This window comes from Homo sapiens, chromosome 4 (assembly GCF_000001405.40).
Source record: "Homo sapiens chromosome 4, GRCh38.p14 Primary Assembly".
Classification (NCBI taxonomy): Eukaryota; Metazoa; Chordata; class Mammalia; order Primates; family Hominidae; genus Homo; species Homo sapiens.
The window spans coordinates 164,746,976-164,807,923 of record NC_000004.12 but is presented as its reverse complement, the minus strand read 5'-3'; the positions used below and the strand labels follow the sequence as shown (position 1 = coordinate 164,807,923).

Here is a 60,948-nt window from a genome sequence, read left to right as displayed (position 1 = left end):
ACCGATAGGACTGATCCCAACACGAAGAGAAAACAATACAAATCCCAGGGAGGGAAATTCCAAAGTCCGCTAACATGAAAGGAATGCCTTCGTCCTCAAGTGTGTGGCGTCCACGCTGGGCTTTGTCCAAGCACACAAACCTCTTAGGCTGAACGCTTCTGTAGAGCTTCAAACAGGCTGACCATGAAAAATCCCGGCCTGCTAGAGGAAGCTCGCGGAGACAGAGATGGCATTTTCTTTGCCTATGTAGTTATTCTTCCACTTCCGCGAGCTCTGAAGATTTGCATTTTTGAGCAAAGGTATCTACCCCTCAGATCCAAGTTAGTCCTGGCAGATGAACCTCTGGAATTTGCTTCTCAGTAATAAAGAGGAGTTTTCTAACTACGTTCTCATGCCAACTAAGCTTCAGGTGGCTTAAGGCTGCAAAGATGCTGGTTCTCATCCAGAAAGGACCGATTTCTATTACTCCAGAGAAGAAGGTCTAATCATTTCATCTATGAACTAAGACTTTTCCTTGTTTATAATTTTTATTTTATTTTATTTTATTTTTTGAGAAGGGTCTCACTCGGTCACCCAGGCTGGAGTGCAGTGGAGCAAGATCATGGCTCACTGCAACCTCCACCTTCTGAGCTCAAGCAATCCTCCCACCTCAGCACTGCCCCCCACCTCCCTACTAGCAGCCGGGACCACAGGTGCAAATCACCGGCTAACTTTTTTATTTTTCATAGAGTTTCTACAGGCTGCCCAGGCCGGTCTCCTGGACTCAAGTGATCCACCCGTCTGGGCCTCCCAAGTGCTGGGCCCATGGTCGTGAGTCACTGCTGCCGGCTATAATTTTTTAAAGGAATCAATTTTGTTCCATTTAACATACATTCAACCAAGACAAATTATTAATATTTTCCTTTATGAAGAGACTTGGGGTTGGGCATGGTTGCTTATGCCCAAAGGCTGTATATGGAAAGGTCTCCTTCCCGCAATTGTTCACAGACCCTTAGTTCTCCTCATTAGGAACAAATAATGCTACCAATTTCTTGTTTACTCTTCCAAAGTTTATATGCAATTGTAAGCAATGACATATCTGTATCTACTCAGTTCTACCATTATAGCTTCAAAACAGTCATAGTCAATACAAAAAATGAATGAGCATGACTGTGTTACCAAAAAACCATATTTACAAAAATGGGGCCGGGTGCGGTGGCTCACACCTGTAATCCCAGCACTTTGGGAGGCCGAAGTGGGTGGATTACTTGAGGTCAGGTGTTCAAGACCAGCCTGGCCAACATGGTGAAACTTCGCCTCTACAAAAAATACAAAAACTAGCCACGTGTGGTGGTGCACGCTTGCAATCCCAGCTACTTGGGAGGCTGAGGTGAGAGGATTGCTTGAACCCATGAGGCAGAGGTTGCAGTGAGCCAAGATTGTGCCACTGCACTCCATCCTGGGCAAAAGAGCGAGACTCCACTCAAAATAAAATAAATAAACAAATAAAAATACAAAAAAAATTTTACAAAAACGGGTGGGCAGCTATGTTCTTAGTTTGTCAACACCTACCCTAAGGCATTAATGTTATGAGTTAATTTCTCTCCTGTGCAATTAGAATAGTACTAGTTATGCACAACCCTTCAGAAAATTGAAAAAACAGTCACTCAAATAATTTTTTGTATGGCTAATTCTCTTGTAAACTGTTGTTGAGAAAGGCTGTGGGATCTAGAAAACCATCTTGCAATTGATGTCAACTAGTCCCTTTGGAACCTGAGAGCTGTGTCTCTGGAAATGGTAGGCTGTGATACATGTGAGACCAGCCCCTTTCATTCCTGTTTAGTATCTTCAGTTTGTGATCTCTGTAATTTCACCTTGTCCCAGCCCCTGAAGTTGGGTTGGAAGCACTCACTGCTGCCTTCTCTGTTCTCCTTCTAATTCCCTAATGTACCCCACTTAATTGATGTAAACTGTATTTTTAAACAAACCTAACCTCATGAATAGTTGTTGTAACCTTTATTCAGTGGATGGGAAATTAATGGATAGAGCACTGAAGATATTTATTGATGGAGGAAGCTCATGTAATTTTTGAGAGAAAAATCGGTGGCCAGAAGATTAATGACTCAAGCTCAGTAGCAGAGCATGTGGGGTCCAGGCTACATACACAGGTTGCGCCTTCACAGTCACTTCTGGGTTACACAGAGCGGGATAAATTCTGAGACTGCGGAAAAACGCAGTTTACTTGTCTCTCCACATTTTTCTCTTCATGTTTTTACTTCCTGCAAGACTTATGGTCTTTTCCTTGTACTTTAATATCTTTTTCCACAAGGACTTAGAGCTGAAAGAAGAAAAAGTTAAAACTTCAGCTGATTGGTTTAGTTTCTGGTTAACTCTTCAAATAATAGATTAAGCTTGAGAGAAGCTTGAAACCACTGAATGAAGTCAGCTTTTGTATTATTTGTGAACCTTAGTTATTCTTTCTCTACTTCCAGGTAGCACAAATAACGGATTGTTGGTTTTACTTTTAGAAACATTTACATCTATTTTCCAGTCATTAGATAATAATCATTTTATTTGGATTGATAAATGCAGAGGTAACATTTTGAACCCATCTGTGTATTTCATCACTGTTATGAGTGCCTGAAATACAAAGGTCTTCTTAAGAATAAGTGCTTCTGAAGTCCTGTCCTTTCTTCCCAAATCAGAGCAAAAAGAAATAAAGTACTTCAGTCTTTTATCAGTTAAAATACTAACAGATAGAAAATAACAAAGAATAGACTGTTTTCCTGCCTATTGTAAGACAAAATGAAATGTTTACTGTTGGAAACACTATACCTTTTTTTAGCCTCTCTCCCCTATCTTCTTATTTTCCTTGATGGACTCTTTCTCTTATCTGAGCAAACTTTTTGTTTGTTTGTTTGACTCAGTCTCTCAGTGAACAGTATAGCGACCCATTAGCTCCAGCGTTGGACTCTGACTGTGTCAAGAGTAGAAGTTTGAAGTGCAATTCTTATCCATCATATTTCTCCAATTATTAACTCTCCTTTACTGCCTTTTAAATACTTCACAAAATGGAAACCCCTTTTGAATAAGAACAGCCGATTTTCTGGGAGATGGACAAGGAAAAGCTATGGAGAGATGCTGGGTTTCTTAGTTTAGCATGTGGCTGCTTGAAAGTTGCTATTAGATCCAGAGAACTTTTTTGTTAAGTGTGATTAGAGTTCAAAGAAAATGTTTATTTCTTAGATACTTCTATTGAAAGAAACATAAGGTGTCTATATCTGTATATCTATAATAAAATTCAGAAGGCAAGTATATATTTAAATCTATATTAACTGCACACATAAAAACAGAAGGTATTTGTGATGGGTAAATTTCAAAAGGTCTGAGAGTCGTAATAAACACTCCAAACTTCATATACTTATCCGAACTCCTTCATCAAGAAACGGGATGGGTTGCTATGAGAACAGGATTTCTTAAGAAAATTCCTACACCTTCTAGTTTCTGTAAAACTCAGAACTTTCTCACTCAATTTACTATTGCTCTGATTGCAAATCAAAAATAATAGAACACTTAAAGTAAAAGATGGTAAGTTTGTTACTACATTGAAAAAAGTATTTTATGCTGGATGAGAATACCGTTGAATAAATATCTCAGTTACTTATCTGAGATAGTTTGTCTATCCTTATAGGCAGACAAGAATGGCAGAAATCCTATGTTCAGTATGTCTCTGTTATACGGTTGCTTTTGAAGCACTTTTTTTTTTTTTTAGACAGAGTCTCGCTGTGTTGCCCAGGCTGGAGTACAGTGGCACAATGTCTGCTCACTGCAAGCTCTGCCTCCTGGCTTCAAGCAATTCTTGTGCCTCAGTCATCCAAGTAGCTGGGACTACAGGCACGGGCTACTACGCCCAGCTAATTTTTGTATTTTTAGAGACAGAGTTTCACCATGTTGGCCAGGCTAGTCTTGAATTTCTGGCCTCAAGTGACCCACCTGACTCGGCCTCCCTAAGTGCTGGGATTATAGGCGTGAGTCACTGCGCCCGGCCTTCTGAAGCATTTTGGATGGCTTTGGTAGATTGGTTATGCTTTGGGTAACAAAATAATAGCCTGGGGTTTTGGCAGTTATTTCTTTTCTTTTCTTTTTTTTGAAATGGAGTTTTGCATTTGCTCCCCAGGCTGGAGAGCAATGGCGCAATCTTGGCTCACTACAACCTCCGCCTCCCAGGTTCAAGTGATTCTCCTGCCTCAGCCTCCTGAGTAGCTAGGATTACAGGCATGGACCACCACGCCTGGCTAATTTTTGTATTTTTAGTAGAGAGGAGGTTTCACCATCTTGGCCAGGCTGGTCTCTAACTCTTGACCTCAGGTGATCCACCCACCTCGGCTTCACAAAGTGCTGGGATTTCAGACGTGAGCCACCACGCTCAGCCTTTTGCAGCTATTTCATAAACATGTTAGGGAGATTTTATTTTACATGTCCTCTTTAACATCTAACTTGACAGGTTTTTAAAATTTTTTATTTTTTGAGATAGGGTCTTCTCTTTCACCCAGGCTGGAGCTCACTGCAGCCTCAAACTCCCAGGCTCAAGCGATCCTCCTGCCTCAGCCTTGTGAGTAGCTTGGACTATAAGCATGCCCACGGCGCCTGGCTGACCTGACAATATTCCTAATTGTGAAGTGCCTCCCATTTCCAGTCAATGCAGTAATATATGTAAGATGGGCTAAGGGAGTGAATGGAGCCTCATCCAAGTATTTGAAACCATGTTGTTGATTTTTCTGCTTTTCTGAAAAAACGTATCAGTAAACTTAAAAGTCCAAATGTCCCAAAATGCTTTCCAATAATAATAGGTAGCGTTATTCAGCAACGATCCTAGGCACTGAGTTACACATTTTACTTATACTATCTCTCATCCATTTGTCAGCCCAGCAAAGATTTTTTAAAATGCTCATTTTTTCAGAGAGAACACCAAGGCTCAGAGAAATTAAGTACTTTGCCCAAGGTCATATAATAAGGAAAGGTTGGAGCAGACTCAAACCCAGATCTGCTCATCTCCAAAGCCCATTCTCTGTCCTCTCTAACTTAGTGAGCCCTTTTAAATGTTTAGTACTCTGACCTGGGTGACTACTTGGTTAACTTTGTAAGCATTCTGTTTACACTAGTATGCCTATCTCTGTATGGCAGAAAGCCATCTTTATTGAATCTTTCTTGAAAGTGAGCAGTAAGGGGTAAGTACAGATAAAGGGAGTCTCTCACATGACTGAAACTCTGTGGCAATGGAGACCTGAGCTATGATTCTTATGAGATGCAGGTAGGTATCTTTGGTTGTATTGTGGATTCCTTCCTGCCACGATAATGCTGCCAGCATTGATTGTGATGGTTTAATGTTTGTAAGAGTTATAAATAACAGGCCAGGCATGGTGGCTCATGCGTGTAATCCCAGTGCTTTGGGAGGCTAAGGCAGAGGATCGCTTGAGTCCAGGATTTGGAGACCAGCCTAGGCAACATAGAGAGGCCTTGGTTCTACAAACAATTACAAAAATTAGCTGGCTGTGATGACACATGCTTGTAGTCACAGTTACTTGGGAGGCTGAAGCAAGAGGATCACCTGAGCCCAGGAACTTAAGGTTGCAGTGAGCTATGATTACACCACTGCACTCCAGCCTCGGTGACAAAGCGAGACCCTCTCTCTCTCTTTGTTTTTTTTCTTTTGAGACAGAGTCTTGCTCTGTCGCCCAGGCTGGAGTGCAGTGGCATGATCTCAGCTCATTGCAACCTCCGCCTCCCGGGTTCACACCATTCTCCTGCCTCAGCTTCCCGAGAAGATGGGACTATAGGCGCCCGCCACCACGCTCGGCTAATTTTTTGTATTTTTAGTAGAGACGGGGTTTCACTGTGTTAGCTAGGATGGTCTCAATCTCCTGACCTCGTGATCTGCCCACCTCGGCCTCCCAAAGTGCTGGGATTACAGGCGTGAGCCACTGCACCCAGCCTCTCTCTCAAATTAAAAAAAAAAAAATATAAATAACAGAAAACTTTCAACTTTTAGGATGAATAAAGGACACAGAATGACAAATTTTCCTGGATGCTTACACATTAAGGATTTACATAGTATTGGGACGAGAGATTTACAAACACTCATGTCTCTGTAAACCATATTGCTTCAGAAAACGTAGACATTTGTGTTTTAAAGCTTACTGAGGCAATGCTAATATTTCCATTGAATGTAAACCTTTCAAAATTTCTTCTGTAAAGCTGAAAAAATATATAGTGTTTTTTCCCTCTTTCACCTATTTCAGATACGGAAGCAATAACACAGTTACTTATAGCTTTTCATTATCATTTGTTAGGAGAATTAAGACAAAAATTATCATGTGTGTCGCAGGACCAAAAAAAGTGATTAAATTTTTTGTTTGTTTGTTTATCTTACCAAATTGTAACACATGTAGTTTTCTTCTTTCTCTGTGTTCTATTTTATTATTGTAACCACTTTGGTCTTTTTTTTTTTGTATAATCAATTGCAGCTAGAATGGTGTATGGCTCTTAATAGATATTTTGGATAATGCTGAGTCCCAGAAATGTGAAGCCTTTCCCGAGTATTGAGTTCATTAATGGTTATTATCATCGTGTTTAATCAGTAAGTGATTTTAACTTTCTTCATTATCCCCTCCTCTTGTGTAACTGTGGATAAGTAGTTCCCATGGATTGCTTCCTCTGTCTTCTTAGCGAGAAATATCGGTGGCTATGAGATCATAGCTCAACAGCTTCAATTCTGTGCTCTTCCTCTGAGCAATTTTTCTTCTTTTCAGACTTTTTCCTTTTCTTTTCCCTTCCCTTTTTTTCATGTTCTTCCTCTGCAATAAGAAAGAATTTAGAAAAAGGAATGTAAATACACCATTTGGAAAAAGTAGAAATTAACTTCGGTTATAAGAAGACTTGGGTGCTCACTAATGTAACTTTTCCTGTTGGCTAGGAAAGGGATTACACCTAGCGAAAGGAGACAGAGCAAGGATGAGAGGACATTTGCCCACTGAGAAGAGACTAGTGAACACTCGTTTCTTCCTAGGTAATGTTTTGGTTCAGTATCGCAAAGGCTAATGACATCTTTTGTAAGGTGTGAACTGCCTCTGAACTAAGAGGCATTAAGATGATGAGCAGAAAGAGCACTAAGATTGATGTTAAAATTAATGGCACGTGAGAAACATGTCACATATAAAGACAGAGAAAGCTGTAGAGGGCTGGGTGCTCAAGACAACTTGTGATAGATTTTGGGAGGCCACTGTCCACAGACTGGGATCCATAAGCCTGAGGGGCATTGTCACTTGGTCTGGTAACCCATCTCAGTCTGTTCTGGGGTCCCTGGACCTACTGTGTGAGATATCAACATACCATTTCTTAGGCACTAGTTAATATTTCCTGAAATAAATATGTTAAACAGTCCAGGTGCAATGGATCATGCCTGTAATTCCAGCACTTTGGGAGGCTGAGGTGGGCAGATTACTTGAACCCAGGAGTTCAAAACCAGCCCGGCCAACAGGGCGAAATCCCATCTCTACTAAAAATTAAAAAATTAGTCAGGCATGGTGGCGCGTCTGTAATACCAGCTACTCAGGGGGCTGAGGCAGGATAATTGCTTGAAACTGGGAGGTGGAGATTGCAGAGAGCTGAGATAGCACCACTGTACTCCAGCCTCGACAAAGAGAGACTTTGTCAAAAAAAAAAAGAAAAAGAAAAACATAAGTTAAACACCCTTTAAATGTAATTGTGACTGTCCTCTGGAACCTCAAGAAATCTAGGCTAAAGCATTCCCTAGGCAAGAGAAGTAGTGAAGAGCTGAGGAAAACTACTAAATTAAAAGGCTCAGATTTTCTTTACTCTTTGCCACTAGTTTGCAGAATGATCTCTCATAAACATTTGATTTCTCTGGTTCTGTTTTCTAAATGTTTTAAAGGGGTTGTGTTGGGTGAGCCTTAAAGCACCTTATGGCTTTGAAATTTTACTTCTATCTACTTTGATTGCACATACTGTCCATTTATATCATTAGTCCTGATGTCAATTAGCACCACTTATCTTCAATCATTCATTCACTCATTCATTCAGCAATTCTTACTGAGCACACACCATGCTTCAGACTGTGTTTTAAATGCTTGGGATACATCAGTGAATAAAACTGACAAAGATCACTGCGTTTTGTGATGGTTAATTTTTTGTGTCAACTTGAGTGGGCCATGGGTGCCCAGATTAAACATTGTTTCTGGGTGTATCTGTCAGGGTGTTTCTGGGTGAGATTAGCATTTGAATTGGTGGACTCAGTAAAGCAGATGGCCTTCCCCATGTGAATGGGTTTCATTCAACCTGTTGAGGGCCTGAATAGAACAAAAGGTTAAGGAAGGAGGAATTCCTCCTGTTTTTCCTGCCTCACTACTTGAGCTGGGGATCTCATCTCAGATATTCTTCTGCCCTGTATTAGGCTGTTCTTTCCATCGCTGTTAAAAAAAAATCCCTCAGACTGGCTCATTTATGTTTATGTTTATTTTATTTATTTATTTATTATTTTTTTGAGACAGGGGCTTGCTCTGTTGCCCAGGCTGGAGTGCAGTGGCGTGATCTTGGCTCACTGCAGCCTTGAACTCCTGGACTCAAGCGATCCTCCCACCTCAGCCTCTTAAGTAGCTGGGATTACGGGTATGTGCCACCATACCCAGCTAGTTTTTGTAGTTTTGGAGGGATGGGGTTTTGTTATGTTGCCCAGGCTGGTCTTGAACTCCCGAGTTCAAGGGATCCACCCTCTTTGGCCTCCTAAAGTTCTGGGATTATAGACGTGAGCCACCATGCCCAGAGACTGGGTAATTTATAAAGAAAAGAGGTTTAAGTAGCTCATGCTTCTGCAGGCTGCCCAAGCGTGGCACCGGCATCTGCTCAGCTTCCAGGGAGGCCTCAGGGAGCTTTTACTCATGGCAGAAGGTGAAATGGGAGCAGACACTTCACATGGTGAAAGCAGGAACAAGAGGGTGAGGGGTAAGATGCCACACACTTTAAACAGTCGGACTTCATGAGAACCTCCTCCCTATCACAAGGACAGCACCGAGGGGATGGTGTTAAACCATTCATGAGAAATTCACCCCCATGATCCAATCACCCCCAACCGGGCCCCACCTTCAACAACGGGGATTACAATTCAACATGAGATTTAGAGGGGACAACATCCAAACAATATCATGCCCTCAGACTGCAGTTTACATCACTGACTCTCCTGGTTCTCCGGTCTTCGGACTTAAATGGAATTATACCATCAGCTTTTGTGGATCTCCAGCTTGCAGATAGTAGATCATGGAATTTCTCAGTCTCCATAATCCCCTAACTCAATTTCTCATAGTAAGTCTCCTTTAAAAATCATTATATCAGGCCAGGTGTGGTGGCTCATGCCTGTAATCCCAGCACTTTGGGAGGCCGAGGTGGGCGGATCACGAGGTCAGGAGATCAAGACCATCCTGGTTAACATGGTGAAACCCCGTCTCTACTAAAAAAAAAAAAATACAAAATATTAACTGGGCATGGTGGTGGGCGCCTGTAGTCCCAGCTACTCAGGAGGCTGAGGCAGGAGAATGGCGTGAACCCAGGAGGCGGAGCTTGCAGTGACCTGAGATCGAGCCATTGCACTCCAGACTGGGCGACAGAGCGAGACTCCGTCTCAAAAAAAATAAAAAAAAAAAATAAAAATCATTATATCAAAAAGATACCTATACTCATATGTTTATCGCAACAATGATCACAATAGCAAAGATATGGAATTAAACCTAAGTGTCCATCAATGGATAATTGGATAAAGAAAATGTGGTATGTATACACCATGGATTACTTAGCCCATAAAAAAGAATGAAATCATGTCTTTTGCAGCAACATGGATGGAACTGGAGGCCATTATCCTAGGTGAACTAACTGACAAACAGAAAGACAAATACTGTATGTTCTCACTTATAGGTGAGAGATAATCAATAGGTACAAATGAACATTCAGAGTGGAGTAATAGACATTAGGGACAACAAAAGGTGGGAGGGTGGGAGAGTAGTGAGGGTTGAAAATTACCTATTGGGTATAATGTTGACTATTTGGGTAATGGGTACACTAAAAGCCCAGATTTCACCACTGTGCAGTATATGCATGTAAGAAATTTGCACTTTAGGCCAGGCGCGGTGGCTCACACCTGTAATCCCAGCACTTTGGGGGCCTAGGCGGGCTGATCACCTGAGGTCAGGAGTTCAAGACTAGCCTGGCCAAAATGGTGAAACCTCTTCTCTACTAAAAATACAAAAATTGGCCGGGCATGGTGGCACGCACCTGTAGTTCCAGCCACTCAGGAGGCTGAGGCAGGAGAATCGCTTGAACCTGGGAGACCGATGTTTCAGTGAGCCAAGATCACGCCACTGCATTCCAGCCTGGCTGACAGAGTGAGACTCTGTCTCAAAAAAAAAAAAAAAAGAAAAGAAATCTGCACTTTACTCTCTAAATACATACATACATATATATATACATGTCCTTTTGTATCTGTGTTTATATCTATATTCTATTGGTCTGTGTTTCTGTAAACCTTGACTAATATACTCTTTCTTCCCATATCCCCAAGTTTACCTTCTTGCAGACAGAGATAGACAATAAATAACAAAATATAATAAAGAAGAAAATGTATGGCATGTTAGCATGCATGATATAAAAAAATAAAACTTTGCAAGGAGGATCAGGAATACTGAGGTAAAGAGGAGATTGAAATTTAAATGATGTGGTGAGCGTAAAGCTTATTAAGAAGGCGACATTGAGTAAGTACTTGAGGGAGATGAGGAGTGATGTATGTGAATATTATTAACTAAAAGAGTCGTCCAAGCAATGACAGCAGCCAGTAGAACAACCTAAAGCAGGAACCCCTCTGTGTATTTCAGAAACAGCTGGAAGAACAGTGTAGTCAAGGGCCTTAGAGACAGATACGGAAAAGAAGATCAAGAGGCTGGGTGAAAGACGTTTGGCTCTGTTAGTCATTGTAGGAATTTTGGCTATTGGTCTAAATGAAATAGCATCATTACAAGATTTTGAGCCAATGAATGATATGATCAATTATTGCCATACTCTGGGGTGAGAGATGATGGTGGCTTGGATCAGGGTGGTGGCAGTGGAAGTTTAAGGAATGTAATCAAATTCTGGGTGTATTTTGAAGCTACAGCCAACAAGATTTGCTGACAGTTTGGATATGGGTTATGAGAGAAAGAGGTTTTTCTTGAGCCACTGGAAAGATGGAGTTGCCAACAACTTTGAAGGGAAGGTGGTGGGTGGATGAGGTTTTGGAAGCAAGATCAGGAATTAAGTTTAGATTTGACTTTGAAGTAGGCATGCTGAGCAGAAAAGAGGTCTAGGCTAGAGATACAAATTTGTGACTCATCAGTTTACAGATGTTGTTTAAAGCCAAAGTAACAAGGTAAAAGCGATCCCCAAGGGAATGTGTACCGATAGAGAGGAGGTGGAAGGACTGAGTCCCAGGCGCTCCAGCATTAGGGGGAACCTGCAAAGGAGGCACACAAGGACTGATAGGGGAGGTAGAGGGGGAACCAAGAGGTGTATATCTACTCATTTCTCATTATTGAAGGAATTCAGATTTAAAATCATCACCGCAGTAACATTTTCGGCAGTTGTGAATAAATTAAGTTTGCAAACTGAAGAAAAAGAACAGAATGAGAAGTGATGCTACAGAATTTATTTTACACATGGTGGTTTGAACACCACCCGGCCAATAGAAATAGTGCATCTCCTGATGGGCTAGTTGAGGATTTTTCAGAGGAAATGATTCAAGTTCGCTTATATTTTGGGTAAGCAAATTCAAGCATTAAGTAGTTCTAAGCCCACTGAGAATTAGCCCATAAGCTGGATACTTCTGTAAATTTATGATAACAGAGTTGCCACCCTCTCAGAGTCTTTTGAGGATGTCAGCAAGGAGTGAAGGTGGGGGTTTCTCTGTAGTGTCTGGTGACCTGTGATCAGAAGCCGAATGGAGGGAACTGAGATATTGCACCTCACTAGACTGTGCTTTCTTGGAGGGCAGAGGTTGTGCTTTAGTCACCTTTATACTATGCAGCCCCGGCATATTGTAAGCAATTAGTAAACAGTTATTAAATGCATTATTAACTGATTATAATTAATACTTGATTTCTTACAACATGGCAGGCCTTAGAAATATGAAAATGACTAAAAAAATACAATCTTTATTTATTTATTAAACATTTGCTCTTCCCAACAACTCTGTGAAGTAGGGTTATATTCAATTATCTTATATTTGCTTATATTCAATTATCTTACTCTAACAAATTAGGATTCTTCTTTTTTTTTTTTTTTTTTTTTTTTTTGAGATGGAGTATCTCTCTGTCACCAGGCTGGAGTGCAGTGGCGTGATCTCGCCTCACTGCAACCTCTCCGCCTCCCAGGTTCAAGTGATTCTTCTGCCTCAGCCTCCAGAGTAGCTGGGATTACAGGCGACCACCACCACACCTGGCTAATTTTTGTATTTTTAATAGACACAGGGTTTTGCCATGTTGGCCAGGCTGGCCTCGAACTCCTGACCTCAGGTGATCCACCAGCCTTGGCCTCCCAAAGTGCTGGGATTACAGGTGTAAGTCATGGCGCCTGGCTCCTGCGAAGTAGCTCTTATTAACCCTTTGTTATAGGTGGACAAAACTGAGGCTCAGTGATATTAAGCTAATTTATCCAAGGAGTCAGAAGCAAATTTGAGATTTGAATGCAGAACTTTCTGATTCAAAGTCATGATACAATGTTGCCTTCATTAAAATTAAATTTTGTACAATTATGTAGCCAAATTTAGAACTTGCAGTGTAAAAATAGAGATTTATTAGTATTGAGTGAGAGTACAATTTTATTTTCTCATTGCAAAGTATGTAAAGTAAGAAGTGAAAGTTATTCTTTTCTAATTCCACTCATTAGAGTTCATGTTAAGAGGCAATAGTTCATTATATATATATTTCCAGATTAAAAAAATATTTTTTTAAAAAATATTTTTATACTTTCTCTTCCTCTCTGTGTATCTCTATAAGATATATTCATTTATTTTAGTTTTTTAAAATTATTATTATTATTATTATTTTTTGAGACGGAGTCTTGCTCTGTTGCCAGGCTGGAGTGCAGTGGCCTGATCTCAGCTCACTGCAACCTCCACTTCCTGGGTTCAAGCGACTCTCCTGCCTCAGCCTCCTGAGGAGCTGGGACTACAGGCGCACGCCACCATGCCCAGCTAATTTTTGTATTTTTAGTAGAGTCAGGGTTTCACCATGTTGGCCAGGATGGTCTTGATCTCTTGACCTTGTGATCCACCCGCCTTGGCCTCCCAAAGTGCTGGGATTACAGGTGTGAGCCACTGCGTCTGGCCCTATTTTAGTTTTTAAACAAAAATGTGGTTGTACTATACATATTGTTCTATATGTTGTTTTTTTACACTAAAGATTGTGGAAATTTCCCCACATATACATCTACTTTTCTTCCTCTTTCTTCTTCTTCTTCTTTTTTCTTCTGAGACAGGGTCTCATTCTGTCACCCAGACTGGAGTGCAGTGGCACAATCATTCATGGCTCACTGAAGGCTCAACCTCCTGGGCTGAAGTGATCCTCCCACTTCAGCCTCCCAAATAGCTGGAACTACAGGCGTGCACCACTGCTACCAACTAAATTTTTAAAATTTTTTGTAGAGATGGGGTTTCCTTATGTTGCCCAGGCTGGTCTGGAACTCCTGGGCTCAAATGATCCACCTGCCTTGGCCTCCCAAAATGCTGGGGTTACAGACGTGAGCCACTGTGCCTGGCAGGTTGCCTTTTCAACCTGTTGATTGTGGCTTTCAATGCACAAGTCTTTAAGTTTGATGTAGTTTATATCATTTATTTATAAGTATTTATATTTACTTTTGTTTGTTCTTACTTTTGGTTGCATATGCTTTTGGTGTCATAGCCAAGAAATCATTGCCAAGTCAAATGCTACGATGCTTTTCTCATGTTTTGTTCCAGAAGTTTTATATTTTTGAGTCTTACGTTTAGATCTTTAACCCATTTTGAGTTAATTTATATATATGATGTGTTATAGACTGAATGTTTCTGTCCCACTTAGCCCCAAATTCAGATGCTGAAGCCCTAACCCCTAGTGTGTGTGTTTTGAGATAGAACCTCTAAGGAAGTCATTGAGGTTCAATGAGGTCATAAGGATGGGGCTCAGGTCTAATAGAATTAGTATCCTTATAAGGTGAGACACCAGAGATCTTGCTCTTTTTCCCTGCATTCACACAAAGAAGAAATCATGTAAGCAAACAGCGATATAGTGGCTGCCTACAAGCCAAGAGAAGCAGTCTCAGAATAAAACCTACTTGACCAGTACCTTGATCTTGGACTTCCCAGCCTCCAGAACTGTAAAAAATAAATTTTTATTGTATAAGCCATCCAGTCTAAGGTATTTTATTATGGCAGACTAATACCTGGTGTAAGATGAAGGTCCAACTTCATTCTTTTGTATGTGGATATCTAGTTTTTTTGTTTCATAATTTCAACTTTTATTTTAGATTCAGGGGTTACAAACACAGGTTTGTTACCTGAGTTATTGTGGGATACCGAGGTTTGGAATACAAATGATTCCGTCACCCAGATAGTGAGCCTCGTGCTCAATAATTAGTTTTTCAACCCTTCTTTTCTCCCTCCTCACTCCGTTAGTCTCCAGTATCTATTGTTGTCCATGTTTATATTCATGAGTACCCAATATTTAGCTTCAGCTTATAAGAGAGAACATAATGGCATTTTATTTCCTGTTCCTGTGTATATTTGCTTAATGTAATGACCTCCAGTATCAGCCATATTGCTGCAAAGAACATGATTTTGTTCTTTTTTTATGGCTGCATAGTATTCCACGGTATTCAGTTTTCTCAACACCTGTTGTTGAAGAGGAGACCCTTTTGAAATTGAATGAGCTCTTTATTCTAATCCATTGGTATGTTTTTTTCTGTTTTTATGCCAGTGCTACACTGTATTGATTACTGTGGCTTTGTAATGTTTTGAAATCAGGAAATATGAGTCTTCCAACTTTGCTCTTATTTTTCAAAATTGTTTTGACTAGGGTGCCTTGAGATTCTATATGAATTTTATGATAAATTTTTTTATTTCTGCAAAAAAAGTTATTGAATTTTGGTAGCAACTTTGGTGAATCTGTAGAAAACTTTGAATAGTATTTGGATTTTTATGTGTACTGAAGTGGTCTTCCATAGTAGTAATCACAGTTCAGATGCTGAATTCACCAATTAATAATGTTAAACAAAAAATTAAAAAGACAAAACCTTTTGAAACAAATTCAGTACTTTGAAATGCTATAAAATTTAGACAAATTTTGGCAAATTTCTCTTTTAGGAATTATAGACTGCATCTTCATGTTCTTCCTTTCCTCAAATCTCATGTAGAAAACCTTAATTAAATAAACTGTGAAAAAAAATTATTGCTAATGATTTATTGGCAAAATTTACATCAAGACAAACTAAGTTTCCCAAAGGGTGGAGAAATTTGCCAAAATATTGCCTAGATATTATATTACTTCAGAACACTCCTTTTGTCAATGAGTTCCTACACATCTTTAAAAAATATATTTTCAATTATCTCCCCCTTTTTAGACAGCTTTCAAGAAACCGCTTTGAAAAAGGTTAATGATAATCTAAAATGTTGCTACTTAAAGTGTAGTCTGTGGCCTAGCACCATGATGTCACTTGAGAGCATTCTGAAACAATGCAGAATCTCAGATCTACTAAATTAGAAGTTGCATTTTAACAAGATCTTCAAGGGAATCAAATGCACATTAAAGTTTTGAGACGCACTGATTAATGAATAGCTAATTCAATGGAACTTTGTGTAGCAAGGATCTAAAGCATCAGCTTGCCCAGAAAATCTTGTGCAGCTGACAATAATATTGAATAGAAAACCAGATACCACATGTTCTCACCTATAAGTGCGAGCTGAGCTGTAGATACGCAAAGGCATACGAAGTGGTATAAACAGACATTGGAGACTCAGAAGTGGGGAGTGTGGGAGGGGTTGAAGGATGAAAAATTACCTGTTGGGTACCATGTACACCATTAAGGTAATGGGTACACTTAAAGCCCAGACTTCACCACTCCACAATAAATTCAAGTAACTAAAAACCACTTGTACCTTAAATCTATTGAAATAAAATTAAATAATAATAATAGTAATATTATTGACAACAAAATGTCTGAGAACCATTGCTATAGATGATTACTGTAGACATTATAACTACTTTGTTAGAAATGAGTAAACTTTTGGAAGGCTAAGGCAAGTGGATTGCTTGAGCCTAGGAGTTCGACACCAGCCTGGGCAAGGTAGTGAAAACCCCATCTCCACCTAAAAATTACAAAAATTAGCTGGGTGTGGTGGTGTGTGCCAGTAGTCCCAGCTACTCAGGATGCTGAGGTGGGAGGATGGCTTGAGCTTGAAAGGCAGAAGTTGCAGTAAGCTGAGATCGCACCACTGCAGTCCAGCCTAGGCAACAGAGCCAGACCCTGTCTCAAAAACTAAAAAATGACTAAAACTACCAAATGTATTATAATTTTTAAAACAGTGATACATCATGTCTTCTTTCATAGCAGGCAAATAAATTTGTATGTCTAACAGATTTAAATATTTTAATGATAATTAAGAAAACATTAATCTACTCAATGTAATACATTTATTGAGAATAAGAAAAAAACAGTCCAAGATAACATTAGAAGTAGCTATAAATTAACAACAAAAGAGGATAGAAGTTATATCTGTGATCTGGAAAAAAAATCTTGAAAGTGACTATTCTTGGATATTTTTCCTTATACACATAACAAGGATTAAAGAATAATTTAATTATTATATGGAGTTTTTCAGCTTCAGTGCTAGCCTCTGAATGTTTGCAGATTCCACAGATCTGCAAATAATTAGCTGACAATGCTGGAATGCAGAAACAGGTCTATAATCTATTTGTTGATTGACCATACGTATTTTTCTTTGAATATATATTTTTCTAAAAATTGTTAAGGTCTTTTATTTTGATTTCTTAAGATAACCTCTGGAGCATTTGTTTCTTACATTAAAGTTACACATTCTTTTCACCAGAAAATCTAGAGGTGAAACTAGATCAACAGGTGAATATACCCAAAAAGTATACTTTTTACTAATGAAAAGTATTTATTATTTGACTGAAAAATATTAACCTTAAATATTGTAAAGGTTTGGTAAAGTAAAAATACAAAACTTTATTTTATTTTTTTGTCCAAATTTAGTCACTTTGAGGTTTTCTGTGTTTTGTTTTTCAGAAGCCTTTGTTACTGGAAACATGAGAATGAAAACTAAGCCTAATTTATTTCTAGTCATAAGAGTTTATTGCCACTCCCACTGCTTCACTGGACTAATAAAAAATGGAATTTATAAGTGTCATGTGATGTCACTTAAAGTGAATTACTTGCATGTTGAAATTTATTAGATAACCTTATTAGTGATTTTGCAATCTGTAACATATGTAGATAATTTAGTTTTCAGAGCTTGTTTTAATACTTGAATACTAATTCATTTAAAAGGATTTTTTTTAAAAAAATACAGTATCATTCAAATCAGTGACAGCAGGTGAAGTAATTATTTAGCTTATAAGTTTTCAAATTTCCTGTTTAGGTGTTTTAGTCATCATAGCATTTCATGTATAGTTTTTAAAGTTAGGATTTTGCTTAGTAAAATGTGCCTAGAAAGTAAAATGTGCCTAGAAGAATTCTGATGCTGTGTGTGGCCTATTAAAAACTAGGGAATCATGTGTTCCTTGCTTATCTGGTTCCCTTGAATATATCGTGAGACAGAAGTAGGCATAACCTGAAGAAAGGAAAGCTGAATGAAGTCTCCAAATGAATAAATGTGTATTTTAGGGTCTCAAGTCCTCTTCTACGTATAACTAGATTTCCAGTCCTTTGTTACATAAAAACAGACATTCTACATAACAGTTTTAGGCTTGTTTGACGTATCCTGGAAATAACTAAGAGATCTAAGAGAACAGGGACTCAGAGAGAGAAACATTAACTTCAGTTTTCGTCAGAGAAGGATAAAGAATGAAACAGAACTTATTCTCAAGAATAAGTACCATCTTCCAACATTACTTATCTCTTGAGTTGCAGAAATGCACTGTGGTAATGCAAACACATTTGTGACAAAGCGTCAGATTAATAAAATTTAGTTAAACCCTTACATCTCTGTAATGACTATGGGGTAAAATTCATTTGAATTTTACTCTTTTCCACTTATAAATCTTCTATATAGGTAGGAGCAAGATTCCAAAAGCTAAATTACTAAAAATTATGCATTGAGAATATTCTGCCTCTACCCAGTGAATTTTCTCTTAGAGTGGACAAATATTTTGGTAGTCATGAAAATGCAATCATTTAAAACGTTCAGGTTAAATGACAAGATGACTTTTATGTAAGTACAAGATTCTTAAGTTATTCCTTAATTCAGTCCATATAGATATTTGAGAAACTTTTTTGACATTACCTATGGAGTGTAGATAAAGGAGAGACTGAGGTCTTTGCCTGAGTGAGTTCATTTGTACCTCTGCTGGCCTTTGATTCTCCCTCAGTGCTTAACACCAATGCTGCTGACAGACCTGTTTCTGCATTCCAGCATTGTCAGCTAATTATTTGCAGATCTATGGAATCCGCAAACATTCAGAGGCTAGCCTTGAAGCTGAAAAACTCCATATAATAATTATTCTTTAAACCTTGTTATGTGTGTAAGGAAAAATATCCAACAATAGTCACTTTTGAGATTTTTTTTTTCCCAGATCACAATTTTCAAGTAAGCATTAGCCTTGCACACAAATCAGTATCTTGTTTTTATTGCTTTTTAAATCTAAAGTTCCATTAATGTCTCAGAACTCAATTTTCCAGTTAAAACATAAAATCAACACATTTTTCTTTCGGGAGTGATAAATTATATACTGAAATAGCATATAGAATACCAAAGATTGCCATTTGAAAATGTTTAAAATTTCTAAAGGAGATATAAAATATAGCACATGTTTTTCAATCTAGCTCAAAAAGTGCTCTTAAAAAATTAGAAGAAAAGGGCCGGGCGTGGTGGCTCACGCCTGTAATCCCAGCACTTTGAGAGGCCGAGGCGGGCGGATCACCTGAGGTCAGGAGTTCGATACCAGCCTCAACATGGAGAAACCCTGTCTCTACTAAAAATACAAAATTAGCCGGGCGTGGTGGTGCATGCCTGTAATCCCAGCTACTCGAGAGGCTGAGGTGGGAGAATTGCTTGAACCAGGGAGGCGGAAGTTGCTGTGAGCCGAGATTGCGCCATTGCACTCCAGTCTGGGCAACCAGAGCGAAACTCCGTCTCAAAAAAAAAAAAAAAAAAAAAAAAAAAAGAAAAATTAGAAGAAAGAAATTTTATAGATTCGGATTGGCCACGAGTAGTTAGTTTATTTGAAATATTTTTCCATCAGTACTACCCCAGGGCATTAAGTTTGGTGATTCTGTTTCCCCTTTTATAAAATGAAAATTCTAATATCTCTCACAGTTTTACCACACAGGACAACAGGACAACAAAGTGCATATATCCCTGTAAATAGTGTTATTGATCAGAAGAATTGGCACTAGCGAGTCTCAAGGGTTAGAGGGAGCAATTATCCTCAGCTCTCTACTTTTCTGAAACGTAATTATTACATAGCATTAAAAACATTCTTCCAAACAGGGACCAGTGGGTTCAATGGATTGCTGACGATATTTATTTTCCAATAAAAGCAAGTTATTGAAAATACATCTGAGAAACATTTCTGCAGTCTTCCTAATATATATTGTGTAAAACTGAGGATGGTGGGGAGAATCTTTGAAAAGTACTGAACCGAAGAGCTGAGTGTAGAACCTAGGCAGGAAATGGTATTATAATTCTGAAAAATTGACGATAATATGTGCCCCAACGTATTAGTACATCTATATATAAGTAGATTGCCAAAGATGTTAAAAGAACAAATACGTGTCTAAATCAGAAAGCGATGCTATGTTCAAAGACTTTCTCTTAAATGGCTGACGTAAAGCACTAAAAAGACTTGAAGAGAACAGGATGAAAAATAGGCCTATATCCTTGGGCACATGAGAGTGTGCATATGTTTATATAAAACACATTTTTTTCAAAGAGGTAGGGATTTGGAGGCCGGGATTAAAAGATCTAGAATTTCCATTATCCAAGTAAAGTGAGTTCTAGTTCATGACATTTGAGATTCAACTGTCATGGAAGAGAGAAGACGGAGAACAGCGGGCCTACTCTGACTGTATCCACTAGTTTTAGCTTTAAAAAAAAAAAGCCCAAATGTTTATTTTTAACTTTGAAAAAAAGAATAGAGAAAAGAAGGAAAAAAAGGAGAGAGAAAAGAAGGAAATAAATTAAAATATAAGAGCAACACTGTGTTTGTCCTCTGGAAACTATGAATTTCTTTTTTTCTTTTTTCTTTTTTTAATTGAACACTTCATGAATTTGCATGTCATCCTTGCACAGGGACAATGCTAATCTTCTCTGTGTCGTTCCAATTTTAGTGCATGTGTTGCCAAAGTGAACACCATTTCTTTCTCTAAACATCTTATAGTAGTTTAAAAAAATCTTGGCACACCATTTAGTATCTCTCCAAATGCTGTCCAGAAAGTAGTAACTAATCCCAATTTACCACAAATGCCAATATCCCATTGTTAAGTAGTTTTAAGAATTATTTAATAAAAACTCGGAGATATAAAAAAGGAGATTGAAAATTATTAACATACAATTCTATCCCTGAGGGTAGGACTTAATGTCACTTCTCTTCCTTAAGTTGCTGTCCTTAAACATTTCTGCGAAGTGTTCTTTAGTTTATGCAAAGAATTACTGGTGCCACCTGTAGCCTCATGGTTCTATTAGCAATTCCAAGAATAAAGTTTGAGCTATGATTCCTATTGGTTTATGTGTGCTTATCTAAGCTCAAACAATTTTTTAATTAAATGTTTTTGCATCCTATACCTACCCATTTATGTTTAAAATGGTCCATCTGGATGAAATCAAGCAGGCTGTAAGCCTTTTGACCCAATGTAAAGTGTCCAAATGTTCAAACAAGGCAGTGACAACGTCCTTTGGGATAAGGGAAAATTTAATCCGGCTTCATTGGCTTGGATCTATACCTATAAAGCCTTGCCACTAGCATTTAGGCATTTAGGCACACAAAAAAGAGGGATTTTAGTAGCTGAAGTGTGAATAAATTTTCTGGATAACTAGTTTCTGACTCAATAATGGTAGAAAAGAGCACTAGAATTCTAGCACAAAATATACATAAAAGCTAAAATATGTTTTCAAAAGTGAGCAAATATTAATCTCTCTTTTTTTTATTTTTGTTATCCATAAATCCTAGGGTTTCTGGCAATAATTCAGATTATCCATAGCAGAATTTTAACTATCCCTAAGGAAATGTAGTTATCATCATTTCTGGAAAGATGTCTTTGATGTACTCTTTCACCTGGAACACAGACTAGGCCCTGGGAACAGCTTTCAGGTAGCTCCTGAATGGCATTTTCAGTAGCTGCTAGGGTAGTTTAAATATAACTTGTTACATAAAACTGGAGCCACAAAGGCTGTAACTGCTGGCTGGTGGGAATTGTTTTACTGAGCAAATAGTATAACAAACATCCATCCTTAGCAAACATCCTTCAACCAAGATTAAGTTCCTGGGAAATTGTGTCACAAAAATAAGTTTTATTATTTTTTTAAAATCTGTGAAGTTGATTTTTCCTTAGGGTTATAATATTTAGATTTAAATTTGATAATGGTTTATTTTACATGCTTTCTTAAAAGTGCTGGAAGTCTTGGTCATTTCCTATAGGAAACCATAGTTTATGTGGTCTTTAGGGACAACCACCATCCCTCATAATATGTGATTTTTACTAGCTACAAATTGAAGTTTGGGATGGGATTTAGGGAGCTCCGAGGATCTGGGCTATTTGTAGCCATGACATTTAATAACCTATTCCAAATGATATTCTACTTCTTCCATTATAAGAAACTGATTCTTAAAAATTCTCAAAAAATAGGTTTCCTTTTGTTAAAGATATATGTATATATGTGTATATATATATATATGTGCATACACACACAAGAAGCTTAAAGATTATGTAAATATATGCATTGCATAGCTGAACACTGAATAAGATTAAGGTTAAAGATATATATATATATATACACACACACACACAATAAGTTTAAAGATTATGTAAATATATGCATTGCATAGCTGAACATTGGATCTGTATCTCAAATTCATTTCAATAACAAAGAAAATATATTTGGTACCTACATAAATAATTCCTTAAATATGGTTACTATTTTATAGTTTCCATACCATTTGATTCTCACAAAAACCTTGATACGTGTTGTTATCTCCATTATATAGAGCAGGAGATTGAATCTTACTAATGTTTGATGATGGACTTTGAACTTTGGAGTTAGTTAATAAAATTTTGAAAAACAAAGTGTAAACAAACAAGCAAAAAAATAGTTAAAGAAACCCATTTTGGAGTGTTTTTAATTGCTCTTGTCATGAAGAAATCATTCTTCTTTTAGTAAATGTTACAAGATTTTTTTTTTATTTTTTATTTATTTATTTTTTTGAGATAGTCTTGCTCTGTCGCCAGGCTGGAGTGCAGTGACATGATCTCTGCTTACCGCAACCTCCGCCTCCTGGGTTCAAGTGATTCTCCTGCCTCAGCCTCCTGAGTAGCTGGGATTACAGGTGCATGCCACCACACCCGGCTAACTTTTTTGTATTTTTAGTAGAGACAAGGTTTTGCCACGTTGCCCAAGCTGGTTTCGAACTCCTGAGCTCAGGCAATCCGCCCGCCTCGGCCTCCCAAAGTGCTGGGATTACAGGCGTGAGCCACCGCGCCCGGCTTTACAAGATTATTTTTACAACTCACGGAATTAAAAAAAAAAACCCAAACAAATAAACAAACAAAACCTTGGGGAGCGGCTGATGATAGCAAAGATCATTTGATTTTGTGTATGGCTACTAATTTCTTCTTTTCCAAACACAGCACTCCAAAAGCATCCTATTTATATAATTAGTCCAATGAGCCCAGCTATGGCACAACTCCTTGAGATGATTCTGTATTGATTCTTGTGATTCTCAGGCTCATAAGTAGGACCCAGGATTCCCAAACCTAGGCCTTTCTTATTTCCATTTCAGCACTGTAGGAAGCAAACTGTTAGTAAGTCTTATTTCTCCCAGCATCTTTGTAGTCCCTTCAACAGGAATCAACAAACCATATTCTTCAATTTACTGGCTTAGTGCTGAATTTCCTTTCATACAAAATTCATTATATACTATCTGATTCTACCTGTTTGTGGTTGTTCTGCCATCTTTTTAGAAAGTTTTCTTATACTCATCAAATGACTTTTTCTGTATTAGGAAAAATACGTTATCCAAAACGTGACATATAATACTATCAAGAACCAACGGCGTCTAGCAGTTACATTTACCCACCACAAATAAAACTCCTGTTTGTTTCAGGGTTCAGTTAGAGAGCTAGCCAAACTGCGGTCATTAGTCTATAATAACTCAAAGGCGAGCAGTCTTGGGAGTCAAGCTTGGAACGTCTTTTGTCCCCTTAATCATATATTTTACATCTCCCTGGGGAGTGGTGAGAAAGTCTTGATGTGCAGTTACCACTCCCACAGTATTAGTCTCAACTCCCAGCTGGGCCCTCGCCCCCAACTTTCTTCATCGTTAGTTGTACTTTTAATTTTTATTTTTAGGGCCACCATTCTTCCAGCCAATGATGTGTAAGCAGGGGAATTTATTATGCTCTGGTGAGGGAAAATAATGCCTGGAATTCTTGTCATTTCCAAGTTACTAAAGCAGTACTTTGAGAGTTAATTTTTAAAATGTTATGTCATGAAGAAAACTGCTTCTTTTTTTCACATTTTCTGAGGTTTTTCTGTATAAGTAGTTACAGGAAAATTCATATAAATGAAGTGAAAATGTCAGTACAGGCAAAAAATTAATTATTTTATTTTAGCAAGATATATCACATATTTTTCTTTTTATGTGTGTATGTATTTATTTTTTCAGAGATGGAGGTGGGGGATGTGGTCTCGCTGTGTTGCTCAGGCTGGTCTCAAACTCCTGGCCTCAAGTAATCCTCCCACCTTAGCCTGCTAAGTAGCTGGGATTACAGGCATGATCCATTACACCCAGTTTATGGATCACATGTTTTTCTAAGAAGCATGAAGAAAACACTGTTTTCTGAAATTTCATTTCCATTTAGAAATGGAATGGAAATTCCTTTTTTTTTTTTTTTTTCTTTTTTTGAGACAGAATCTTGCTCTGGCACCCAGGCTGAAGTGTAGCGGCTCAACAGGGGCTCACTGTAACCTTCGCTTCCTGTGTTCAAGCGAGTCTCCTGCCTCAGCCTCCCGAGAAGCTGGGTTTAGAGGCTCCTGCCACCATGCCTGGCAAATTTTTGTGTTTTTGGTAGAGATGGGGTTTCACCATGTTGGCCAGGCTGGTCTTGAATTCCTGACCTCAAGTGATTCACCCTCCTTAGCCTCCCAAAGTGCTGGGATTACAGGTGTGAGCCACAGCACCCGGCCAGAAATTCCTTTTTTTTTTTTTTTGAGACAGAGTCTTGCTATGTTGCCCAGGCTGGAGTGCAGTGGCCTGATCTCGGCTCACCACAACCTCCACCTCCCGGGTTCAAGCAATTCTCCTGCCTCAGGTTCCGGAGTAGCTGGGACTACAAGCGTGTGCCAACGTGCCTGGCTAATTTTTGTATTTTTAGTAGAGATGGGGTTTCACTGTGTCGGCCAGGCTGGTCTCGAACTCCTGACCTCGTGATCCGCCCACCTCGGCCACCCAACGTGCTGGGATTACATGTGTGAGCCACCACACCTGGCCTGGAAATTCCATTTTTATTTAGAAATTAATTTAAGAGATCCAATAAATTCAGTTTTTTGAAATAATTACTGTAAGTAAACTATTATAAAGTCTTTAAAAACTATCCTGTATGTACAGATATCCAGTTATTCATAGACAGAGAACTTTAGTTAAACCTTGCAGTACTGTTTACATATTTTATCATCATTTCTATATTAATTTATTTGATGTGAAAATTCAGAACTTTGTTATTCAATGCTGAATTAAGTAGCATTCTTTTTAAATTTAGGAATCTCTCCTATGATGTTTATATCACTTAAGAGACAAAGTAGTGTTGGGGCCGGGCGCAGTGGCTCACGAGACCATCCTGGCTAACACGGTGAAAACCCGTCTCTATTAAAAATACAAGAAAATTAGCCGGGCGTGGTGGGGGGCGCCTGTAGTCCCAGCTACTCGGGAGGCTGAGGCAGGAGAATGGCGTGAACCTGGGAAGCGGAGCTTGCAGTGAGCCGAGATCGTACCACTGCACTCCAGCCTGGGCCACAGAGCAAGACTCCGTCTCAAAAAAAAAAAAAAAAAAATAAAAGAAAGAGATAAAGTAGTGTTTTATAGGTTTGTAAAAATTCATTTTTAAAATGTATGTAGGGTAAAATTCACTTTTTTTTTTGTGAGACGGAGTTTCACTCTGGTTGCCCAGGTGGAGTGCAATGGCGCGGTCTCGGCTCACTGCAACCTCTGCCTTCCAGGTTCAAGCGATTCTCCTGCCTCAGCCTCCCCAGCAGCTGGGATTACAGGCAAGTGCCACCACCCCCGACTAATTCTGTATTTTTGGTAGAGATGGGGTTTCTCCATTTTGGTCAGGCTGGTCTCGAACTCCCGACCTCAGGTGATCCACCCGCCTCAACCTCCCAAAGTGCTGGGATTACAGGAGTGAGCCACCATGCCCGGCCCAAAATTCACTTTTTAAGGTAGATAGGCCCATGAGTTTTGATAAATGCACAGACAAATGTATCACGCATCATCAAGATGTGGAACAAGATTCTGGCTTGTGCAATTCCCCGTGCTACTCCTTTGTAGTCAAATCTTCTTCCTGGCCTTAATGCCTGGCAGCCACTGTGCTGTTTTCTGTTTCTGCGGTTTGGCCTTTTCCACAATGTTACATAGGTGGAAGCATCCACTATGTAATCTTATGAAGTTGGCTCTTTTTGCTTGGCACAGTGGGTCTCACCTGGGAAAAACCTTGGCCTCTCCAGGGGACATTTGGCAGTCTCTGGAGACATTATCGGTTGCCACAACGAGGTGGGTTGGGGAAGTGCAACATGGATCTAGTGGGAAGAGGCAAGGAGGCTGCTAAAAGTCCTCCTATGCTTAGGACAGCCCCCTACAACAAAGAATGATCTGGCCTAAAACAATAATGAGGTTGAGAAACACTAACTTAGCAAAACACATTTGAGATTCATTCATATTGTTGCATGTATCAATAGTTTGTTTCTTTTTTATTGCTTAATAATATTCTGGTTTATAAATGTATTAGAGTCTGTTTATTCATTTACCTGCTAAAGGACATTTGGGCTGTTCTCATTTTTTGGCAATTGTGAATAATGGTATAAACATTTGTGTAAATGTTCTTGAGTGAAGGTAAGTACTGGGAGTAGGATTGTTTGGTCCTTTGGTAAGCATATGTTTTATCTTTGTAAGAAATTCCAAACTGCTTTCCAAACTGGCTGTACCATTTTGCGTTCCCACCAGCAACATATGAGAATTCCAGTAGTTCTTCATCTTCAGCAGTACTTGGTATTGTGTGTGTGTGTGTGTGTGTGTGTGTGTGTATGTAAATGTAGTATATGTAGGGCCAGGAATGGTGGCTCACACCTGTAATCCCAGCACTTTGAGAGGTGGAGGTGGGACAATTGCTTGAGGCCAGGAGTTTGCGACCTGCCTGGGCAACATAGCAAGACCCCTGTCTGTACCAAAATTAAAAAATAGCCGGGTGTGGTTGCATGTGCCTCTAGTCCTAGCTACTAGTAGGCAGAAATAAGAGGACTGCTTTAGCCCAGGAGTTTGAGGCTTCAGTGAGCTATGATTGTGCCACTTTACCTAGCCTGGGTGACACAGCAAGTCACTGTCTTTAAGAAAAATAAAAATTAAAAAAAGTAGTATATATATTTAAATTTTAGTCATTCTAATAGATGTGTAGTAGTATCCCATTATGGTTTTAGGTTTGTCTGGTTTTGGCTAATTTTTAGAATTTTAGAATTTAATGCACATTTTCTGAGATTTCAAAAATAGTATTATAAAAACAGTGTTTGATAATACACACAGTTATTAATGCCTTTGTAGGCATTCATTCTGTTCTTCCTCATTGTAGAGCTACTGATCCTTTTACAGCTTCTATTTTAAAATAATCCAGTTTACCAGTATTAGGATTCATTGATCTACAAAGGCCTTCAGGACACACCTGGCCTAGGCCCCTGCCTACTACATGGATTTTGAGAAAAAGAGAAGAAGCTATTCGTTTTTTGTTTGTTTTTTGAGATGGAGTCTCGCTCTGTCACCCAGGCTGGAGTGCAGTGGCGCAATCTCGGCTCACTGCAACCTCCACCTCCCGAGTTCAAGCAGTTCTCCTGCCTCAGCCTCCCGAGTAGCTGGGACTACAGGCATGCGCCACCACGCCTGGCTAATTTTTTGTATTTTTAGTAGAGACGGGGTTTCACCATGTTGGCCAGGCTGGTCTTGATCTCCTGACCTTGTGATCCACCCGCCTTGGCCTCCCAAAGTGCTGGGATTATAGGTGTGAGCCACCGCGCCCGGCCACTATTCCTATTTTTAAATATGATTAAGGGATTATCTGGAAGAGTTGCATGCATTGCTCACAGTTCACTGGGGAAAAAGACAAAGCTTTGGCATTCCCAGTGTTTAGCATGGTGGCTGGTGTGAAATTAGTTTTACACAGGCAGCACCGGGACACAACAGAGCAAAATTATTTTTCTTGGATTCGGGTGTTTGTCAAACATTGCCGTCTACTGGCTGGCTGCTGCAATTACTTCTAAGACATGCCAAAAAACCAGTTTGTTGCCTGTTCTCAAAATTTGCTGTCTCCACCTCTAACAATCCATATTAAATAGATTAATAATCCTTCTTTTAAAGCATAACTTTATTGATTCCTCTATATCCCTAAATATGTGTGTCAGGAACATTGATGCAGAGAGGATATTTTGATTTCATTTAAAACAAGCCTGAAATTTGCCCTGGTAAATAATGAACAGTCTCATTCCATGCAAGTTTGTGGCTTTCAGTTGAGATAAATAGGAAGACCTCAGTCTCACTTATGGCCATGTCTTCTTAATTTTGGACAATTTGGTTTATAAAGGCAGAAGAGTCATTGTATTCAGAGATAACAGAAAAATTGCAAAAAAAAATTGCTGACTTTTCCATGACAAAAATTTGCAGAAAAATAACTTTAAAACTATGTGAAATAATAGAAAGTCTACAGATTGGCCACTAATCTCAGTTTGGTCTTTTGCTAATAGGGGCTTTCCTCACTTTTACGAAGAAGAAGCAGAAGCTTCCAATTCAGGATCCAGACATTTTGGCATTTTTTTCCTAACAATTTAACTGGAAACCTTGGTGCCTGTGGCCTTTGGCACCCGCAGAACTATGTTGTGAAGTATTAGCTCAGCATGCCCAATAGTTTAGCCACACGCTACGGAAATAGCTGCGGTGACCAAAATGTAAACCCACCTCTAATTACTGAAGAATTAGAAATGAACACAGTCTTCATGACATTCTCTAAGACTACAGTGTTTTAGGCATACATACCCGAATGTTGAACTTCTCTGCGACCAAAAGACATTTAATTTATGTTCAATCAAACCTAGTTAATTACAAACACAACTTTAAGGTAGTTAAAGAAACCCTCAGTTGAAAAAGATGTAGCTGATGCGCTGGAGTTTTTTTTTTTTTTCCTGTTTAGTGGATTCCATTCTCAATATTATTTTACATTTTTTCCAGGTTGAGAGGCCATTTTTAATTCACAAAGAGTTTATGGTTATAGTAAACATGGCGGATCATCAGTATCTGTCTATGTTTGTTCAAGGATACCTGAATTTAGATATGAGGGTTAACTTGGCAACTTGCCCATGATCACACAGTTAATTCTGAGTCAGTTCCCATCTTCACACTCACCCCTGTCTTAGGCATGTGGATGGAGAACCTGAGCCATGATCATGCTCACCGAGCTCTTCCTGCCTCTTCCTCTCCTTGGGCACATTGCTTCTGGGAATTTCATTTTCCTTATCTCCAAAGTAGACATAGCATTACTTCCCTGCTTTACAATGTGGTCATAGGGATGAAAGGAGGCTTAAATATGTTAAGTGCTTGGCAGACAGTGAACACTCAAAATATTATTTTTGTGCTATAGATATCGTCAGTTCTTATTTTGCAGACAACCCAAATTGTGTACCAAGGGAATAAATTTTTCATCGAGTCATCACATATAACTCCCTAAATGTGTGCTGGTACTATCAAATCATTTTGTATATTATTAGAGGTGTGTATTAAACTTTTGTTTTGTGCTTAATGTTGATTTTGGAGAAGAATGAGGTGGCATTGCAAAATAAAATTTTTTTTTTTAATCTGTTTACCTGGGTACAAATTTGTAGCTTCCCTACTTGATTTTGCCTCACTACTCTTGAGTGCTGAAAGGTTTATGTTTATTTATTTATTTATTTTTAAATAGAGATGAGGTCTCACTATGTTGCCCAGGCTGATCTCAAACTTCTGGGCTCAAGCCATCCTCCTGCCTTGGCCTCCCAAAGTGCTGGGATCACAGGCGTAAGCCACTGCATGTGGCCAGGTTTATGACTTTGACTCTGGTTTGTGAGGCCAGCTTTGAAAAAACGGTAGGGATCTTCTTAAACAACAAACATGCTTATTGCTGTCTGATTAATATAGAATCACAGCAGTGGCAATTTTTCTTTATGAACCGATATCTTTCTGTGCTGTAGTGCTGTAGGGCCTTTGGCCACATTGACACAGTTGGACAACAGCAATATATGTAATATCTAAATGAATTCTTAACAGACATCAAGTTTTAAAACCTAAGACTTTCTAAAATTATAAAGTCGATTCTAACCTGGACTGGGGATCTGCCAGCCTTGGGCTTACTTTCTCTAAAACTCTGTGCATCATGGACGAAGTCACCAAGACTGTTCACCTGGCAGTTACAGCTATTCTGGAAGGGAGTGTCTGGCATGGGGATGCTGGATAGCTACTGCTTGTCAAGAGGCTGGACACACCTTTGATGAAGGATCATTACCTTCCCAGAACATCCTTATAATTCCCTGATGGGTCACTTACATTTTATCACTTCCTACTGGTCATTACACCAGACAACTTTCAAAGACAGGGCCTAGTGTGCAGGTGGACAGCAATATGATTCAGGCAGGAAAGAGCAGCTACTGCCGCGTCACTATGTGCTACCTCTAGAGATATAAAGAGACTGTTATACTAATCTCTTCTAAACTGATACTGCAGCTTCACAGTGGTGAATTTAAAAACTAAAGAACAACGAAATAGGTGCAAAATGATTCTATATAATTTAAGAAAATACAAGGAAGCAGTGGTCTGGGTAACACAAAAAATGGAAATATACCACGCCATTTATATTTGACTTTGGCATGCAGAATATAATTTCTTCTGCCCTGAGGGCATGCCTATCCTGGTCATGTTTTGTTTGACAGACATTAAAATCTGTTTTCAATTCATGAATATATCAAACCTGAACATTACAGAAAGTTGATCAAATATACATTGAAGACCATCATGAAAAGCCTGTCTACATTGATTTGTGTTATTCTGAATTAATTTGTGCTTCATGTCACTGAGTTTTCAAGAAGGAGGTTTATGAATAGCCCATATATCATCTTTTTGCGTAAATCAGCCTGTGATTCTGCTCATATACAAGTCCATGAGATCCTAATGAGTATTTCTGAGGATTTTAGATTTAGTGTAGCATTATAACAATACCTGCCTCATAGGCCTAATCTTAGGATTAAATTATTAATATAGATAAAGCAACATGAACTATTATTAGGTAAAAAGTGGTAGGAAGAGCTATAGAATGAGTAAGATGATGTATAATGCTCATGAAATGTGAAACTCATATGTTGAGCTTCTCTAAAGAAATAAGCTCTAGGTATTTATTAATTTATCCAGTAATGAGTTACTGAAAACCACCTATTTCCCAAATAGTGTTCTAGGTGCTGGGATGAGCAGTGGTTAAACAGACCAAATCTGCATTATGGAGCTTACATTCTAGATGACATGCAAAGAGTGATTTCTTATTATCTTTAAAACATGCTTTTGTTAGTTTGCTATTTTATTTTCAGCCATTCAAGGAAAGGCTTCACACAGGGATGAAGAATTGTATTTTTATGTGAATAGGAATTACCATCCTGTACTTTCCTACCTGTATTACCTCTCCTCTGAGACTCTAAACTTTAAGGGCAAGACTGGTAATTGGCTAATTTTTCATCTGTGCCCATGCCTCTACAGTGCCTTCTTGCAAACAGCATGTAAAAAAGTATACTTGCTGAATGGTCAACCAAGTCAGGTAACAAATCATGGAACTCTAGTTCATTATTTTATAGTCTATTTTCCTACTCATATAAACATAACCAATAGTACAAGGTGATGAAGATAAGCACCAAATTAGTGAAATATTAAAATGCTCTATGAAAGTTCCACAGAGAGGGAGTTCATTTTGGGTTAGACTGATTAAAGAAGAGAGAAAATGACTTATTTGAAGAATAAGTAAGATTCAAGTAGAGGGGGAGGAGGGGATTATTGGTGGACAGGTGGACATTTTCTACTTGGAACAATAAGAATGCTCAAAAGCCTTGGAAATTTTCATTTTATTCTGCAGGCAATGGCCAATTAGTGAAGGTTTCTGCCTGGGAGATTGACATGTAGTTTAGGTGAATTGCCACCAGCCTTGCAAAAAAGAACAAAACAGAATGCAAAGTATTGGAGTATATCACCTGTAGAGAGGCTGAGTTTATGAAACTTTCCTTTCAGCTGCACACACATGGGTAAATGTGTTGTAGGTGAGGGAGCAGATCTGGAAAAGGGTTTTACTGGAAAAAGTTCCAACATCCCTGAGCTAGAGCCCCTAATGAGATTCTTTTCTAGTGAGCCATTGTCTCTTTTCTCCATGCCAGAAATAGCTGTAATCCTACTAAGCAACTATATTACTTTTTATCCTATCCACACCAGTTTGTCATATATAGGGACCAGACTGTGTTTTGTCAAAGACACACACACAAACGTGTGCGCACAAGTAAGCAGATTGATTTTATTCAAGCTATTACTATAGGGAGAGCACCTCAAATCCAGAGATCAAAGTAGCTTGGCAGGGTAGTTTTACTGCAGAATTTTATAGGGAGGAGTAGAAAAGTTATAGGTAAGATGATTTATAGTTGGGATTGTTTTGCTATCAGGAGAAGTCTCAAATAGCTGTAATGCAAATGTTTAGCTCTATCTATCTGGCTAGTTTCAGAAGGACAAACAGTTCAAATCTCAGCTAAATCATTCATGAGACAAAGAACAAGGAGTTGAAAGGTCTGTGTCTGTTCTTGTCTGCAGCTTCAGGCAAAAGAGGAAAGGTCTGTATTTGTCCAAGGCTCAGGTAAACAAGGGAGTCTTCATGGGTCTTAGGGAAGTCAGGAGAAAGAGTGGACAGTGAGTCTTATCTATGTCATAAGGGGAAAGGTAGTTCTTTTCCTTAAGCCATTTCCTGGAAAATAAGAGTGGGGAGATTTCAGAAAATAAAAGGTTGGTGGAATTTCTGGACTATACCTGCTTTCCAGAAGCACAGAGCTCAGATAAAGTTCGATGTTGTCAGTTTTCTCCTCTTGGCTGGATTTAAAGAAAGAAAAGACCCAAATGTCTGGCCCATTTCCTACAAGTAAGTAGATTTAAGAGCATGCCTCCAGCTAGTTCCTTGGATGATAACTGATGTTGGCTAACACTGTTGAGGATATCATTCTGTAACAGGTAATTTCTTTTTAATCTGAGAATAAATGGTACTGGAATGGATCAACTAAAGTGAATTTACTTGAGCCAGGGCAAAATTTAATATAAAATAGCAAAACAAAAACAAAAAACCACTTTGAATGAAACTTTATATTGAAACTTGAAACTAAAAATAATGAAAATAAAATTATGTTACTCATTTAATAAAATGCAGTTTGTAATTGCAACTCAAAGTTAATTTTAGACAAATAATGGATGAGATGTTGATGTGGGTGGGTTGGGGAGCATCACTTTTCTGACACATTTGCATCATAGCTCCATACAATACTCTCCTTGTTACTTGTGATTTTCATAGCACAATTCTATAGAGGATAACATTAGCAAAAAATATTCAAAGCATCATTAATTTTCTGAGATGTCTTTCACTTCTTTGGCATTCACTTCACACTATTTTGGGGTGCTTATGTACCCATCTCTTCTTTATTGGATAGGTGGTCTAATTCTATTAAGCACTCATTTGTCAGTGGCTTTGCCTGAGGGATTCCAGTGGCCATAACTTTACCTTCCCTTACATCAGATTTTTATCTTTTGTGACATGTGTGATGTCACCTTGCAATTGATTTGTGTGGAATGTATTGTATTGCCAGATATTTAAAACAAAGACATTGACCCAGTGTGTGGATTAAGTGAATACAAGTTGTATTGGTTTTGTAATAAATATTTTTCATGATGATGAACCTTTTTTTTTTTTTTTTTCTTGAGACAGAGTCTCGCTCTGTTGCCCAGGCTGGAGTGCAGTGGCACAATCTCAGCTCACGGCATGCTCCACCTCCCGGGTTCATGCCATTCTCCTGCCTCAGCCTCCCGAGTAGCTGGGACTGCAGGGGCCCGCCACCACGCCTGGCTAATTTTTTGTGTTTTTAGTAGAGACGGGGTTTCACCATGTTATCCAGGATGGTCTCGATCTCCTGACCTTGTGATCCGCCCGCCTCGGCCTCCCAAAGTGCTGGGATTACAGGCGTGAGCCACCGCACCCAGCCAGATGATGAATCTTATTGCTCTATCTAAATTTCTAATCACGAAGACTCCCAAGAAGAAGACTCCACTAACAGTCACCCTTTGGCATTTTATATGATTTATTTTATTTAATTCTCACTTCAACTCTGCAGGGAAGGTACTATTATTATCCCCAAAACATGGATGAGGGAATGGAGGCTGATAAGGTTTGGCTGTGTCCCCATCCACCCAAATCTCATCTTGAATTACAGTGCTCATAATCCCCACGTGTTGTGGGAGGGACAAGGTGGAGGTAATAGAATCATGGGGGCAGTTACCTCCATGCTTTTCACCTGATAGTGAGTGAGTTCTCACAAGATCTGATGGTTTTATAAGGGCCTTTCCCCCAGTTTCGCTCATTCTTCTTCTTCTGGCCACTAAATGAAGAAGGACATGTTTGCTTCCCCTTCCACCACGATTGTAAGTTTCCTGAGGCCTCCCCAGCCATGCTGAACTGTGAGTCAATTAGACCTCTTTCCTTTATAAATTACCCAGTTTTGGGTATGTTCTTATTAGCAGCATGAGAACAGACTAACACAGAGGCTTTGAGAATTTGTATGATTTTTCGAAAGGCAGAATTACCCAATGGCAGAGCCAGGACATGAATCCAGGAGTGACTAATCACAAATTTGTGCTCTGTGCTGAAATAGTATGCCAGCCTCCTTCTCCCTACCAAGTTCACCCATTTTTTCCTACCCTAATTTTTCCTTTTGCCTGGATGTCCTTATCTACTTATTAAAAATTAAGTTGTATCTTGTTATATCTTTTTAGCCAATTTAAGCCCTTTGCAGAAAGAAAGAGAAGTATATATGCTTTTTTTTTTTTTTTTTTTTTTTTTTAAAGCCAAGTGTCTTTTTCAAGGTTATCTGAAGAGAAAGTGTGCTGGTTATGCACACTCCAGATTCTGGAGTCCTATAAGCTGGAGATTAACTTCTGGCTCTCTGTCGTATTAGCTGAGTGATCTATGGTAAAGTTTAAAACTTCAATGTCCGGCCGGGCGCGGTGGCTCACGCCTGTAATCCCAGCACTTTGGGAGGCCGAGGCGGGCGGATCACGAGGTCAGGAGATCGAGACCATCCCGGCTAACACGGTGAAACCCCGTCTCTACTAAAAATACAAAAAATTAGCCGGGCGTGGTGGCGGGCGCCTGTAGTCCCAGCTACACGGGAGGCTGAGGCAGGAGAATGGCGTGAACCCGGGAGGCGGAGCTTGCAGTGAGTCGAGATCGCGCCACTGCACTCCAGCCTGGGCGACAGAGCGAGACTCCGTCTCAAAAAAAAAAATAAAATAAAAATAAAAAAAATAAAACTTCAGTGTCCTTGCTTGTGAAATAGTGAGGTTATTATTACTCATCTCATGGGATTGTTTTAAGATTAAACACAATAATGCCTCTAAAGTGCTTCGCGTTCTGCCCTTTTCATGGAAGGCTCCTGATAACGGTTTGGATCTGTGCTCCCTCCCGAATCTCATGTTGAAATGTAATACCCAGTGTTGAAGGTGGGGCCTGGTGAGAGGTGATTGGATCGTGGGGGCAGTTTCTCATGATTTAACACCATGTCCCTTGGTGCTATCGTCATGGCAGTGAGTTCTCATGAATCTGGGTGTTTAAAAGTGTCTAGCACCTCCCCTCCCCCTTCTCCCTCTTCCTGCTGCTTTGGCCGTGTGAGATGCCTCACTACCCCTTTCCCTTCCACCATGATTGGAGGCTTTCTGAGGCTTTCACAGAAGCAGAAGCCACTAGGCTTCCTATACAGCCTGCAGAACTATAAACAAATTAAAATTCTTTTCTTTATAAATTACCCAGTCTCAGGTATTTCTTTATAGCAGTGCAAGAATGAATTAATATAGCTCCTGATAAAAATTTCCGTTGTTTTTTATGCTTACAGGCAAACAAGATAGTCAGTAAACAGTGTACTAAACTGGGAAAATCAGCCCTGCTTCATTCTAATTTCCACTATAGCTAAGTAATTTCATTTTAATCAATTTTTAAGGCACCAAAATGAGACAACCATTTTTCCAGGTTGAGTGGATTCTTTTTTAATTTTTAATTTTTGTTTTTTGAGACAGAGTCTTTCTCTGTCACTCAGGCTGGAGTGCAGTGGCGCAATCTCAGATTACTGCAACCTCCGCCTCCTGTGTTCAACTGATTCTCCTGCCTCAGCCTCCTGAGTGGCTGGAGCTACAGGTGCGTGCTACCAAGCCCAGCTAATTTTTTTTTTTTTTGTATTTTTAGTAGAGACGGGGTTTCACTGTGTTAGCCAGGATGGTCTTGATCTCCTGACCTCGTGATCCGCCTGCCTCGGCCTCCCAAAGTGCTGGGATTATAGGCGTGAGTCACCGCGCCCAGCAAGTGGATTCTTTAAAATTTATGTCGAAGATGGAAAGAACCAAGGTAGAAGTAACCTGGGTTCCAAGATTTTATTAAGTGCCACGTCAGCCTTGAACTCACTACCTCCGGGCTTCCTGTCCTGGTGAGGGAAATACATTATTATGTAGTTAAAGTAACTGCTATTTTGGTTTTACTCTTTCTTTTAGCCAAACCCATTTTAAACTAACACAGTGGAAACAATTGTGAGCAGGAAAAAGATTTTATGGATTCCAATTATGTTTCGCAATCTGCAAGTCAGCATGAACTGGAATGTCTATTTACTGCGGCTTTTTGTTTCCTAGTTATGATAGTGTTGTATGTCTATCGGATAGAATAGTCTTTTAATTCACAGACAGCACTTATTTTATAGTCAAGAATTGATGGGATTGGGGATAAGCTAGGAAGCACAAATGCAATTTGCTTTTTATGATTTTATCTTATTTTCTATGAATATACATAATTTCCTAATTGTATATTTACACACACATATACACAAATAAATATAAATTTTTGGTTCCCAAATGTATCATTTCCCCAGTTATCAATTTCGTCTGAAATGTGGTGGGCCCTGAACTATGGTAACTATGGTTACCATGTGGTAACCATGTGGTGGGCACAATCCTTTAAATTATACACTTCTCTTATTAACAATTGTTTTTACTGGCAATGAGGAAAAAAATGTGGTACTGGGTTTTTAAAAGACTTCTACAGAATTTTTTTAAATGTTTGGGCTTTACCAAGAACTCATTAAAAAATTGTAATCCTTTTCCTTTCTATATATAGTTGAATGAACACACATACACACACACATGCCACAAAACAAAAACAAAGTTATCCTCACACACAGGATAGAAACCAAACCAAATCCCAACACATGGCAAGATGATAGGCAGGGAAAAGGACACAGTAGCCACAAAGAGCTTTGTTCTTTTTGTCTTCTTTTACCTTCATTACTGTCATCCGGAGTAGTGTAGATGGAAGCCAGGGTAAATAAGGAAAAGATAACAAAAGCCAATAAAATGAATGCCATTTCCAAGTTGGTGTAGGGAAGCTCCATGAACCACCACCGAAAACTTCTTCACCTACAATAGGAATAAAACATGGGCTCAGCATACTCTAATCCAGAGAGAGCTTGCTCAGCAATGATTTATTTTAGAATTCAACATGTGTGAGATTTGCTAAAGCTTGTTAAAATACTTCTGTGTACCTGGAACAATGTATTTGGCAGTGGCAAGAATGGACTGTGCTCTTGTTGTTTTGAAATTTGGCATACAATTTCACTGTGTAGATTGGAAGAGAGCCTAGAAATCTGAATGGTAGAGTCAGTTTACCTTTACACAGCTTTGTGAGTTTTTTGACACAACTCTGGGAATAAAGACAAGGTATGCTGACGTGCAATGAGCACTTAAACGGGGCCAGGCACTTGAAAAAGCTTGAGCTATTACCTCCTTTAATCCTCATAATAACTCTGTAAGTGAGGTACCAGTATTGTCTCCATTTCATAAATGAAGAAACTGAAGCACTAAGATGTAACTTACCTTAAGTTATAAATCTAGTATATGGTAGAGGTGAAATGCCAACTCTGGCAATCTGGTTATAGAATCCTCACTCTTAATCAATATACTATACTGACACTCGACTAACCAACTAACCAACCAACCAACCAGCCAATCAATCCCAAACCCACCATAATGGTTAGGATCATGTTTTGCAAAAGCATTATGTGGATTGATTGGAGAGGAGTTTTTTTTTTTTTTTATACTTTAAGTTTTAGGGTACATGTGCACAACGTGCAGGTTTGTTACGTATGTATACATGTGCCATGTTGGTGTGCTGAACCCATTAACTCATAATTTAACATTAGGTATATCTCCTAATGCTATCCCTCCCCCCTCCCCCCACCCCACAACAGGCCCCGGTGTGTGATGTGCCCCTTCCTGTGTCCATGTGTTCTCATTGTTCAATTCCCACCTATGGGTGAGAACATGCGGTGTTTGGTTTTTTTGTCCTTGCGATAGTTTGCTGAGAATGATGGTTTCCAGCTTCATCCATGTCCCTACAAAGGACATGAACTCATCATTTTTTATGGGAGAGGAGTTTTTATGTTAGGTGGTAGAAGATACAATGGGTTAAGCAAAGGATAATAGAAAGAATTTAATGTCAAGATGAGAGCTTAGTCTTTTTTCAAATGATATTAGAAGATGAATATAAGGTCCTTAGTAGTACGGAGACGTGATGAAGCAGTATTTTGCGAATATTAATGGCATCTCCATGTACAGGAGAGAATGAAGGAAGAGAATGGTAACTGGAAAAAACTCAGAGTGAGTTTTAGCTCTGTGTCAGGATTTTAGCAGGAAGGATAGAGAGGAAGGGATAAAACTCAGAGCCGATTTGATGGAAGGGCAGAAGGATCTTGGTAGCTTGTTGGCCATATGGGGTGCAGAGGGTGCCCCAACATTAAAATGAAGTTCAGGGAGAAAGAGGGGAGACAAAGATCACTGGGAAAAAGAGGCTCCCAGAATCATGTGTGAAATCGGTGGTAGAGAATATTAATTCCTCAAACTTCATTGTGGTTAGTAGAGATGCTGATGCACTCTGACATATTCGGCCATTCATCAATATTTGGAAAATGAATTGATCAAGCTTCTGCTTCTTCAGAGAATATGAAGACTATTAACTCTGCTAAAGCAGCTCAGAGAATACCGTTATTTTTACCGTCAGTTTTCTGTGAGGACTCTTTCTTGAAGAAAAAATAAAAATAAAAACAGAAAAATTTGTGCCATCTAGTGGTTTTTAAGTGCTATAGGTCGGAGAAAGAAGGATGAATTACCCACACTCTCTAAAGATGTTTCATTATACATATGTAGTACCCTGTGCTCATGCAAAATGGTTTCTCCTATTCTCCAGTTTTGTCCTACGCCTAGAATATCAACAGATTTTAAGGTAGTTGTCTTTGAGAGGAGGCAGCTGTTAATGTTTTCTGGACACATAGCTCATGTGTGGTGAGTTCCTGCCTCCTTCCCTTCCTCTGGCAACCTGGTTACAGAATCCTCATTCTTTTTTTTTTTTTTTTGAGATGTACTGTTGCTCGTCACCCAGGCTGGAGTGCAGTGGTGTGATTTCGGCTCACTGCAACCTCTGCCTCACGGGTTCAAGCAGTTCTCTGCCTCAGCTTCCTGAGTAGCTCCTTCCTTCCTCTCTCTCTCTCTTTCCCTCTCTTTCTTTCTCTTCTTTCTCTTTTCTTTTCTTTTCTTTTTTTTTTTTTGTGACAAAGTCTTGCTCTGTTGCCCAGGCTGGAGAGCAATGGCATGATAACAGTTCACTGCAGCCTCGGCCTTTTGGGCTCAAGCAATCCTCTCATTTCAGCCTCCAGAATAGCTGGGGGCTACAGGCATGCACTGTTACGCCCAGCGAATTTTTTGATTTTTTTTGTAGAGACAAGGTCTCATTATGTTGCCCAGGCTGGTCTCAAACTCCTGGGTTCAAGCAATCACCCACCTTGCCTCCCAAAATGCTGAGATTACAGGCATAGCTACCGCCTCTGGCCCTGTGATGAGTTATTTCTAGCTCACTACCCTAGATGCTGCCATTCTAGACAAATAAACGCAAAATAATGGTCTTTGAATTGTCAGTAGAAATTGAAAGCTGGGGGAAAAGACATAGTGGGATAATAGATATTGTCAGACATCTATGATTATGGAACTTGGAACCCGACTACCTTCTTGTCAAATGCTCAGGGCACAGAGCCCTTGACCAGGAGCTCTCCACAACTATGCCCTAAATTCAAGAAGAGGTGATTTCTGCATAAATAAACCAGCCAAGAGTTATTTTCTAAATGCAAAGATGATGCTTCTGATGCCTACACTGTTCCCATTCTTGCATATCCTTGATGGAGCATCTGAAGAACAGTTGGTTGTACAGCCTGCATTTCTTCCTGGGTTGTGTATCTGTAGTCTGTTCTCTGGACATTTTCTCCATCTCAGCTTACTTGGTGCAAAAATGTATCACTTGTTCCCCACAGCTTCTCTAAGGGTTAGGACCAACTGAAATTATTATCTAGTAACAGATAGTAGGTAAATCATATTATTTTTGTATGATAAAAATTAACGTAACTCCTTTTATCATATATTCTATCACATTTAAGCTTATCTAAGCTTAGTTAAGTTAAATCATTTACTAGTGACTAAAGCCTGGTTACCTTGATATGTCATTATTTCTTAGATAATTTAGGAAACAGATTAAATTCAGATGGTCATTAGACTATCCCGACCCTACCATTCTGTATTCCTACTATCCTTTAGCATCACGAAGGGAATGATCTTTATAAATGTAAATCAGATCCACTCCTCTTCTACTTAACTAGCCAATGGCTTCCCTTGGAGTAAAATTCAAACTCCCAGTTCTTCCCTACTAGGCCCCCATCACCTACCCCACATCCCGTCTGATGGTAGCATGTGTGACAGTTTGCATGCTCCTGCACTGACCTTGCTTGTGTTCCTTGCCCTGCTAAGCTCATCCTGTCTTCCTCCTGCCTGAGAATCTCCTCTACATTCTCATTGTCTACTTTCTCTGTGTCTTCTCTTCAGTTCAAGCACCACCTCCCCACAGAGGCATTTCTTGACTTCTAATCTAAGCCAAGTTCTCAGCAGTTTTATTTTCATCACAGCTATTCTCCATTGCATTTTTCTTCTTTTTTTTTTTTTTGAGATGGAGTCTCACTCTGTCACCAGGCTGGAGTGCAGTGGCACGATCTCAGCTCACTACAACCTCCGCTTCCCGGGTTCAAGCGATTCTCCTGCCTCAGTCCCCCGAGTAGCTGGGACTACAGGTGTGTGCCACCACGCCTGGCTAATTTTTTGTATTTTTAGTAGAGATGGGGTTTCACCATGTTGGCCAGGATGATCTCAATTTCCTGACCTCGTGATCCGCCTGCCTCAGCCTCCCAAAGTGCTGGGATTACAGACGTGAGCCACCGTGCCTGGCTACATTTTTTTGTTATTGTTTGTCTGTCTTTCCCCATTAAAGTTCTATGAAAGCAGTCTGCTTTGTTTATCTCCGTACCTATAGGGCTTAGAAAAATGACGGGCATATAGTACATTTTCCCATAAGTATTCACTGAGTGACCATAAACGAGTGGATGCAAGCAGCACCGAAGAAGGCAAGTTGATGCAAAACTCTGAATTTCACAGCTGTGAATGGAAACTCTGGATTGAAGATGTATTTGGAAATCTCAGCGGCATCAAGCACTCTATTACTTGAGAAAATCCCACCCAGAGGACAAGAAGTATATTTTGAAAATGGCTTTAAGGTTTCCATAAAACAGGCAGCATGGTTGGGATTGATGGTTTTTCTTGCTGCTGTTATTGCCCTCACGGGGGAGATGTGTTTCTTTTCCTTTGTTACTTTATTTTTCTGTCTCATGGCTGCTGACAGAGCTCACTGCTCTCTTTGTGCACCATCCGTTCATTCTCTCGCGGCTCCCTTGAGTGCTGTTATGATTGCTCGGGGACAGCATGGAACATGCTCTTCTTATTGAGTCTCCTTCCTATTGTAGATGCTGTGTGCATGCATCAAGGGCCAAGGGGACTAGGTAAAATGACTGCCTTCATCTAAAGAAAAATCTGCCAGAGTAAAAATAAAGGGCTTATTTACAGGAAGTAAATGCACTTTTCTGGGCAGTGGGAATTTAGTGTTTTGAATTCTTATAGCCTGCTACATTAGAAAACTATGGGCTGAAAAAAATCTGTGAGATACTGCAGTGCCCACTCCCCCCTTGCCTTCAAAGGCCTTGTGGAAAAAGTCTAAAGGCTACTAACCAACGTGCATGCCACTTCTGTTGCTTCCTGGATTTATCTGCCTTTTTTTTTTTTTTTTTTCTGAGACAAAGTATCCCTTCCTTCTTTAAAAATTCTGAACAAGACTCACCTGCTGCATTGAATGCTTATCTAATTTAAATAATCTGAAACCAGTGGCACTTTTTTCCGTTTTATCTGTAGGAGGGTGGTTCTGTCATGGTGTAAATCCTGTCTACTAAACAAAGCCTTGAATTATCCCGTCCATCTGTGAAATGCCAACAACGCTCATTAGTCTCTGCATATGGTTTCTGAATTATGTATTCACCTTGAAGGCTCATACAGGCAGAAAACTGTTTTTCTTATTTACTCCCTGACACCAAGTACTTGGCAAATCACGCTTGCTGAATGACAAATGATGTGTCCCAGCTCCTGTCAATGCTGTTCCTACTTGACATTTCAACCTGCTACATGTCTCTTTGATTTTCTCAATCTTTCTTTTTGGATGGATCCTCTATCATGTTGCCTTCCTCTGTTTCTTTGGGCAACTCCATGTCTCAAGTCTTCTTCTGGTCAAACTCTGAACAAAAAGCCATCTTGTCCTTGAGAACTTTCCTCCAAATAAAATTTCAGGTTTGGAAAGAAAATCAAAAATCACCTTGTCCAGACACCATACAATGATTGAATTTTCCCTAAACTGTTTTGGTGAAATAGATGGCCAGCCTGAATTCCTCTAGTGATGAGGAACTCACTGTCATTGGAGGCAATCTGTTTAATCTCTGGATAACCCTGCTCTTTAGAAAACTCTATATCAGCTAAAATTCTGTTCTTTTTAACTATTACCATGTGATTCCTAAATACAGAACTAAAAAGTTCTCCTTTTATGAGAGGGATCCTCAAATATTTGAAGACCAGGAATTTGTCATGTTGCCTGGGCTTTCTTTCCTTTGTCTAGACAAATATTCTTCTTATGACATAATTCTGTGTCCTTTGTCCCTTTTGATTTCTCTCCTTTACTTCCAAATCCCTCTAAAGTGGAGTAACCAAGCTGAAGGCAATATTTTGAATTAGGTTGACTGGATTCCAGTAAGGCAACAACAGCACCCACCACATTTTTTTCTATTTTTTTCTTTTTTTTTTTTTGAGATGGAGTCTCGCTCTGTCGCCAGGCTGTAGTGCAGTGGCGCGATCTTGGCTCACTGCAACCTCCGCCTCCCAGGTTCGAGCAATTCTCCTGCCTCAGCCTCCCGAGTAGCTGGGACTACAGGCACACGCCACCACGCTCAGCTAATTTTTGTATTTTTAGTAGAGACAGGATTTCACCATGTTGGCCAGGATGGTCTTGATCTCTTGACCTCATGATCTGCCCGCCTCGGCCTCCCAAAGTGCTGAGGTTACAGGTGTGAGCTACTGTGCCCTGCCACACCCACCACATTTTAACTCAATGGTCTGCCAATGGTCTGGTTGCCGGTCAGGCCTCATTTAAAAAAACATATAGGGCAATCCATGCCTCCAATGATAGTGAGTTCCTCATCACTAGAGGAATTCAGGCTGGACAGCTATTTGACCAAAACAGCTTAGGGAAAATTCAACAATTGTTAGTTTTCAATTTATTTAATATCACTTTCTGAGTTTCTAAAGGATGATTTAAAAATTACAGTTATTAATTTTTGTGATTATAAATATACTATTATAAATAATATGTTGAAGAATTTTGGAAACTAAAGATAGATATAGCACTTCCTATCTACCGTTATTTTTCTTATCTCACAGAATGTTTGAAGATTCCTTTGGCTTTATGTCAACCACAAGGTTTTTTCCTCCCAATTTTATTGAGGTATAATTGGCAAATAAAAATTGTATACAGTTAGGGTGTACAACTTGATTTTTTCATATATACACACACCCACTAGGTTAATAAGCAGGTATTCTATGCCTTCTTTTAAATCTTTGGCAAAAACATTGCCTGAAACAAGGTTATCTTTTCCATAAGAACAAGCTAAATGTACTGTGATTGTTGAATTTGCTTAATCTGTAAGCTTAGGAGACTGATTTTCAGAGTTTTAGGGAGGATCACATGTGAAATAAAGAACTTTGAACAGTGTCTGGCATTTGGTGAATGCTCAATCATACAGTCATTGAGATTCATCCCCTTTTCTGTGTCACTAGAAATTCTGAAGTTTAATTCACTATTGCAGATTTATTCTTTAAAAAGTTTTTTTCTTTAATTTTAGCCTGAATTTCTATTTGGTTCATTTTTAAAAATTCCGAGATGTAAAATGTCTTTTAAAAGACATTCTCATCCTTCCTGATGTACACTTTAGTTTTCAATTTATTTAATAACAATTTCTGAGTTTCTAAAGGATGATTTAAAAATTCCAGTTATTTTTGTGATTATAGATAATATAACATGTTGAAGAATTTTGGAAACTAAAGAGAATAGGAAATAGGAAATAAAATCAGGGAAGGGTTTGTGTTTTTATTTTGATATTCTCATTTAATGAATTGAATTATTGAGGCAATGGGCATTTATAAGGTTGAAAGAAGCATTGCCAAATTTACAAGTCTCTAAAGTATAGGTTTACTAAAGTTCTTTTCCCCTTCATAAGGGTATATACACTGTATATAATGTTGTGAATAACTTTCATTTTTTTCTTTATGTCTTTTGTCTTTAACTAGATATTCATCCCCTAAGCAAAACAATCAGAATTCTTTTGTGCTTGAAAAATATTAGATCTCCAAAGTCACTTTAACTTGGAGTCATTAGAGCTTTATTTTTGCCCAAGGAGAGCATGAATTCAGGTATCTTTAGGTTTTCCCCTTTGCATGTTCTTCAAAGCGTTTCATTCTTCTAGGCAGAGTGGAATCACATAAACTCACCCACAACTGTGTAGCTCCGATGCTTTCAATATGATAGATGAAGTGTGCACTGAATATAAGCAAGTGTTCTGTACATTGTTTTATAGCAGCATTGTGCGCTCTGATTAGATACTGAACACTTTCTTTCTTTTTCTTTTTCTTTTTCTTTTTTTTTTTTTTTTTTTTTGAGACAGAGTCTTACTCTGTTGCCCAGACTGGAGTGCAGTGGTGCGATCTTGGTTCACCGCAACCTCTGCTTCCTGGGTTCAAAATATATATATATTTTAGTATTTTTAGTAGAGATGGGGTTTCACCCTGTTGCCCAGGCTGGTCTTAAACTCTTGACCTCAAGTAATCTGCCTGCCTCGGCTTCCCGAAGTGCTGGGATTATAGGTGTGAGCCACCACGCCTGGCCAGATATTGAATACTTTCAATCATTTGATTGAATTAAACATTTATTCAGTCATCTTGGTTGAATTAGGTATTTGTTAAAATAGAAGAAGGCTTTACTTAGAACATTATACCTTATTCCCAATTCCTTGACTTTCTGTTGATGTTAGGTATATCTCCAGTCTTTAGAATCCCTAAAATTTTGCAGAGATTATTCTGTTTTTGCCCATGCTTGTTATCCATTTAAAGGAAGATATATTTATAGTCCCCTTTCAGTCATAAGCTTCACACCCCAAAGTTCCTATTTAAAGTTGCAAGCAGTTTCCCATTTCACAACCACTAGACCCTGTAGAGTGAGCTCTGTGTGAGCTTTGGGGGTGGTGGCATGTGGAGAGGTGAGGTGACTCTTTCACGTTTCTCCTCCCTCCTGCCGACATTGGCTGAGCTAGCAGGAGCTCTGGAAGTGGGAGGCAACGCAAAGCATCAGAGACCTGATTATTTATTTATTTATTTATTTATTTATTTATTTATTTATTTGAGGTGGAGTCTTGCTCTGTCGCCCAGGCTAGAGTGCAGTGGCAGGATCTCGGCTCACTTCAACCTCCCCTTCCCGGGTTCAAGCACTTCTCTGTCTCAGCCTCCTGAGTAGATGGGATTACAGGCACTAGCCACCACACCTGGCTAATTTTTTTTTTTTGTATTTTTAGTAGAGATGGGGTTTCACCATCTTGGCCAGGCTGGTCTTGAACTCCTGACCTCGTGAGACACCCTCTTTGGCCTCCCAAAGTGCTGGGATTGCAGGCGTGAGCCACAGTGCCCAGCCAGAGACCTTATTAAACTGAGTCTTATGAACAGGGTGGAGATTACCTGTTGCAATCCAGGTATAACTATGATGGTGGGCCACTGGGCTGCTGGACAGTAGAATTGACCCAACTCTTTGCAACTACAGACTCTACTGTAGGCATGAGGAATTGACTATGGCTTCTTTTATAATGTGAAACAGTGTTGTAATTTCTATTTTGCTAGGTTTCAAAGGGCAGAAACTGTAACTACCTCGCCAAGGTTCAAAGGTGATTTATGAATTTTTTTAAGATAAGGATGAATGACTCAGTAATAGAATTAAGATGATTATGTAAAGAATAAAAATCAATTCAAGAAAATTGTTCTATTTGTTTCCTAGAATTCTTAAATTGTTGATTTACTTCTTCATAGTAGAAAGACTATTTCCCTGATAAAGTTATGCTATGGCATAAAGATAAATTATTAGTAAATCCTGTGATTTTCTTTTAAATGAAAAATTCACACTCAAATACTACTATATTTGAAAATATGGTTGGTTTCAAAATGGGAAGAATAACCAAAGCATTTAATTCTTTGGCTTAGAATGGCAATAAAATATTTATCATAGATGGGCAATTGGCTTTGAGAAAATATGTAATATTTCTAAACTTCAAGAAACTTAAGAGATTTCACTGGACAAAGATCTCATGCATCCTTGGACTTGTACATACTATTTCTCAAACTTAATGTGTTTAAAACAGAATTCCTTCTTTGTCTCACCCCCTTTATTTCCCTTTTCATTGACAGTAGCTCCATGTTTCTAGTTGTTCAGGATAAAATCCTCAAAGTCATCCTTGACTCCTATCTTTCTTTCACAGTTCATATCCTCTTCTTTCAAGAAATCCTATTGGCTTTATCTTTTTTTTTTTTTTTTTTTTTTTAGGTGGAGTCTCACTCTTCTGTCCAGGCTGGAGCATAGTGGCGTTATCTCAGCTCACTGCAACCTCCACTTTCCAGGTTCCAGTGATCCTCCCACCTCAGCCTCCTGAATAGCTAGGATTACAGGCGCCCACCACCACACCTGGCTCATGTTTGTATTTTTTTTTTTTTTAGTAGAGTTGGGGTTTCACCATGTTGGCCAGGCTGGTCTTGAACTCCTGACCTCAAGTGATCCACCCGCCTTGGCCTCCCAAAGTGCTGGGATTACAAGCATGAGCCACCAGGCCTGGCCCCTATTGGCTTTATCTTCAACATACATTCAGAATCCCACCACTTCCATTGCAACCACCCTGATTTGAAGCACTACTACTCACAAGGTTTAATGAAATAGGGTCTTAACTGATCTCTCAATGTCTCCCTTTGCTTTTCTTTCTACCCTTAAGACAGCATTTTAAGATTGTAAGGCATACTACATTGCCTATCTAGTCAACACTCTATTATGGCTCCTATTTCACTCAGATTAAAAGCCAGTATCCTTGCAAATGTCCTGTTGGAAGACCCTAAATTATCTGGTCCTGCTTTGTCTCTGACTTTCTCTCCTACTTTCCTCCCCGTCATTTCCTCCATTCTAGGTGCACTATCCTCCTGGCTTTTGCTCCTTCACTCCAGGCATATTTCCACCAGAGGGCCTTTGTACTGGCTATTCTCTTTACCTGGAATGCGCTTCTCTGGAGACCTGAATGGCTTACCCTCTTACCTCCTTCAAGCCTTTGCTCAGAGGTGTTACTTTCTCAGTGTGGTCTACTCTCACCCTCATATTAAAAGTTGGAACTCCCCGCAGTCTCCTTAGCCTGCTTTGTTATATTTTTGCAAAGCAATTATTACCTTCTAATCTTTACTTATTTATTGTATTTATTGTTTAGTATAATAGAATTTAAGCTTCATGAGGGCGAGGATTTTTGTGTGTTTTGTTTGCTGAGCCTAGAACAGTGCTTGGAATAGTACCTGGCTAGATATTTAGCCAGGAGGAGCTCAATTAGTATTTACCAATATGATTCAGTGAATGAATGAATGAATGAATGAAGATCTAATGAAGTGGATACAGATTTGCCTGGTGGAATGATACCTCATTGATAGGGATATCTTTAGGTCACTATAAAAATAAATTTGATAGGGAGTTTAGTTAAATGGAAAAAGCTTACCCATTCGAGTCATACCTGATTCTAGCCCCTGGCACTTACAGATATAGTTTTTGTATTTTTGACATAAGAATAATATCTATTCTCAGGGTTGTTGTGAGGATTAAATTAACATATGTAACATACCAAATAAAGTAACTGATACATTGTAGGACCTCACAAAATGATAGCTATTATTATTAGCAGTCTCCTTTTCCATGGAAAGATTGTGAGGAGCTCTCACAAGATGAGTGCATTCTATCAAACACTTAAGGAAAAAAAAGTTTACATAAAATCAGAAAATAGAGGCAGAGGAAATAATTCCTAATCATTTTATGAGGCCTGGATTAGTTCTGATATCCAAAACTGGCAGACATTACAAAAACAATAACAAAAGTAAATTGCGGACTAATATTCTTAATGTACATAAACACAAAAATCCTAATAAGATGATAGCAAATGAAATCCAGCAATGTACATAAAAGGATACTATAATGAGTAAGCAGGGTTTATCCCAGGGTCGGCTTAACATTTGGAATTCAATCACTGTAATGTTCTCTATTAACAGAATAAAGCAGAAAAACTACATATATGAGGCAGGGCGCGGTGGCTCATGCCTGTAATCCTAGCACTTTGGGAGGCTGAGGCGGGCAGATCACGAGGTCAGGAGATCGAGACCATCCTGGCTAACACGGTGAAACCCAGTCTCTACTAAAAATACAAAAAAAAAAAAAAAAAAAAAAAAAAAAAAAAAAAAAAAATTTGGCCGGGCGTGGTGGCGGGCGCCTGTAGTCCCAGCTATGCTGGAGGCTGAGGCAGGAGAATGGCGTGAACCCGGGAGGCGGAGCTTGCAGTCAGCCGAGATCACGTCACTGCAGTCTAGCCTGGGGGACAGAGCGAGACTCCGTCTCAAAAAAAAAAAAAAAAAAAAACAAAAAAAGGAAAACTACATATATGGTCATTTCCATAAATACTGACAAGGCATTTGAAAAAAATTAACACTCTTCATGATAAAAATGCCCAGAAAGGTGGGAATGATCTTCCTCAATTTAATAAAGGACATGTATGAAAAACTTAGAGCTAACACCATACTTAAAGGTGGACTATTGAATCCTTTGCCCCGAAGCAACAATATTTACTTCAGTCATTTCTATCCAACTTACACTGAAGGCTTTAGCCAATGCAATAAAGTTAGAAATAAAAATTTAAAAGCCTAAAGAGCACAACTTAATAAGTAAAACAAACTCTATTTTTAGATGATATGATTGTTTATGTAAAAAATCCTAAGAATTTTACAAGGTAACTACTAGAATTTAGTAACATCTTAGGATACAAAGTCAATATTGAAAAACCAATTGCGTTTCTATATATTGGCCTCAATAATTGTAAAATAAAACATAATAATTATATTTTAAATAGAATTCAACAATTTAAAAATAAATTAACAAAAATAGAGAAGATATATACACTTAAAACTACAAAACACTTCTGAGAGAAATAAAATATCTAAATAAATTGAGAGATATACGATATTTTATGGATTGGAAGACTCAATATTGTTAAGCTTCCCAGATTAACCTATAAATCCAAGGCAATTATAGTCATAATCTTATCATGCTTTTTTGTAGAAATTGATAAGCTGATCCTAAACTTTCTAAGGAAATGCAAAGGCTGCACCTAAACTTTTGAGAAAGAACAAAGTAGGAGGACTCATACTACCTGACTTCAAGACTTACTATAAACTTTAGTAATCAAAAGAGTGTAGTATTTGTGTAAGTGGTGACAAATAGATTAGTAGCACTAAATAAAGGGTTCAAAATTAAGATCGACCCTTTATGACATTTGATTTCCTACAAAGCTCCAAAGCAATTCAGTAATGAAAAGAAAATGTTTTTTTGAAAACAGTGGTGGAACGATGAGACATTTATAGGAAAAAAAAAAGGAACTTCTATTTCTGCTTCAGCAACATATGAAAAATAAATTCAACATAGTCTTAGAACTGAATGTAAAAGCTAAAACAGTAAGACTTCTAAAAAAAAAAGCATAGTGGAGTGTCTTTACAACTTAATGGTAAAAAAAAGACTTTTTAAGATAGGACATGGAAATTAATAGCCAAACAAAAATTTGTAATTAGACTTTTCATCATAATTTAAAGGTAGTGCTCATCAAAATGCATCATTAACAAAATGAGTAGGCAAGGCTCAGATTGGGGAGAATATTAACAAAATGCATATTTGACGAAGAACTTGTATCAGCAATACATACTTATGAAAACTCCAACTCAATAACAAAAAGACAATCCAAGTTTTAAAAAAATGGCCCAAATATTTGAATGGACATTTCACAAAGGAACATATGCAAATGACCAATAAACCTAAGAGAAAATGCTTAACGACATTCATCATCAGATACACGCAAATAAAATCACAATAAGATAGCATTGCCTAACCACTAACATAGCTAAAATCAAAGCCAAAACCCTAAGAGTGGCAAAGATGTGTAGTAACTGAAATGCTCATACAATGTTAGGGTGTTAAAATGATACAATTCCTTTGAAAAAAATCTCTGGAAGTCTTTTATAAAATAAACTATAACTACAGTATGACCTAGAAGTTCCACTTCTGGGTATTTACACAACAGACTGAAAACATATGTTCAGAGAAACACTTATCTCCCATAGCAGGCTTATTCATACTAGCCAAGAATTGGACAAAACTCAGGCGTCCATTGACAAGAGAATGGATACACAAATTACATATTTACATAATGGAATCCTACTCAACATTAAAAAGAACGATTTTGTGATACATACAAGACAAATGAATCTGAAGAAAACATTGAACATACATACTATGTAGAGAGGAAGATTGTTTACATCTGGAGGCAGGGGTAGAACTTGATTAGGTAAAAGGAAAGAGCATTCTAGATCTGGAGCCATATTGATGTTCTCTATATCTTTTTATTTGTTTATATTATTATTATTTTTTTTTTGAGACAGAGTCTCGCTCTGTCCCCCAGTCTCGAGTGCAGTGACGTGATCTCGCCTCACTGCAAGCTCCGCCTCCCAGGTTCATGCCATTCTCCTACCTCAGCCTCCTGAGTAGCTGGAACTACAGGCGCCCACCACCACACCTGGCTAATTTTTTTTGTATTTTTAGTAGAGACAGTGTTTCACCATGTTAGCCAGGATGGTCTTGATCTCCTGACCTTGTGATCCGCCTGCCCCAGCCTCCCAAAGTGCTGGGATTACAGGCGTGAGCCACCGCACCCGGCCTATTATTACTTTTTAAAGTTTCCTTTTTAAAGAAATTTTACTTTAAGTTCTGGGATACATGTGCAGAGATGTTCTCTATATCTTGACGGGGGTTTGGATTACATAGATGTACATATCCATTAAAATTCATTGAATCATAACACTAATGATTTGTGCATTTCACTCTAATTGAATTTTATCTCAAGAAAATAGTTAAACAAATATTGACTTCTAGTTAGTGATATACTTTCCTAAATGTTTAGGGGTAAAGTTTACTGAGGTCTTCAACTTTAAAAGGTATCATAAAAATAAAGAAGGTGAATCAGTGGACGTACAGAGAGATGATAATATGTAAAGAAGCCAATATAGCAAAATGCTAATTGTACAATCTACATGGAAGGCATTTGGATGTTCATGATACAATTATTTCAATTTTTCTCTATGTTTGAACAATTTTCATAACAACGTGTTGGGAACTAAAAGGCTTTGCTACTACTGCATTCCAAAGAATTTTTTAAATTGTTGATGATGTAATTGCTAGTCTCTGTCCCACCAGAGACTGGTGTGAAACTGGGTGTGTTTTTTATATTTTATCACATGGGACAAAAGGCAAATCAATAACATCAGTTTCATTCAATTTCAATTTTCAAGGCATATCCCATAATACTTCAGCTCAGATTTGCAGGTTGAATATCTAGAACAACACAATGCTGGCCACAGATTTCCCTCCCCTCCCCTCCCCTCCCCTCCCCTCCCCTCCCCTCCCCTCCTCTCCTCTCCCTCCCTTCCCCTCTCCTCCCCCCTCCTTTCCTCTCCTTTCCTTTCTGTTTGAGACAGAGTCTCCCTCTGTAGCCCAGGCTGGAGTGCAGTGGCGTGGTCTCAGTTCATGGTAACCTCCGCCTCCTGGGCTCAAGTGATTCTCCTGCCTCAGCCTCCCGAGTAGCTGGGATTACAGGCACACACCACCGTGTCCAGCTAATTTTTGCATTTTTAGTAGAGACAGGGTTTCACCGTTTTGGCCAGGCTGGTCTTAAACTCCTGACCTCAAGTGATCTTCCTGCCTTGGCCTCCCAAAGTACTGGGATTACAGGCATGAGCCACCGTGCCTGGCTGTGGCTGTGGATGATAGAAAAATATTTCTAATTAAATTAAATCATACGACTTCACTCAGTTCTTATACTTTTCTACTGCTGAAAATATGATACCATATTTTGGTGAAAGCAAGAAATAATTTCAAAGGAAATATTTTTAAGGGATGTAGTTAAATAATTATTTATTTTAAGTTTAAGGCTAAAAGCAGATAAATGACAGTATTTCCTCCTGAGTATTTCTAAAGGCTTTTAATAACATAAATCTGATGATAGAAAAATATTTCTATCATACTCAGGAGGAAATACCGTCATTTATCTGCTTTTAACCTTAAACTTAAATAATTATTTAACTACATCCCTTAAAAATATTTCCTTTGAAATTATTTCTTGCTTTCACCAAAATATGGTACCATACTTTCAGCATAGAAAAGTATAAGAACTGAGTGAAATCGTATGATTTAATTTAATTTGGTTAATTCTACCTTGGAATTAAATACAAATACATATCTTCTGGCTTTGGAAAAAAACAAAACTAGGACAAATAAACCAAACATAGCAAAAGAGAAGAAAAATATTCTGAGGGGGAGTTGTTCTACAAAACAGAAAATTTTCCTTCCCTCTTTAGCCATTTTTTTTAACAGCAAAAAAAAAAAAAAAAAAAAAAAAATACCTCCAGGAAAGAACAATAAGTAAAATTTCTTAGCTGTGGCAGTTAAATATTACATTTCTAGTCCATATGAATTAGTTAAAAAAAAAAAAGAGAGAGAGTTTTGAGGTAAATAAAATAGGGGATTTATAAAAACTTACCAGAAGCATTCCTGTCCCTGAGAGTGGCTAGGAAGGAACCCGTGAGTCTGATTCAAACAGAGTCTTCAGTGTCTTGGGATTCGGGACTGAATGGCCTGTGTCTGTTAATGAACATTTTCACTGAACGCTACCAGGCCATGAAAATGTAGGCACTTCCTGATGCCACTTCACTAACCAAGGCTTACTAATGTCTTAGCTGGAGTTTTAATCAGGACTTGACTAAGAGGAATCTGTACCTCTAAAAAAGAAAATCTTCCCTTGTGAAGGATCAAGAAGGAAACAGGAAACTGTAATGAAACGTAGTTATTTACTTTTTCTGTCACCCAACCATCTGTAAATACCACTACTATACACAGTTCTGAGCAAACAAAGATTGTGCTTTGGCTGACAGTCAAGAAATTCAACAGGTGGTTTATAGGAGTGACGTGTCTGAACATAGGTCAATTTCTATAGTATTCTTTAATGTCTTTAGTGATAACAGGCAAGCCGAACACGAGAGTTTGATAAACAATTTTCAACCATAGTTTATCTTGGGACTTCACAGCTACTTGTCAGCTTTTGTCTTCGGTTTTTTTTTTTGAGACGGACCCTCGCTCTGTCACCCAGGATGGAGTGCAGTGGTGTGATCTCAGCTCACTGCAACCTCTGCCTCCCAGGTTCACGCCATTCTCCTGCCTCAGCCTCCTGAGTAGCTGGGACTACAGGGGCCTGCCACCATGCCTGGCTAATTTTTTGTATTTTCAGTAGAGACAGGGTTTCACCATGATAGCCAGGACAGTCTCAACCTCCTGACCTCATGATCCACCCACCTCAGCCTCCCAAAGTGCTGGGATTACAGGTGTGAGCCACTGTGCCTGGCCTTGTCTTGGTTTTTATTGTTGCCTATTAAGTGGCCCTTTTGCTGTTTACAATAAGGAGATCTTATTTCTTTGCTTATTTTTACTCATTATTTTTATTTTTAGTTTCTACTTTTAGTTCAGCTGGGAAAAATAAAAAGGGAAGAAGTGAACTATCAGTAATGGTAAAGATGAAGGCTGAGGATAAATTCCACTTGGATCACTTGACCACTTGTTGCAGCACTGATGTCCAACTTTTGTCATTTTTTTTTTTTTTTTTTTTTGAGACAGACTCTCACTCTGTTGCCCAGGCTGGAGTGTAGTGGTATCAGGGGAACCCACCCCCAACATTTCAACGTAGGTTCTTTCTATTTTCCATAAGTGTTGGCCAGCTAAGAAATAAAGAGAAAGAGTACAAAGAGTGGAATTTTACAGCTGGGCCACTGGGGGTGACATCACATATCGGTAGGACCATGATGCCCACCTGAGCCTCAAACCAGCTAGTTTTTATCAAGGGTTTCAAAAGGGGAGGGGGTGTGAGAACAGAGAGTAGGTGAAAAGATCACATGCTTCAAAGGGCAAAAAGCAGAACAAAGATCACATGCTTATGAGGGAACAGGACAAAAGGCAAAAACAGAACTACTGATAAGGGTCTATGTTCAGTGATACACTATTGTCTTGATAAACATCTTAAACAACAGAAAACAGGGTTCGAGAGCAGAGAACTGGTCTGACCATAAATTTACCAGGGCAGAGTTTTTCCCCACCTTAATAAGCCTGAGGGTACTGCAGGAGACCAGGGCGTGTTCCTTATCTCAACCGCGTAAGACAGACATTCCCAAAGCAGCCGTTTATAGACCTCCCCCAAGGAATGCATTCCTTTCCCAGGGTATTGATATTAATATTTCTTGCTAGGAAAAGAATTTAGTGATATCTCTCCTACTTGCACATCCATTTATAGGCTCTCTGCAAGAAGAAAAATATGGCTCTTTTTGCCCGACCCCGCAGGCAGTCAGACCTTATGGTTGTCTTCCCTTGTTCCCTAAAAATCGCTGTTATTCTGTTCTTTTTCAAGGTGCACTGATTTAATATTGTTCAAACATAGATGTTTTACAATCAATTTGTACAGTTAACATAATTATCACAGTGGTCCTGAGGTGATGTACAGCCTCAGCTTATGAAGATAACAGGATTAAGAAACTAAAGACAGGCATAAGAAATTATAAAAGTATTATTTGGGAACTGATAAATGTCCATGAAATCTTCACAATTTATGTTCCTCTGCCGCGGGTCCAGCCAGTCCCTCCATTTGGGGTCCCTGACTTCACACATCTCTCCCTTTCTTTTTATATAAATGTGCCATGGCGATGAAGTCTTGTTTGTTCTCTCGGTTTTGACACAGGATTCTTTGACTGGTCCGCACACTAAAAATAAGCCGATTAAACAGAGAAGCATGATTCCAAAATTTGCTACAGTGGAGCCCCCAGTAGACTTAATCCAAGTCATGGAGTTTAGTCCAGAAAGACTTTCTGCCACCTGATCTAATGCCTCAGCTCCAGGCACAATGGATAAATGAGCTTGAGAGGCTTCAAAAATTTGTTTCTTTAATTTAGTTATGTCCAAGGATAAATTATCTTCCCTACCCAGCAGGTGTCCTTTGACCATTGCCCATGAATGATCAGTGTTGTTGTAGGAATATGGTGTGAAACAGAAATCAGAAGTATTCCAATTGCACTGCATTTGCATGCAATGTTTGAGACTCATTTGTTGATCTCCAAGCCAAAGAACAGACTGTCTTAAATCATTAATTTGATTAGCTAATTTTTGATCAATGCCCTGTTGAGAATTCCACATTTGGGTGGAATTGGCTTGCCAATCATTAACAAAATGAGCCATTTGAATAGATTGGTGTAATGCCATTCCGGCAGTGGTGGCCAGTGCAGTGACTGTAATTAGGCCCATGATCACAGTGATTAAAGTGAAAACAAATCTCTTAGATCTTCTGAGAATTCATTGTAACACTTCATTAATTAAATGTACTGAGGGGGAAGATTCCCAAGGTCTGGGTAAAGTTACCAGTATCCAGATTCCTTCTCGAGCTCGAACCAACATTACACTTTTCCTGAAGTCAAAATGGGAGTTAACACAAGTGTATAAATGATAATTAATGCATAGGACAGTTTGGTTGTTTGTCTAAATTTTGATATTTCCCACTAACAGCATGTAAGGAGGCTTAACACAACTCTGTATAGGAATAGTCAGGTTGGAGGTTAACAAAGCAGAATGTTTGAATCTACGTTGATACTGAGGGAGAGGAGCGGCAGTGGCAATGCGCGATATTCTCCGCCGTAAAGGAGCAATCCGAGGTACCCGGGAACACCGAAGAGGTAGAGGGGCATACCTGGGTCGAGAAGAATTATCATTATGCCAATTGGAGTCCCATAAAGGGGGATCTGCATCAAAAAGAGGAAAAGGGTTCAAAGGGGATTTATCATAGCGTTCAGAATCACGATTGCGAGAGGCGGTAGTGGGGACAACAGACAGAAAATTTCCCCTTCCCATACTCGCAGTCCAGACATGGCAATAGCCAGTTTCCGAAGTTCTGGGTGTTCTGGGCTCAGAATGGGGAATATCATACGAGGCCTTGGGTGGGTAATGCCCTTATCTTCCCATTTTAAGTGAAAGAACAAGCTGAACCTTCTATGCAAAGTAGGATGATGATCCTTGTCCTCCCAATAAGAAATAAAATAAGTAGCCTCCAGGCATTCCCTTCTGCCAGAGGAGCAATTGTTTTTTAAATAGCCCTTTGGTGCCCAGTCTATTACTAAACCATATGAGTCATTTTTTAATACTGCTCCATGTGAGTTAACACAGTCTTCCCAAATTAAAGTTTTAGATGGGCTCTCAAAATTTTTAGGACATGGTTTTCCTACAGGTTTATATTGAAAGTATGGGCTATCTCCTATTACTCCCCTTTTCATTTGTCTTAAGGGAGAAAGGGAGAGGCTGGAGACCAAGTGTCCCTGTTCTCCTGTGGCTAATCTCTCTGGAAGATAAGCAGCCCAGACTTGAGTTACTAGATGGATACAACCAGGTGCATGTCTGAGGCACAGAGGAGGGTATTTATAACCTATAGTAACATCAAATGCAGTGCCTTCTTCTCCTGGATGAGAGGGCAACAGTCATCTGTAGCTCCAGGCATCCACACACTATCATTAGTGTAGATTTCTGCAGGAGCATCCATCCAGGTGAGAGGTCGAATAAGTGGAGGAAAGGCACATAAGCCCAATAAGAATAATTTTGTGTAGCAGGTAAATCAGTTTGAGGGGAAACTGGTGAGACAGTATAAGGAGGAGAATTATTAAATAAAACCTATTGTGAGCGAGATCCAGTGCTGAAGGAGGAAGAGAAGAACAGGGGGATATTATTTTCAGGCTAATAGAAATGGTGAGATTTTTAGGTTCATAAGGAGAAAAAGAAAGGTAATTAGGGGAAGTGGGATTAGTTAGAGGGGTCTCCATTGCCATTAGGGAGGATTGAACCAGACCCATTTTGATTTGGCGTGCCAGTTTCTGAGGATCTCACCACGTATGAGGGTGGTCTCTGACGTGGACATCTTTTCTCTGTGGTTTTTATTGTCAGCATTCACACGAAGTTTCAGGCTTCTAGTGGGCACCCAGACAGGGGATTGATGATCTCCTGGTGAAACACAAGCATACCCTCTTCCCCACATTATAATTGTTCCAGGTTCCCAGGTGTTGGTTTGGGAGTTTTAAGAGTTATGTGAAATATTAATTTCAGCCCCCCATTGTGCCAGCAAATCTCTACCCAAAGATTAATGGGGATTGGTGTGATATACGGCTGAATTGTACCCTTTTGACCATCAGGGCCAGTGCAAGGCAAGATAAATGTGCTCCGGTGAACTTCATCAGTTTTTCCAATCCCTGCTAGTCCCATGTTAGTGGGATGTTTAAGCCAGGAGGAAGGCCATAAATTAGAGGAAATAATAGAAACATCAGCCCCAGTATCTACTAGACTCTCATACTTTTTTCCTTGAATGTGTATGATGCAGGTGGGCCATTGTTTAGAAATTACATTAATCCAATAAGTGGCTTTTTTTTTTTTTTTTTTTTTTTTGCCACCGGAGCCCATCCCAGGGCCCCATGTCTTATCTCCTTTGTTTAAAACAATATTAGGTAGTAAAAGTAATTGAGCTTACTGGCCAGAATGGAAACAGGAATCTTGGCAGACACCGTAAGTTTAATCTCATCAGAGGAATCAGAATTAATGAGACCAGTATGAACTATGATACCTTTAGCGGAGGTGGATGCCCTACCTAACATCAGGCCCACCGAACCTTGAGGTAAAGGGCCAGTGACCCCCGTGGGGACAATTAAAGGCAAAGAATTAGGTAGTAAATTTAGAGGAATGGTATACAGAGGTCGACCGCCCCGCGCCCTACTGTGGAGGTGGACAAGCATTGTACTGAGACAGAAGAAGAGGCTGGGACCCATCTGGGTTGGCTGTAGGTAAATTTGTTTGTGCTGGGGGCTGCGTTGGGACCCCTTGAAGCGGAAACGCAACACTGGTCTGAGTCTGAGGTGTCCCGTTTGATATTGGGGCCAGGGATTGGCCCTGCTTCCTGTTTCCCTGGTTCTGTGGCAGGGGGTTTCCATCTATATCAGACTTAGAGTGGCCAGTGTTTACCTTTATGCATGTATAATCTAATATGTAAAAATATTCTGCTTTTTTTAGCCGAGTATTTTTTAGCACAAATAGTAGATTATCACATTTTTTTTGTATTTGATTTTTGCGTTTGATACATCTTGGAGATCGTTCTAAGACATAAAGCCTATAAATAATTATGAGTGCTTGTTCTTTCAAATGCCATAGTAAAATGTTTTTCCCTGTGCTGTAGTTGCTTGCTTTTATTTTAATAGGAAAATATTATTAAATATCACATTAAAGTCAAAAATATTCTAAAAGTTGTTAACATAGACCACTAGATGGTGCTGTCATCACAAAGAAATAAAACGTGCATTGTTTTAAAAACAATTTGGCCATCTAAGGAAAAAAATCCAACTACTATAGAATTGTATAAAACAAAAAGTAACAGCTGGGTTTCTAAGTTCTGTGTCCCAAAAATAGTCACTAATAATTGAGATTTTTCTCTTCCCACTTATTTTATCTATACTGTTTGTGTGTGTGTGTGTTTATGCTCTTTTATAAAATGTATCTAATACTGTACATTGCTATTTTGAAACTTGTTTTTCTAGAAACCTAATATATGATGGAGTTCTTTCCATGTCAGTACATACACATTGATTTCATTCTCCAATGAAATTTGGTAAATAAATTATTTTAAATTATCTGAATGTTATAAAATGTGCTATAATTTCTTTCATCTCTAACATTAGGTATTTAGGTTGTATATGGGTTTTTGCTTGTACAAACAATGATGCAGAAACCATCCTTGTACATTTATTATGGTGCACTGGCTATAGACATCTCTGTTGGACATGATTTTCTTTCAGAACTTTAAAGGCATGATCTTCTATTGATTAAAGCTGCAGCATTGCTGTGGAGTAAATATGCCATTTGGATTTCTGATTCCATTCAAATTCTTTGAATTTGATATGTTCACTTTCTATTTACACTCCTCCTCTCCTTCTCCACTTTAATAATTGTTTATTCACTCCTACAGCTCTTAACACTCTTGAGGAAAGTCCCCATTGCCATTCCTTTTTCCCAAACACTGTTTGGACCTCCAGCGAGCCCTTTTCATCTGAAAACTTAGGTCCTTCCAGTTTGGAAAATGTCCTTGTATTGGTTCTTTGATAGCTTCTTCCCTTCTATATTCGATTTCCTCTTTCAAGAACTCCTATTATCCATATGATCTACCTCCTAGAGTCTCTGTTTTCAAAAAACATTTTTTCCCTTTTATTTTTTCTTTGTCTTTTCATTCTATTCCTGCATTTTATCCTCAATTTTATTTGTCAACCCTTCAAATGGCTTCTTATTTCTTCTTAAGTCATGTCCTTAATTTATTAAAGCATTCCCACTTTCTGCCCGGCCGCCCCTACTGGGAAGTGAGGAGCCCCTCTGCCCGGCCAGCCGCCCCATCCGGGAGGGAGGTGGGGGGGTCAGCCCCCCGCCTGGCCAGCCGCCCCGTCTTGGAGGGAGGTGGGGGGGTCAGCCCCCCGCCCGGCCAGCCGCCCCGTCCGGGAGGTGAGGGGCGCCTCTGCCCGGCCGACCCTACTGGGAAGTGAGGAGCCCCTCTGCCCAGCCACCACCCCGTCTGGGAGGTGTGACCAACAGCTCATTGAGAACGGGCCAGGATGACAATGGCGGCTTTGTGGAATAGAAAGGCGGGAAAGGTGGGGAAAAGATTGAGAAATCGGATGGTTGCCGTGTCTGTGTAGAAAGAAGTAGACATGGGAGACTTTTCATTTTGTTCTGTACTAAGAAAACTTCTTCTGCCTTGGGATCCTGTTGATCTGTGACCTTACCCCCAACCCTGTGCTCTCTGAAACATGTGCTGTGACCACTCAGGGTTAAATGGATTAAGGGCGGTGCAAGATGTGCTTTGTTAAACAGATG

General features: G+C 39.1%; 1 protein-coding gene and 1 pseudogene across 1 annotated transcript, besides 3 other annotated features; both read right to left on the bottom strand.

Annotated features, from left to right (window-relative positions):
- Positions 1-4,128: 4,128 nt before the first annotated feature.
- SMIM31 (small integral membrane protein 31) lies at positions 4,129-53,793 on the bottom strand. The gene is made up of 3 exons (NM_001352885.1): positions 53,513-53,793; positions 37,369-37,505; positions 4,129-6,833 (listed from the first exon to the last, which is right to left on the bottom strand). The coding sequence occupies exons 2-3, from the start codon at positions 37,478-37,480 to the stop codon at positions 6,730-6,732; spliced, it is 216 nt and encodes a 71-aa protein (NP_001339814.1). The 5' UTR covers positions 37,481-37,505; positions 53,513-53,793; the 3' UTR covers positions 4,129-6,729.
- Positions 7,544-8,163: an enhancer, noted in NCBI's record as "OCT4-NANOG-H3K27ac hESC enhancer chr4:165720913-165721532 (GRCh37/hg19 assembly coordinates)". NCBI's record gives its function as "activates a minimal SCP1, AML or CMV promoter by ChIP-STARR-seq in primed H9 embryonic stem cells {active_cell/tissue: H9 hESC(primed)}" and the evidence as "EXISTENCE:reporter gene assay evidence [ECO:0000049][PMID:30033119]".
- Positions 8,164-8,782: an enhancer, noted in NCBI's record as "OCT4-NANOG-H3K27ac-H3K4me1 hESC enhancer chr4:165720294-165720912 (GRCh37/hg19 assembly coordinates)". NCBI's record gives its function as "activates a minimal SCP1, AML or CMV promoter by ChIP-STARR-seq in naive and primed H9 embryonic stem cells {active_cell/tissue: H9 hESC(naive and primed)}" and the evidence as "EXISTENCE:reporter gene assay evidence [ECO:0000049][PMID:30033119]".
- Positions 20,528-20,634, bottom strand: RNU6-668P (RNA, U6 small nuclear 668, pseudogene; annotated as a pseudogene).
- Positions 60,860-60,948: part of a silencer, noted in NCBI's record as "peak5145 fragment used in MPRA reporter construct", that runs on past the window's edge. NCBI's record gives its function as "represses an SCP1 promoter by STARR-seq MPRAs in K562 erythroleukemia cells {active_cell/tissue: K562}" and the evidence as "EXISTENCE:reporter gene assay evidence [ECO:0000049][PMID:32103011]".

Bases quoted from the DNA above. Each gene is read 5' to 3' on its own strand.
- SMIM31 (NM_001352885.1), bottom strand. From the start codon at position 37,480: ATGGAGCTTCCCTACACCAACTTGGAAATGGCATTCATTTTATTGGCT. The intron at 6,834-37,368 runs GTAAAAGAAGAC...TTCTTATTGCAG, and splicing joins TCCGGATGACAGTAATGAAG to AGGAAGAACATGAAAAAAAG.